The sequence below is a fragment of the Sciurus vulgaris genome, assembly GCF_902686455.1.
Source record: "Sciurus vulgaris genome assembly, chromosome: 7".
Classification (NCBI taxonomy): domain Eukaryota; kingdom Metazoa; phylum Chordata; class Mammalia; order Rodentia; family Sciuridae; genus Sciurus; species Sciurus vulgaris.
In genome coordinates, this window is record NC_136467.1 from 67,434,490 (window position 1) to 67,506,578 (window position 72,089).

The 72,089-nt window shown below is 36.8% G+C and overlaps 1 protein-coding gene across 3 annotated transcripts; it reads left to right on the forward strand.

Moving 5' to 3' along the window:
* The first annotated feature begins 792 nt into the window (after positions 1-792).
* Positions 793-40,364, forward strand: GPR63 (G protein-coupled receptor 63). Of its 3 annotated transcripts, XM_079147133.1 has the most exons (4): positions 796-908; positions 29,549-29,680; positions 30,638-30,831; positions 35,892-40,364. In XM_079147133.1, the coding sequence occupies exon 4, from the start codon at positions 36,042-36,044 to the stop codon at positions 37,299-37,301; it is 1,260 nt and encodes a 419-aa protein (XP_079003259.1). In that variant the 5' UTR covers positions 796-908; positions 29,549-29,680; positions 30,638-30,831; positions 35,892-36,041; the 3' UTR covers positions 37,302-40,364. The 3 variants fall into 3 exon arrangements, with proteins under 3 accessions (XP_079003257.1, XP_079003259.1, XP_079003258.1); XM_079147132.1 differs by lacking the exon at positions 796-908 and having other exon boundaries at positions 22,660-29,680; XM_079147131.1 differs by lacking the exons at positions 29,549-29,680; positions 30,638-30,831 and having other exon boundaries at positions 793-908.
* Positions 40,365-72,089: the final 31,725 nt, after the last annotated feature.

A 72,089-nucleotide genomic window follows, 5' to 3' on the forward strand; every position in this document is an offset into this window, starting at 1 on the left:
GTCAGTGGTTCTAGAAATCCAGTTGGAGTTCGCCAAGGAAATGGTCATTGAAAGAGAACACAGCACAGGGTAAAGCAGGGTATTTGGCAAGTCTCTCCTGGCACACATCAGCAACACTTTCAAAGATCTGGGTAGGAGCCCCAGCTAGTCTTCATTTTCCTGCGCTCTTTGGCGAGAAGAAAGAATATCCAGGGAGAATAAAGTAGACTTGGCAAATAAAATCCCACTGGGCTGTGTGAGCCGACTTTTGGGGCGCCGGGGAAGGGTGGTGCCGCGGTGGGGGCGGAAAGCCAAAACCCTAATAGGAGTGTGCGCAGTTAGGAACTAGGAGAGGTTTCATGAACTGTAGTGGGGTGCAGGCCAACCGCTGGGGTGGCGCCGTGCGGGGTCCGAGCACTTGCCATACCCTTGGTGCCTTTTGCTGCGACCAGATGTGGGACACCAGTGGGGCTGGAGGAGGAAAGAGCCAGAAAAGGACCAACGATCAGCCCGGGCACAGCCAGGGCGGTGGCCTCCCGGAATCCCTCCTTCTTTACTAGCATCCTCCCTCTTTACTTGCCTCCTCCTCAGTTCTCCTCTCCTCTCTCCCACCCACCCCCACCACCTCCGGGCCTAAAACGGGGCCGGCGCCTTTAAGAGGGAGCTTTGGTTACCCTGGGGGCGGGAACCCCTCGGCAGATCGCGAGGCGGAGGCTCCAGTCGGCGATGCTCCTCACTTTCTGCTCCTGCTCCTGCCGCCGCCACCGCCTCCTCCACCTCCTCGTCGTTCTCCTCCTCCTCTGCCTGGAAGCTTGGTTCTCAGCAGCGGAGGAGAGAAGTGCTATGTCAGGAAAGTTCCAGGAGGAACTAGATGAGGCCATGCTCCCGGGGCTCTTCCCAGGGCGCCCGCGCGCCGCCCTTTGTATGCGGTGAGACTGGGGTCCTCGGCCCGGGACAGGTAGCCGCCCGGGGCGGGGCGTGCTTGACCCTCCGGGTGGGGAAGGTGTGCCGCGCCCTCAAGTGCGCGGGGGAAACGAGGCTGCTGAGACTGAAGTTGTGCCAGAGCAGCTTGGGTTTGCGGTAAGATTTTTGCAGCTGGGCTAGTCGTTTCAGCAGCCAGCGCCACACACACACAGGGTGCCCGCGGGGACTCGGTTCCTGCGGGTGCCTGCTCGCCTCCAGACGCCGCCCGCGGGGTCCCCTGCCCGCTGGAGCAGTTAGGCCTTCTAGGAAGCGGGTGACTGCAGACGGGCACCGGGTGCCGGCTGCTCCCTGCCGGGCCGCCGGCTCCCGATGCGAAGTGCTGCGAGCGAGAGGAAGGGGATCGACTCCTCTTGAACTTTTTATACTGTGATCTCTCCGCTCTGGGCCGAAATTCACCTCGTTAGCCCAGGTGGAAGGCTCCTTGGGAGCTCCAACAGTTCCGAGGTTCCCTCTTAGCATGTGGTTAAGCTTGCGGAGCTGTGTGTCTTTAGCCTTGGTAGGTTTTCAGCCTCGCCCTGATTGTACTCCTGTCTCCTCTCTTAACAAACATTCTTTTTTTTTTCCTAGAAGAAAAAATATCTTGGAAGCTCAGAGTGCTTACAAAAGCCTTCAGAAACATATCTCTGTAAAGAATTTCCCCTCAGGGCTGGCCCAAATTTTCAAAGTGATCCTTTCGTCTTTGATGAAATATTTATATTCAGCCTCGACACTTACACGAAATACAGGCATCCCTATAATAAGATGAAGTTTTTTCAGTGAGAAGATGAGGTTTAACTATATCTTTTAGAATAGGATTTTCTTTGTTTATTGGTGGATTTGTTTTTCATTCTTAGATTAAGAAGGCTCCAACTAATTTTAGGAATAACATTTCTGAGAACTGTAAATAAAACCTGATGTTTCCTGCATAATTTGACCTGGCTTTAGACAGTTTTATCCGTGGATGAGGTATGTAATATGACACTTAGTATACAGGTACATTTATTACAAGTGGGTAAGTTTTCTTTTTTCCATGTGGGTAAGTTTGCTTTTCCATGTGTCTCATGGGTGAAGAAAACCCCATATACTCACATCCCAGGTCTCTAGCCACCTCTCTCTATTCTTGTTTGTCTTTACCACTCAACATTGTGTACATCTGATGTCAGTTAAAATCAGAAGTGCAGATGAAAAGTACCTTTGTTTTGTGACTTGCTACATAGCCAAAATTTTGTGGCATATTGATTACATCATCCAGATTACTTTGGACAATACAAATAAAATGTGAGAAATTATTTGAAGAAAAGAGTGCCATGAAGTATTTAAATTTTCAGTTATATGCTTTACCTGTAATTTTGTTTGTGAAAGATACCTACCACCAAAGTAGGGGATATTTTAGGGAAATATCTTGTTTACAATGGGGAAATTTTGAAAGAAAACATTTTAGAATAACCGTTAATATTGTAAAACTTTGTTTGGAACATAGATTTTTGTCTCTAAGTATAATTTTGTCACTTTGCTGTCATACCAGAAATGAAACTTAAAAACAAACGAAACCCCTCAACTTCTCAAGCATTTTCCAAAATTTGCAGCCAACTAAGTATTTTTGTAGAAAAACTTGCTTAGAAAAGTCCCATACTGAAAATCCTAACTCAGTTACTGTTGTACCTTCAGGACTTCAGACAAGAAGTGAGGAATTTGGGGTTCAAAGATGGTTGTGATTTAGTTCCTAAAATTCCTTGATTAATGTGAATTCCTTGAGATTTTATATAGGTTTATTTTATTTGGGATGATTTGTTTCATGAATGGTTCTTTTTGAAACTACATATGTGTAAACACATGCAGACACACACACACACACACACACACACAAACACACACACACACAAACTTGGATTGATATACGTCTTATAACCATACCACACATACATATATTTGTCTCTCTAGCCCAGAGAAAACCATTAAGGGATTTGATGATACATATGCACTAAGAATAACAGGTCTAAAGATCAGAAGCTAAAAATACTTCTTATTAAGGCTTGTCATCATTTCAGCATTTTATTCAATATATGTTAAAAAATACTGTTTTCTAACTTTTCTTGAACCCTTACAAAGCTTGAACCAGGAACCATATTAATAATGATCTTAAGCATATATTTGTCTGTCAAAATGGACTGAATTGATAAGCCAATCTCAAAAAACTAAAGGACGAATGATTTCCCTGATGAGCGGACGAGGACATATAATGGGGGGTGGGAGGGGTTAGGGTTAAGGAGGGTGGCAAGAATGGAGGAAGGACCGACTGTATAGAGGGAAAAGGGGTGGGAGGGGTGGGGGGGAAGGGAAAAAATAACAGAATGAATCAAACATTACCCTATGTAAATTTATGATTACACAAATGGTATGCCTTGACTCCATGTACAAACAGAGAAACAACATGTATCCTGTCGCCGTCCAGCAGGACATAAAGACACGTACTCCTCAAAAAAAAAAAAAAAAAAAAAAGGACTGAATTATTCCACCAGTGGATGACTGAAGCAGGAAGCAAGCAATTCTTAGCTTTAATAATTTATCTGTAGTAGAGCAATCTCTAGAAAAAATTTAGCTTCTCAGAGTAGTGTTTTATTCTTTTAGCACTTAAAAAATGACCTTGCACTCATTCTTTAAGTCTGGAACTTAGAGAGTAGACCTCAAAATATAAGAAAATGGTGGGGAAGTTTTGATACTTTATTTGTTAAACATGCCTTAAATAACATTTGATTTGACCCATTAATGCATTACATTAAGCTTGTAATTAATGCTATAATTTGATGCTGCAGTCACTGTAAAGAAAACTGTCTCATCTTTGGAATGTTTCTTAATCTCATTTCCTAGTTGAAGCTACTACATTTTCGCATATGTATGAAAATTAGAAATTAGATGAATTGTTCATCTGACTTTGGTTTTTGTCTTAATTTGTTAGGTATTTGCCTAAAATGTGTTTATATTTGCTACAAATGTCCCCTGTTACAGGTGGCATTCCCCACAGCCCCCCCTTTTTCTTTGCAATTACGGTGTGCATATTTATGATGAGTTTTTAGAGTTCACATGAAACACATTAGGAAGTTTAACAGAGTTGACATTACTATCTCTTCAGCTTTCAAAAAATAACATTTGAGATGTTTGACTATGGGCCTGAGATCACGAACTTTCAAGGCTGATGGGATCTTGGTCAATTATAGTTTGTTTCATGGGAATTTTCTTTTTAAGGTCAGATGTGCCCTTAATTTGAACTGGATGCTCCACAAAACAGTACTTTTGCAACCACAAAATGTGGAGAGAATTCCACATAATTTGCAGTGTGGGAAGCCCAACATGCTTTAGTGTTTAGTTGGCTAAAGGCAGTGTGCCATGCTTGTAAAAAATGGTTTCTGAGGCTGACAGCAAGCTGTTTCAGTCTGAGTTTGACACATAGGACAAAATGGCTTTTTACCTCTATGCCAGTAAATATATGGGCAGGATTGGTCAAAATAATTTGTGCCCATTTTTGTTTGTATGACAGTTTAGAAAACTCAGGAAAGAAACTAGATTAATATACTGAAATATTCATTTTTATTATAAACATAATGAAGAATTAGTTTGTATTTTAACATGGCTTTGGGGTCTTGGGCAAATGAGCATATATTGCAATTAGGAGGGTAAGCTAGTGGTCACCTATTGAAATTAACATTATTGTAATTAATATTTCCTTTGAGTGATAATGCTAAAGAAATTACATCCTCTCAGGCCCAATTTAGATTAACAGCATCCCCTGCCAGATACTATTTCAGTCACTTGGCATATATATTAATTAATTCTTAGATAATTTTCAGTTGAAACCCTTGTCATTGTAGTTATTTCTTTTACATACATTTTTAGAGTTTTTGGCCAAAGGTTCTTGGTTAACGTCTTTGTCTCATTTGACTTAACTCAGTCTGTACAATTAAAACATTTGAAGGGGCTGGGGAGGTAGCTCAGTTGGTAGAGTGCTTGCCTTGTAAGCACAAGGCCCTGGGTTCGATCCCCAGCACCCCCCCCTGCAAAAAAAAATTTGAAAACTTTTTTGGGCAAATTCTTTTATGTGGAAACTTCCAAGAATCAACCTTGGGAAGGATGGGGCAGAAGGGACATGATTCCATATTGTAACTCTTTCCCAAAAGAAACAGCTCTTCCTACTTTTTAAGAAACGAGAACAAATGTATAGGTAATTTTAGAGAAAGATCATTCATAGATATTTAAAGGTGTCTGATGGATTTTCAATTGAAAGTTACCTTAGAACCAGTTAACTTCTGTGCCAGGTATTTGGTTCTGCATCTCTGACTGAGGGCGTCTGCTGCAAGAGTTTTGCTTTACTTGGTCCTGGGAGGATATAGACAAAAGGGAGTTGGGGCTGAAGGGCCTATTCTAGTCCTAGCATTCATTACCTTACAGAGGGAAAAATGTTTGCCTAAGTATGTATTTGTAAAAAATTCAGTCTTTCATCATTTTAGCTTATTTTTTTTCCCCCATTCCTCCAGGTTGTGTGTAAAGCAGTCTACCTGCTTCATTTTGATTAAACCTACATAAACCATAATGCTATCTAAAATTTCACACTATCCTGCACTAGCAAGGGGTCTGTTTTTCAGTTCTCTCAGTTCATTCCCACTCAGTATTAATTCAAATGCTCTGCCTTCTTTTGCATTATCCAGCTGTTTAATAATGTACGTGTGGGTTTTATTTTTATTTTATGAAATTGGGTAAATTTGCATAGTAATGATGATGGTAACTTCTCATTTTGATTTCTGTATTTCACATATAGTTGCCATTGTAAGATTTCAAATCTTTGTTCTCTCACACTGTCTTTTTTCTGTTCATGAAAATGACACATGTTCATTATAGAAAACTTTAAAAATCCAGACAAGCAAAAAGAAAAGAAAAAGAATTATGCCTACAGATAACTATTGTTAGCATTTGGTTATGTCTTTACATTTATATACTTGTATACATAAATTAATATTTTAAATTCTAAAAATGGCATTACATTGCTTTGTAATTTTCACATAAAGGTGAACCACTTTTCATGTCATGGAATGATGTATAATATTTTGAGTAATGAATAATATTGTTCTATGGATATATCATAATTTTTTGGGGATATGCCATAATATCCTAGGATATTTTTCCTGGATATACAACAGTGCTTATCTTATAGCTCATTTTTTTATACCTGTCTATTGCTATTCTCTTTGAGTAAAGTCCTAGAGGTTGAATTTTTGGGGAGAGATAAAAGGGTATTGAAATTTTACATTGACCTTATTCCTGATATAAAATCTATAGGCCTACTTATGGTCTTCCTTGATAATCTTTTGCAGTTTCTCCTCCTCCTTCTTCTCCTTCTCTTTCTTCCTTCTTTCTTCTTCTTCTTGTTGTTATTATTATTTGGTTAGTGTAATATGAAGGGCCCAAGTCAGATAGGATTTGAAACCAGACCTTACTGATCAGTGGATTATCCAAATGAAAAAAACCCTAAGTGTTTATGAAGATTTAGCCTCAACCCCAAATCATTCATTTGTACTCAGTTATCTCTATTAATGCTATTTCCAACAAAAAGATACAGCAGTTGATAGTACCCTGAGAATGTTTTCCTTTTTTCAATTTCAGTCTCCTTTACTGTATTCCTATCTGATCTCCTCGCCACATTTATTGGTGCACACCTAATTGCTGTAGTAAAATAGATGAATTTTACCTGTGGAGTTGTCCCTAAAATTTAAAAATATTTTTTTTTCTTCCCTGTGCTGCCAACTCCTGGACTCAGCATTTAGAAAAATTTGGAAGGTTTAAACACATTATTAGCTTTGAGCTGTGTGTGTGTGTGTGTGTGTGTATACACGAATGCACACAGATGTGCTGCATGTATATGTCTATATTTTTATTTAGCCTTACATTTGTATCTTTCTTCATTTCTGTTAAAAATACAAAACTTCATCTTAGCCAGAAGTTACCTTTTGAAACTACATAGTTATCTATTCTATTCTGTCTATCATGGAAACATGTGGTACTTCCAGGAACAGAATTAGAGATCTAAAATGGACAGAAATTAGCAAGAGGACATATGTGAAAACATAAGGACTGATGGTGAAATGCAGAGGGAAATTTTTTTTCTTCACTTTTAGAACTGAAGTTATCTTTAGCCACCAGACATGACCCTAAGGAATGCAGTCATGTTTGTATTTTCCATGTGCATTTTTCATTTTTAACATTTGGTGCTGACTGTGGAAGTTAAGAGAAAATAAACACAATCCATCTCCAAACTTATTTTCTGGGCCATTTATTCTTTTCTCAGACATTGTGTTCTCCACTCTGGAACAGTCAGTTTTCCTCCTTTCTCCAAGCAAACTTAGGTTCTCTGCTTTCTTACTTCCTGTTGCTTTCTTTTGTTTTAATCCTTCAATATGAGTTTTTTGTTTAGTTGAGTGTCATTTCCTTCCTTCTTCAATATCTTAAAGAACTGTATCTTTATTTTGGCATAGAACCTACCAAAAGGCATGGGTAGATTGAATGGGTAAAAAAATTTTTTTTTTTTCATGAGGTCTTGTGGAAGTTCACTGTTAACAGGAAAATTCAGGATATCCTTTAAAAACGGATTTCATTGCATAAAATAGTTTTCTTTTAATAATATTTATTGTGAAGTATGTTGTACATATAAAAGTATGTAAAACATTTTTGTAAGTAAAAAAATTGAATATCCATGAACCTATACTAAAGTTAATAATGTAACATGCCTAGAATCCCTCTATTCATTCTTCACCTAGAGGCAACTCTTGCTTATCCTGAAAGCTATGTATTCTTCAGTTTTGATTATTTTGGGACTTTACATAAATGGAGTTATCTTTCTCCACATATACACAGGCACACACACATACTCTTATATATAAATGTATATTTAGAATGAAGACTGATATATTTGGGTTTATTTATTATCATATTATATGCATTTTCTATTGTGCTTATTCTGCATCTTTTCTTTTCTCTTCTCTTACCTTCTTTGAACTAGATTGACCTTCCCCTTTTTACTGTTAGTTTTATGTACTTGAGAGTTTAAAGGACTGGCTGGAAGCTCTATATCTTTTCTGTTTGTGGTTGCTCTGGCAGTTGTACTATGAATACTAATCTTTATCTAATCTATAGTTAATCTTAATTTATGGGATTGAAATATGTTCTCCAAAAGTGCATGGTGAAACCCTAATCTTTGTATTTGGAGGTGGGGCCTTTAAGGATGTAGTTAAGGGTTAAACAAGATTATAAGGGTAGAGGCCTGATCTGATAACATCTCTGTTGAAACACAGAGATCTCTCTGTCCCTTTCTGCCCATATAGAGGAAAGGCAATGTGAAGATAGGCATGTCAGAGGATATGTCTACAAACCAGAAAGAGAGGCCTCGCCAGAAACTAATCCTGATGCTTCTTTGGTATCTTGGATGTTCAGTCTCCAGAACTGTGAGAAAATAAATTCATGTTGTTTAAAACATTGACAGCCCCTCCCCCACTTAAAAATACTCATTCCTAAGAATTAGTTAACTCTTAGAAACCCACTTCCAACTTGTTCATGTTATTACTGTTAAACATTTTAGAGCTAGTTTCTTTCTTCCCTCATAAGTTAGACATAGCTTTTTATTATCTTATACAGTGCCTATTATATTTAAGCTTTTATCTATCGATACCTCTTCTTACCACTCCTTTCTGTATATGAGGCCTTCTATCTGGGATATTGGTCTTCTGCCTGACATGTATCCTTTGCTTTTCCTTTGGAAAGAGAAGAAGAAGGAGAGGGAAGGAGAGTAGTGGTGGGACAGAGGGGTGGGGGTGGGGGGGAGAGAGAGAGAGGGATTTTGCAGACAGAAGGAGAGACTTTTGTTTATGAAAATACTGTTAATTTACCTGCTTTCTTGAAGAAAGATACCCTTAAATTCTATTTGACAACTAATAACTCAGAGCACATAAAAGTATTATTCCATTGTCTTCTGAATAATATTATTGCTATTGAGAATCATGTGGTGATTTTGTTTCCTTTGTTAGGGAATCTACATCTTTTCCAAACTCTGATTCCTTCTAAGACCTTTTAAAGATATTCTGTCTCTCTCTCTCCTTAAGGATTCTCTCTTTCTCTTTCTGTTCTGAATTTTCAATTGAATGTTTCTGGGTATGAATTTAAAAAGTACTCCTATTAGATTTTCCATAGGCTGCATTTGAGGATTAGAATTTTTCAGGAATTCTGGAAACTTCTATGTACCATCCTTTTGAATACTTCTTATTTTATGATCTTCTGGAACTCCAACTGCATGTTTGTAAGATCATCTGTATTTATCATCTTTGTCTCATCTCTATTATCTCTTATCTTTCATTGAAAATTTCTTTTGTTCTAAGTTGCAGTTTGTTAATTCACTTAAAGTGATCAATTCATTTAAAGCTATGTGTCATATGCCACTTTGTTGATTTGGTTTTGAATATCAGTTATTACGTTTTTCATTTCTAGCACATTATTTGGTAATTTTTCAGATTTGCTTGTTTCCTGTTTATAATTTTAACCATTTATTATTTCATTTTATATTCTTTGTCTAATAATTTCTGTAATTGAAATCATTTTGTGGGTTTATTTATTTTTCCCTTGCTCTTAGTCACTCGTATTGCTTTGGTTATTTTGATGTCCTGTGATTTTTTTTTAACTGTAAATTGCTTGCTTTCTTTTGAACTTGTAATTTTTTAAGTCTGGGTTGAGGGTGAGGTCTTCCAGCAGAGAAATATATTTATTTCTGCTATTAGTTTTTGTGCTGCATTTGCATGGGTTCTGTTTGAGATTTTTTTCCCCCCTTTTTTTAGGTTTCAGGGTTAGCTTATGGAATTCTTATTTTTCCTCATCTTGCTTGCACCAGGATCTAGACTGCAATTTTCGTTTCTGTCCCTGTCAGGATAGGGAAGGAAGTTCATTTCTTGTTCAGATTTAACACAGGACATGCGGTTGGTTCTTTGATGCCCCTGGTTGTTGAAGTCTTCTGAAATATCCTTTATTTTATTTTTTTAAAAAATTTTATTGTAAACAAATGGGATACATCTTGTTTCTCTGTTTGTACATGAAGTAGAGGCATACCATTTGTGTAATCATACATTTACATAGGGTAATGGTATTTGATTTGTTCTGTTATTTTTTCTTTCCCTCTACCCCTCCCACCCCTCTTTTCCCTCTATACAGTCCCTCCTTCCTCCATTCTTGCCTCCCTCCCACCCCCCATTATGTGTCATCATCCACTTATCAGTGAGATCATTCGTCCTTTGGCTTTTGAGATCAGCTTATCTCACTTAGCATGATATTCTCCAATTTCATCCATTTGCCTGCAAATGCCGTAATTTTATTCTTTATGACTAAGTAATATTCCATTGTGTATATACACCACAGTTTCTGAAATAGCCTTATAATCCCAACTCAAATGATTAACATGTGACTATGCTAAAGAAACTGTTCGATTTCTGAGATAATAAACATGTATAAAATTGGTTATCTTTGTTACTCAGGTTAATAAACAAACCTTATCTAACTACTGTAGAGTGTTTGGTTTTGGAAAGAAAAAGCATACATTAATGTAGTAAGATAGGATAGCAAAAAGCTTACTTTTTAAAAAATTCTAGTTTTATAATTTTTCATTTTCCTCTGTTGAGAAATCTGAAATTTCTATAGAGGTAATATATTGATATCAGCACTGCCTCTTACTAAGACCCAAACATCCTTTTGTCTATAGCTATTTAATATTTATATTTCGTTTTTTAGGAAATTTGTGTTTCTAAATAACATCTTCTTTTAAACTATTTGGTTTCATTTTCCAACTTGAAAGGCACAGCCAGTCCCATGTAGCTTTACATTGCTTCAGGCTTCTGAGCTTTGCCTTTAAACTTCTGGAAGGAAATGTTAAAAAGCTCCCCATGGTCTTCATTGCCTTTGTTTATACTCTCAAAAGTTAAAGGTGGCAATTGGAGGGCTATTCTGAGTAGTTAATTTTTGAAAAAGAGTAATTCTGTGCTTATTTCAAATGGCTACATTTTGGTAGACATTTTAAAAAACACTCAGTTTTTTCCTTTTATTTTTCTTATAGCATTGCTGTGGTTTAATGTGTCCCCTAAAGTTCATGTGTTGGAAACTTAAGCTCTAGTGCAGGATTGTTCTGAAAGGTGATTAGGTCATGAGGGCTCTGCTTTCGTGAATGGATTAATAATGGAAATTGATATTATTTTTGACAGTGTTTGTTGTGAAAGCAAGTTTCATCCTCTCTTGCTGGCTCCTGCACTTTCTGTCTCCTTCCCTGTCTCTCCTGCATGCATTCTCTTGCCTTTGGTCTTGCACTGAGGGATAACATAGTATGGCTCTGACCAGATGCAGCCTTCAGTTTTGGACTTCCCACATTCCAGAACCACAAGCCACGTAAATTTCTGTTCATAAATTATCCAGTCTTCGGAATTCTATTATAGTAGCCCCAAGTCGATTAACACAAACTTATTCAGTTTTTTTCCTTTTAATCCAATGTAATATAGCGTGGAATGGGTGCAGCCTTGGTGTGATGAGCAGTTAAATAGGAACTTCAGCATTTATACCTTTCAGTACTCAGGTACTATAAATTAGCAATGAAAACAGGAACAGTGGTAAAATGAATCTCAGTAGTAATAATAAAAAAGGCTGAAGTAATCAGCTTGATTACTTTTAGATAGTTATTCCACTAATCAGTGATGATTATCCATCACTGGATAATGAGAAATTTAAGCTTTTAGTATTTTCTGTGCTCTTCTTTAAGAAATAATTTTTCTTCAGCGTTCTAAGTTCTAAAATCTTTTTTGAATTTTTCTGTTCTCACATAAAGAAACACCAGAATAGAAATGATCTCTCAAACTCACAAACTCAAACTTCAATGTGGTAAGGTCTTTACTCATATCTAGAAAAAGGTCCTAGTAGTGATTACATGTTTAGTGGATAGACAGGGAATACTAGTTTCAAAAACCATTCTATATACAGCATCCATTTAGGTTCTGGCCCTTGTAGGAAGGGGAATTTTTGTTTTTTTCTAGTATAAACTTGAGACTTGATTCTTTCACCGATGTCTCCTAGAACCTATGTTAAATTTTTTTTTTCCTACTCAATTTGAGCATAATAAATTCTGTATATGAGGAGAATTTTCACATTTATTAGCCATTAGGTCAACTCTACATCTGGGCCATGTTCTTGTAGTGATTCCTGCCATTTTTGGATGTGCATTGAGTGTAGACACACACACACACCCACATGTATATTGAGTGCGCACACAGACACACACACACACACACACACACACACACACAGTGACCGTCTGATTAGGCCATTTCTGCCAAAAGAAATCAAACTAGAAGGGGCACAAGTAAGGTTTAATGAAACTGAAAACACTTCACAGAAGTATAAGCCGTGTGTTTATAGAGTAATATTATAGAGTAAATTAGTCTCACCTGCTTCTTTTGTTTAATAGAATATCTAGGAATTGCAGTTCTTTTGTGTGTTGGCCCCTGAATTCCCTGTGGGTTTTTGGTCTTACCAGTCGCATGACAGTTGTATCAGCACTTTTTAAACTGGCAGAGCTTCCGTGATGCTTTCATCTCTGAGCAGAGGACAGAGGACAGAGGACTAGTGGCAGGTATCTCACTGAAAGGCAATGTCACTTATGACACTATCGGTGGGAAACCCAGTAACATGCAAAAGGTCTGATCCTTTCTCCCTTGTGATATTATGAAGCTTTTTGAGAAATTGTTCTTTGGTGTTTAAAATACACTTATTTTTATCACTTTGATTTTTTTAAAGGTTAAATATGAATATTGCAGATTTTCTTAAACAAAAAATTCTTTGCCAAGGTATTTTGGGAGGGAGGTGAGCAGGGTTTATATTTTGGGAGGTTATATAAAGTACTTTGCATTTATAATGACAGTTATGTAGCCCTTTTTACTTGGAGCTATCCTTCCCAATTATTTGATGCATAGTAAATTTGAATATTAAAATTTAGAAATAATAGAAATGGGATTTTTTGAAAACAAAGTCAGTTTTAGAGTTGAACTCTGCTTTATGACAGGATTTAGTAGAGAGAGTCCTTCAGGTAGTAAGATTCCAAGAAACATTAAATATTCTTGAAATAAAATTATTCATCACCAATTCAGTTTTAGGAGACATTTGTTTCAGGACCACATGCATTTTGTAAAATTTTCTCTAGTACAATGCAAGACTCCTGCTTTTCATCCTTATTTCTTTCTCTTCTTACTTCCCATGAATTACTCTTTCCCACCCATTCCACCAAAATATAAACCAGAACAAAACAAAAACTGTAACTTGGAAACCAAAACACACTAATCTTCAAATTCATCTTGGTGGATATCATACTATCTTAGAGCATGAAATTTAGAGAATGTAACAAAAAATACAGACACATATAAATGATTAATTATGTTTTGTCCTCTTAGAGCATCCTAGGTTTTCTTCACAGCATATACATATGGTGTAACACAGTGATTATTTTGTGTTTGGTGTGAGTCTCCTCACTTGGCTTGTAAGTTACCTAAAATCAGGACACACATCTCTTTTGTTCCTCATTGAGTGCATTACTTAGTCAGAGCTGCACTTAGTCAGAGCTGGCTTTGAGTGGGTGCCTAACACAAAATGAGCATCCTATCTGAAAATTTTGAATCCAAAATGCTCAGAAATCCAAAACATTTTGAGCATCACTGAGCTTAAAAAGTTTCAGATTTCAATATATGTGTGATTTCAGATTTCAGAATATTCCAAAATCTGAAAAATTCCAAATTCTGAAACCCTTCTTGTCCCAAGCATTTCTCATAATGATAGCCTATAAATTTTTTTTTTGTCGTTGTTGTTGAAGGGAGGAAGTAACTTTAAAGAAATATAGAAGTCAAGTGGAACAGTATATGTCAAAGATTTGTATCATAAATGTAGACAGCATAGTCTGAGATTGAGGGCAAGGTAGTTAGGAGTTGGTACATGAACTCTGTTGATGTTTCCTTGATTTTATCTACCAGCTACTTAGAATTCTAAAACCAAAGTCTTATTGCATAGCTTTTTTAACTTGAACTGTTTTAAGTGTGATCTTTAGATTTTTCAGAACCCTCCCAAGTTAACCAGAATTATTTTGATAATGCAGTAAGTCAGGATCAACAGATTTGCCTTTACTTCTGAGGATGAGTCAGGACTATTGTTCAGTAATCCTATTTTGAAATGTATGAAGAGCAGACCGATCTTTAGTTTTGTTCTCTCTTGCATTATTTTTGAACGTCCAACTTATGATAAAAATTTAGTAATTGTATAGTTCCCCTTATGTTTGTTAATGGAATTTGCTATGGTATTGAATTCCATTTACATACTACAGGACCCTTTGATTTTTTTAATGGAAGATACATATATATGTATCTTTTATATATTGTATATACAACAGTCGACCATATATACATATATTTCATGTATATATGGCCAATTGTGTGGATAATATATAAGACCTGTTTTTTATATATATATATGTATATATATATGTGTGAGATATATATGTATATGACCAACTGTTATATATACAATTATGAGATTATTTGAGGGTCTTTGATGATGTTGAAGGTTCTTTAATTTTTTTTAACCAGGGTTTGAATTCAGGGGTGCTTAAACACTAAGTCACATCCCCTCCCCGGCCCTTTTTAATTTTTATTTTGAGACAAGTTCTCACTAAGTTGCTTAGGGCCTCAAAAATTTGCTGAGACTTGCTTTGAACTTCCGAATCTCCTGCCTCAGCCTCCTGAGCTGCTGGGATTACAGGAGGGCACCACCATACCCAACTGTGAAGGTCTTTTGATTCTACATTCTGTGAAATTTCTTTTATACCAGAAAATGTGCCCAGTTGATGGGAGTGAGGTGGGGTGCTGAGGTATGGAGTGTACCAGATATGTCTCTTATGCCAAGAGATTATGCTTGACCGATCTAAGGTAGAGACATTGTCAGCTTGCGTGGAAGGAAAGAGGTATACATATGCATCCCACACGTTTTTAGTAGACAGCATGTCGCATAAGAATGTAAAACAACTAGCACGTGTCTGGTAGGAGGTTGGTGCCTGAGGTGTATTTGTTGAATTGTCTGGCACTTTCAGGGATAATCACAATCAGCAACAGAAAGTGTTGCTGTGAAAAACAAGTAAGTCACACTACAATTCCATCTGGAGACATAGGAATACGTGAGGCACAGTTGTAGAACATTTCTAGAAAGTCTTGTTAAGCAATGTAAGGACTTTCATTGTGCTGAAAGCAATGAAGGGACCAGAGAAGCTGCATTGCTTTCATTTGGAAAGATTGTTGAAAGTCACTTTTTCTGAAATAAAGGAGGTTAGAGGAAGAGAAGCATAGGTATCAAATTCACAGTGCAGAATCTTTCAATTTAGTTTGCGTTGAGGCAAGGAAAAACAGTCATGTTCAAGGAGGGAGGAGTAGAATCCTAAATGTCATTCAGTGTTGGTCTTCTGGAGGGCGTGGTTTTCTTCTCTGGCCTAAGTAAAAGTGCTAGATCATACTCCTTGAGCACTAAATGTTAATCCTTATAATAGTTTCAAAAGCTCAGGCACACTATGATAATCTCCATTTTTTCTGGTGAGGAACCTGAGGCACTAAGTCACCTGCTCAGGCACTGTGACCACTGCCAAGATGGGCACCTGGAGGAAGTTCATGGACATGCTTAATGGATAGATTATTGTGGCCCTAACTTTTTATTCCTTCCAAAAATCATTTGTAATGAGATGCAACGGAGAAGACAGTGGTAGTATCTTAAAAGAATACCATCAGTATGATGGTAGAAGCATTTAGTTCTGATTAGATAACTAAATTAGAAGCCTTGGAAACTTGTGCCAACTTTGTTAGTATTAAAGAGAAGTTAAACATCTAACCGTCATGTAGATAGGCATACAGGGATTAGATTGGTTAGAGAAGGCATACGGGATTTGATTGGTTAGAGATTTGCTAAGGGACAAGTTAAGAAAGTGGAGTGGCAAGCTGAGGTGTACCCAGAAATTCAGATGACCCTAAAGCTGAGTTTAAACAAAGGAAAACAAAGACGTTGTAGAAAAGCATGAAAATGATAAAAGTAAGTAGGTTTTGTTTTGTTTGTTTCTTTTTTTTTTCTCTTTTCTATAAAATTGCATTCTGACCGTGTATTTGTGGGAACTGAAGAGGTGATCTAGAGATTAACATGAAGATAGGCACAGATTTTTAGATTACTAGATAAATAGTTGCAGGAAATACGGGGTGCTTTTAAAAGTAGTGACTAGAAATCATATTTAAATTTTGTACTTTTGGGGAAAACAAAATTCTGTTCTTCTCCTCTGTCTGTAACAGACTGTTGAAAGTACATTTCTTATGTAAAAGTTGTCTAACTGATAAGGTATGTTTGAGTAGTTCCTTCTTGCCATCAGCTTCTAAGGTTTAAATACTGTATTTTGTTCTACCCATGCATAATGGACATGATGAAATAAACAAGAGAATGCTTATTTTTCTTCTTTAATGTTTCTTCTAAGGAATATAAATTTTTATTCATTAAGAAATATATTAATTGAAAAGTAATATTAACTTTTATTTTAATAGTATATGAAAATATTGAAGACTTTTTCTCTGAATATAAGAAAATTTAAATATTCATTTTATGATACTTGGAAAATATAGGAAAGTGAGAAAAAAATGTATCACCAATAATCCTCCTGACCAAATATTTGTTAATTTGGTATATTTCCTTCGAATACCTTTTAAAATTTAAAACACAGCAAGAATATACTCTGTACATACAGTTTTATAGTCCTTTCTGTTTCCTTAAATGTGAACTTTTATATTGGTTCTGATTTCTTGCCATCGTGTACATGAAAAATTTAACAGCTTTATGAAAATATATTTTACATTTCAAAAATTTTAGTCATTTTATTAGTGTTTAGTAATTTTACTAAGTGGTGTAACCATCCCATAATTGATTTAGAACATTTTCTCACCCAACCCCATAAGGTCATTCATTCCCATTTAAGTTAATACTCAATCCCATTCATGGTCCCAGGAAACCATTAGCCTACTATCTCTATACAATTACTTTTTCTGAACACTTCATATAAATGGAATAATATTATATGTGAGTTCTTGTAGCTTATTTTCTTTGCTTAGCATAATATTTTTGATGTTCATCTATAACATAGTATGTATTAGCCCTTTATACCTTTTTATTGTTGAACAGTATTCCATCATATTGTTACACTACTTTTTGTCTATCCATTCAATGATTAATGAACACTTAGGTTGTTTCCAATTTGGGGCTTATTATGAATAATGCTGCTATGACCATTTATGTGCAAGTCTTGATGTGGACATACATATTTATTTCTTTTAGGCAAATGCCCAGGAGTGGAATTTCTGGTTTGTATTGGAAGTTAACATTTTAACTTTTTGGAGAAACTGCCAAACTTCTCCAAAGTAGTTCTACCATCCTATATTCCTGTTGGCAGTGTTTGAAGGTTTCTGTTTCTCCAAACACTTTCCAACATTTGTTTTTATTTATTTATTATAGCCACTCTAGTGAGAATAGTATGTCTTTGTGATTTTAATATGCATTTCCCTAATGTGATGATGATAATGTTGAACATCTTTTCATGTGTTTATTAGTCCTTTATATGTATTCTTTGTTGTCTATTAACACATTTTCTTCATTTTTTGATTGGATTGTTTGAATACTATTGTTACAAATGTTCTTTGTAAGGTTTGGATGCAAGTCTTTTATTAAATATGTGTTTCATAAGTACTTTTAGTCAATTACTTTCCATTTTCTTAATGCCTTCTGAAACACAAATTTTGAGCTTTGATGATGTCCCGTTTACCAATGTTTTTTCTTTTGTTTTGCTGTTTTAGTGCCCTATATAAATTCTTTGCCTGATCCAAAATCTTGAATATTTTACATGTATTTTAACTATATAAAGTTTTAAAGAATATTATAAAATATTTCTTAAGGATATATTCTGAAAAGTAATATTTTTGGAAATTTTAATATTTCTATTTTAAATGAACTTTTGTTGAAGTTTTACACACTGACAGGAAAATGCACAATCCTTAATAAGGACATAGCTCAGTGAAATTTTTTGTTTTTTGTTTTGAAACTGGGGGTCGAACTCAGGGCTTTGTGAATGTGAGGCAGATGGTTTGCCCTGAGCTATGTCCTAGCCTAGCTCAGTGAAATTTGAATAAAATGAATACATATGTATAGCCACTGCACAGATCAAGAGAGACCATTATAGCCTCTCAAGAGCCCCTAGAACCTCCCAGAAGTTCCTTCCCTCTTATTAATTCTACTCTTCCCCAAAGGTAACCACTAACACCGTAGATTAATATTGCCAGTGTTTGAATTTTATGTAGATTGAATATTATATTTATGTGTTTATATTTTGGTGAGATTCATCCATGTGGTGTGTTAGAGTAGTTTGTTCGTCTTCATACCTATGTCTTATTTTATTATGTGAATAGATCACATTTATTTATCAGATCTACTATCGATGAACATTTTTCCTGTGCCAATATTTGGTTATTTCAAACAGTACTGCTAGGAATATACTTGTACTTGACTTTTGGTGCTCAGTGTGTGCATTTTGTTCAATGTAGTATTTTCTCTGGAGTGGATTTGGTGTGTTAGAGTAGGCTCGACTACAAATGACCAGAGATGGCAAAACAGTTACCGATTTATACTCCCAAAGCAGTTTGTGAAAGTTCTATTTGCACCACCTCCTATTTTCTGCTGTTGTTTAGCACTAAGGTTTAGCTATTTTTTTGGATTTTGTGTCTTTTTGAGATTTTAATTTTATTTGCATTTCCAAGAGCAGTGAGGGAAAATTCCTTTATGTTTAACGTGGGTTTTGTTTGTTCTCTGGTTATTTAGATATCTTTGTGAGGTTTTTGTTCAGGTTCTTTGCTCATATTTCAACTGGATTGTCTTTTTCATATAAATTTACTGGCATTTAAAAAGTGTATTTCCAAGAGACCTTTATCAGTTTTGTGATTGCTTTTCTGCTTCTCACTTTGCCTTTTTGTTCTCGTAATGATGTTTCTGATCAACTTATCCATCTTTCCTTTGCAGCAAGTGCTTTTGACATCCTGTTTGTGTTTTAAAAATAAATTAGATTAGGAAAGTTCAGTGAAGACACTTAACTTCAGCTAATTAGAGGGTAGTGTTTGGTTGTTGCGAGGCCTCTTCACTTACTGTCTGTTCCTGTTCCAAGAGTGAAGTCCTTCAGAAGTCATTGCTGTCTCCTCCCAAGAGCACTGACCCCAGCTTCCAGCCCCTTGGGTGGCTCTGCTTTATCTTCTCAGATTCCCAGCTGCCTCTTTTGCACAATTTTCAGGCTTCTCAGCTGCCTTTAAGCCTCTCAGCTGCCACTTTTCAGGCTCGTAGCTTCTCAGCTGCCTTGAGAAAACCTCTGAGCTGATATTTTAGAATTGGCTCATGACTCAGGGGAAAAGCATCACAGATTACAGGGCTACCATACCTCTTCATATTCTTCTCTCTGAAGTCTTGGCCTCTCAAGTTCTTCCCTGCTTTGGAGTTCTTAGATGTCTTCAAAGATGATTATCAAAACTATTTGGTGTACTGGTGGTTCTTGGTGGGAGTGTTGGTGTGCCACAAACTTGTCTTTCTTTGTGCGTAGGAAGTCCCTGGGAATGTTTTTAAGGGTGTTGCTATAGCTTCCTGGATTATTGTTACATTGCATTTACCTTAGTGGAGTATCAATCTGCTGGAATTATTTTCATCTTTTTAAACCTTTGAAAATTTGCTTGGCAAAGAGTAATACTGTATTTTAATTTTACTTTTTAGTTTACTGTTACAGAATGCTCTTTCAAATGATGGTTGGTCTTTTGCCTTGTCTACTTATGATTTACCTGTTAAAATACATTATTTTTTTCATGAATTTTAAAGAATTTTAATATTTAACACTATTAAATAATTCATACATCTGAAGATAAGTAGTTATTACATTAATGGACTTAAAAAATTGTTTTTTCCATTATATAAAGTTTCAAGACTTTTGAAGGTAAGGGTTGTATATTTCTTATTTTTTAAATTTTAATTTAATTTCCTGTTTTTATTCATGGTATTTGGTACATTGTACGGTCCTTAGTAATGTGAAGCAAATTACATTAAAAAAGTGATAAAGAGACAGAAACTGAGAGCCTTGAAGAATGTTTGCTTATGTCATGCTGTGTTCAGCTATTGATCAAAATGAATAGTTTGCCTGCTTAGTCCTTTATATTATTTCATTTAGGTTCAAGGTCATAGGGAATCTCATTTTTATTTTTGTGTTTGGTTTTTTAATAGATTTATTGAGGTATAATTGATATACAAAAAATTGCTCACATTATTGGTAGCTTTTAGAAGTATACATGTTGATGGGTTTGGACATATGTGTATACCTGAGATTCTGTCACTACAACCAAGCCCTAAGTATATCCATCACCTCCAAAACTTTCATTTTGTGTTGATTTGTCTGTGTGTGTGTGTGTGTGTGTGTGTGTGTGTGTAAGCACACTTCACAGGAGACCTGTCACCTTAAAATATACAATGCCATATTGTAAACTCTTAAGTATTATGTTGTACAATGGATCTTTAGAACATATTCATCTTGTATAACAAACATTTCTCCCTCCCTCCATCCCCTGGCAACCACCATTCTATTTTCTGCTTCTTCAATTTGAATTTGACCATTTTAGATTCCTCCTGTAAGTTGGATCAGAGACATCCCATTTTGAGTCATTATCTTCTTTCTCACATCTATCCATATCACTGTTTTAAGATCACATTCTCCTTTGTAATGTACTGTATTTGTTGGGAGTTAAGTACCTGTTTCATAAATCTCCACAAATGTAAAAGGGGAATTATATGTCTTGCTTTCCACACGTGAAGTTAAATTATTCTCATCTCTGGAAGCATCATCTAAATGCTGAGTGGCAACCTTAGCAGCTGCAGTTTGAAGAAGTTTAAGAGTTAGTGTTAGACTGACTTCAGAGTTCTAAAGTATGCACATAAAAATTTAGAAAATCTAAAGCATTCTCCATTCACATAGTTTATTTTACTCTAACCAAGTGTTTGGATTTCAAGAAATCATCCAGACAACTCAAATTTTAGTCAGCATTATGAAAATAGTGTCTAAGGATGAGGAACAGTGAAATTTTCCTTATGTTTGGCACACTTTGGTTCTTTTAGTTTAGGAAATATAATTTTACTCACAGAAATGTCCTTGTTTTAGTCACTGCCCTATATTTATTTTTGGTTATTTCATCAACTCTGCATAAAGCACAGTGTCTTCTCTCATGCTGCCACAAGTCTTCAGGGAATGGTGTTCTGAAGAAAAATGGAAGTCTTTGGAGAAGGCTGGTCTCAAAATAAAACCTTCAAGGTGTAAGCCCAGGGGTGTTGGACACATCTAGGAACAACACTTTTAACATTGCAAATTGGTATGTTAATGAAATTAGAGTCCCTTTTTTCTTCTTAGGGAGATGAGAGAGGCAACAAAGCATTTTGAAAAGAATAGAAACTTTGGAGCCAGGCTGCCCTGGGTTCTGGTTCCAGCTTTCCCCACCAGTGCTGGAAGCCACCCTCTTTGTATCTTGGGGAAATAGCTTGTACCTTTGGGGCTCTTTTTCAAGATTAATAATATATGCCAAGGACTGGTACATAATAATAATGAGGGCTATTTTATGGTAGGTAAAATTGCACATCTTAATTTTTTCATATATTCTTGAATAAGACTTTTTCCCCCTAAATGTGATGATGATTCCCAGACCAGAGCCAGGTTACCTGAGTGTTAATCCTAACTCTACCATTTATTAGCTGTGTGATCCTGGGAAAGGTATCTAATTACTTTGTTGCTCAGCTTTCTCATCTATAAGAGGACAGTTATGATGCCCATCTTCTAGAGCTATTAATTATACTGATTTTTGTAAAGAGTGCAGAGTGATGTTTAGCTAATATGAAAGCACTAAGTAAGTACTTGATGAATATTAACCCAAGATTGGCATTAATTGGTATTGTTACTAATAAAGGTAAAGGGAGTAGAGAGAGGATGAGAGGCAGTGTTTTTGTTTAAGACATGATGGATATGACAGAGTTTTGTGAAAACTGGCAACTCTGAAACTGGCACAAATTCATATGACTGTTAAGTAGGAACAGCAGAGTGGTGGAGATTTTCACTTTTAGCTCACTTTTAGGAGAAATTGTACAGAAATGTTTTTTATAAGAATGGTATCTGTGGTATTCTCCACTGTCAGGAAAAGAAACCAATAAGAAAAGGAATGCGACTTGAGTGGGAAATGCTTACATGTAGGACTCAACCAGCAGTGATAAATATGAAACATTTTTCTCATTTGGTTGAAAAGTTGCTAGGTATGTATGTGCGCATGCATATACAAAGAATATAATTACATACATATGTATATAATGTATTTTTTAATATAAAGTTGGCAGGAATAAGTCTAGGGACTATTTTCTGAGTACCATTGAATGTCATAGTACATAAAATATATTTGCTTTGAATTAGCATAAATAATACTAGAGCTATCCTTTCTTTGTTGAATTTTTATAGTTTTCATATCCTACATTCCAGGTAGTGCCAATCTTCAAATAAGACTTTGTTTCGATTCAAATGTAATATCTAGTGGACACATGTAGATGTTCTTATCCCGTCCTTGTGGCTCACCCTTATGTTAATCGACCATAGCTACTGCTCACAGATAAAGATCAAACAACAGAAGACATCTCAAAGGTAAAGCAAACTTGTAGGTGAGACCCAAGAATGTGTATATATATCTATAAGATGAGAAATGAAATGCTTTTTATGGTGGAGTGATTTTTCTCTCCATTCATATTTTGCAGAGATTTTTTTAAAAAGAGAATAAAAACAGACGGGTTCAGTGGTTTCTTAGCATGAACTTTGAGAATATTTCTACGACGGAAGTTTTTTTTTTTAAAGTTTGCACTTTATTTTCTGAAGACCATAGTAGGCCATAGTAGGTATTTTAAGATACATGTATCTATCAATAAAGATGTCTATATCTATATATTTATTCTGTGAGATATAAAAAATACTTTTACGAATTGTTACCACCAATGCTGATCCTATTTTATTGGTTTGGTTTTTTGCTTGTTTGTCCCCAACAGTCATTAAATGACCACAAGGTGGCGTGTTATAAATAGTAGAAGATGTCTGGAAGTCCATTTGTATATATAACTATGGCTATCATTCTTCTTTCCTTTTCTTCTTGCACCAGAAATAACATTAAAAATGTATATTGGATCAGACATTACGTTCCTGTGTTCATATATGAATACACAACAGTGTAACTCCAAACCATGTACAACCCCAGTAATGGGAAGTTGTGCTCCATGTGTGTATAATATGTCAAAATACATTTTACTGTCATGTATATCTAAAAAGAACAAATTTTTAAGAGTACAGACATATAAAAAATTGATTCATTGGAAATTTTGCTTTAGTGAGGAGGAAACTACCTTGTTCTTCCCAGGTTCTTCTGTTTGAATATCTTACAACAAGTAAGCACTGGACATTTCTGGAAGGTTGAAGGAAGGAAGGCTGCCCACAGAAACTGAGGAATAGCAGAGCAGTGAGTTCCCAGGGTGTGTGAGAGCTCACCTGCCTTGATGGCTAAAATTCAAAACACAGGCATTGCTAAAAGCTAGTAAGAACATAGAGAAACTGAATTACTCATATATTGGTGGAGGGACTGTAAAGTAGACCAGCTACTCTGGAAAACACTTTGGCAGTTTCTTATAAAATTAAATATGCATTTACCTAATGATCCAGGAATTGAATTCTTGGGCATTTATCCAGAGAAAGCAAAACTTCTATTTACACCAAAATTCATATCAAATGTTCACAGAAGCTTTATATATTGTTTACAAAAGCTGTAAACAATTCTTATGTCTCCCAGTGGTTAAACTGTTGTTGATGTGTGGAATATTATTCAGCAAGAAATAGGAACAAACTACTGATGCATAAAACAGCTTGAATGAATCTCAACAAAATTATGCTAAGTGAAAAATGCCGGTCTCAAAAGATCACATACTGTAAGATTACGTACTGTATGATTGTATTACATTCTTAAAATGATAGACTTATAGACATCAATAATGGATTAGATCAGTGGTTGTCAGGGGTCAGGAATGGTGGGGGAGTGGGACGGAAGGGTGTATCCTTAAAAGGATAACAGGAGTGATCCTTGCAGTTACAGAACTGTGTCTTGACTGTCCATTGTCAATATCTTGATGGTGGTATTTTGTATAGTTTGGCAAGAAACTTGTGGAAACTGGATTAGTAGGATATAAGTATTGTTTCTGAAAACAGCATGTGAGTCTACAATTATCACAAAACAAAAGGTTTTGTAAGGTACATATTACTTGGTTTGGCTCTGACTGAGATTCTAATATATAGATGTTATTCTAAATCATGGAGACACTATATTTAAGTTGGATCAAAAAGATTCCATAATCGATTTAAAACTAACTTACTGTGTCCACCTGTAAATTGATTATTTATGAAGAATCAGTTCATATGAAAACATGATATAAAGGTTATTTGCATTTCTCCAGTGTTTCCTGCACCTAATAACAAGTGAGAATGTGAACAAATCAGTGGGAAAATATTTTTTTTCTATACTTCCCTTGAATTTCTCCAATATCTTAGTATTTGTTATATATATTCGAACACTGTTCCCAGAGCTCAGGTATGGACAGCTCCATTTTTATAGCTGGATTCATTATTATTGATGATGGTGCTTCCCAATTTATTGGCAAGGTGAAACAAGTCATGGCCTTTTACATTTCCTTAGGCTAGAATAGCATTTAATCTGTAAGTAGAGCTATAGAGGTTTGACAGCTGAAAACAACTTACCAAAGACCCCTGAATCATTTCTACTCTGTAATGTGCTTGGGAATCACCTCAGGATCTTTTTAAAATGCAGATTCTGATTCAGTCTGGAGCCAGATATTCTGCATTTCCAACAAGCTTCCAGTGGTGCAGATGCTGCTGGTCTGTGGACCACCCTTTGAAGAGTAAATTCCCAGATGATACAGCAGGCTTGCTAATTTTTTTATTTTTGAAGAAATGAGGAAGAAGAAGCAGGTCCAATGAACAAAGATACCAATTGGCTTCATATTAAAGTCCCTATCATTTAGACCAAAGAGGGTGAAATGATAAGAGATAGAAAATACAGGAAAAGGAGAGAGTAGCAAATTACTAGTGCTATGAAGTCTTTCCTAGAGCAACAACAGCCTGCACTACAAGAAGTAGAAGCACCAGCAAGGGCAGGTGGAAGCTAAAGACATTGGAAACTAGAGAAAGCATCAGAAGCAGATGTTGGAACAGTTTGATTGGAGTGGTGGAGGTGGGGGCAAAGCATCCACCCACACTTGTCCCCATTAGCCTGTGAATATATAAGCATTGGAAACGTCCTGGAAATGTGTGCTGCAGAGTTGCTTCAATAGAGTTCATTAACTCCCAGAGAAAACCATGGATCCCAGTAAGGGAAGCAAGCCATTCAGAACCTGTCTTTGTGTAGTCTTTGGGGAGCTCTAAAGATGCACAGTAGCAGACCAGTCATGGAGAAAGCCCGTCAACCATGTGTCGTACACATCTGTGTCTTTAATGACATTACAGCATAAATTAAAGAAACTAGGAAAATGAATAGTATTTGTTAAAATATGTCTATCATAGAGGTGGTTAAGTTCATGCACTAAACTCAGTGTTAGTTGGGTTACTCACTCAGCTATAAAGAATATTCATAGAGTTAGGGTTTACTGTATTGGAATTTCTTTGAGGCATGGTTTTGTTTTTTCTTTCAAACAAATTGAAAATATTCCTGTGATTCAACTTAATTATTTTTACTTTCTCATGAAAATAATGAAAGCGACTGGGCATGTACCTGTAGTCCCAGAGACTGGGGAGTCTGAGGCTGAAAGATTGCAAGTTCAAGCCAGCCTGCGCAGTTTAGGAGACTCTGTCTCAAAACTTAGAAAATAAATCAAAAAGGCTGGAGTTCAGGAACATGGTCATAGCAGTAAGCAGGAGGGGAAACAGTTAAAGAATTTCTTAGAGGTAAAATTCACAGTACTGAGTCACTGGTTTTGTGTGCTCAAAGAGGGATAAGTGGTATTTTGTGGGAGTGAGTGAGTTTGCACTCCAGTGGCACTGGATTGGTAACCTATGAGTTTGTGTTCTCTGTCACATGGGTCTGCTTGCCCTTCCACTTTTCACCATGAGTTGAAGCAGCAGGAACCCCTTGTCTGAACCATGTCCTTAAACTACCAGCCTTCTGGGGAATACCTGGAAAGGAGCACAGCTTCTAGAGGCTACTCCAGAACCAGGAGCCAAAGTAAGCCATTCCCTTTACAAATCACTCTGTCTGGAGTATTCTGTAACAGCAACAGAAAATAAACTAAGACGATAGAAGGAGATTTTCAAGTTTTAACAGATTAGTTATAGATGTAGACTGGCATATAATTTGTCTTAAGATTTGGGGTTCATTATCTAATAAAACTTGGTATTTCCTACTAAGTGTTGAATTTGCAGTCAAACACCATCATGAGAAATGTCAATGGTTGTAAGTAATGTGTCTGTGAACTATTAAAAGGTGATGAAATTAAATCAACTACTTTTTGGTCAGTAATAGTTTTGAGGCAGATAAAGATCCTCAGTAGAACAATGACCTAGTGAATGCGAACTACAGAGTAAGAAATAGAAATAGACAACAAAAGGAATATGAGCAAAACTCATCATCCATGGGGCACATTTTTTTTTTTTTTTGCATTTCTAGAAAGATTCCAAAAGGTTAATCTTGTATTAGCCACTTAAAAAGTACATTTTTCTAGTTTTTAATTACTATTAGTTTACTTTTCTATTAAGTGCTGACCTTTCTTCCCATTTGAGTTTCAGTTTTAATTGCCATCAGAAGTCACTTGCTAACATTTAATTTCTTCTTAGTATTTGTTGGAAAGAGCAACATGAATGCAAATAAATCCTCTTGCTTAATTTAATTTTTTTAAGTGTCCATGGAAAAACTGAATGTTCCTTTGAGCATACTGAGAAAATTCTTCTCTTTTGTGGTGATTGTTCTGATTGAAATTAAAAATGTATTAGGAATGAAACAGTTATAAATAGAACACTGTCTATATATAGTTCATGTTGAAAATATGCCTAGATCATTTTTTCCCATAAGCTTTATTGAGCACAGGTTTTAAGTTGACTATACCATAGAAATCAGTAAGAATTTGACACAGTGATGATTTTGTTTTTATTTAAAACAACAACAACAAAAGGATAAGGGCTAGGGGGATAGCTCAGTGGTAGAACATGTGCTTAGCATGCACAAAGCCCTGGTTCAATAAAAAATAAATAATTAAACAAATTAAGTAACTTTAAATGAACCCTCCTCTACCCCACCCCCTGCACTTTATTATTGCACATTCATTTTTTGGTTAGTTTATTCAAAGCTTCTTTTTGCTCTACTTATGGGTAGGTGAAAGAATAACAGAATTCAACTGAAAAAATTGTGGACATTGCTTTAGCAATGTAAATATATTTGTTAGCTATTTTTAAAATTGTAACAAAAGATGCACAATGAAAGTGATTGCTTTTGTTTTTAATGAAATAAAGATGAGATTTGAGCTGCTGGCTTTATTTCCAGAATTCAGGATACTCAGAATATATTTGCTTCCATCCTTCTGTGTCCTTTGTGGACCTTTCCCCCTTGCTAATTAGAATCTTTAGACATATGGTAAGGATCTAATATAGGCAGTGGATAGGGATTTATGTATGATTCATCTTCTTACTCCTTTGTTAGTTTTCAGGTTACTTTCATACTTGAATCAGAGGAAAAATGGCAACAGAGGGAGTGAACCTTGAAGGCCAAGTAAAATAATTCTTGGCTAAGAGTATGGCAGATCACAGAGGAGGACAATGGTGTGACACCTTTTCTCCTCAAGCGTAGCCTCTGGCCAGGAAGGAGATATGCTCCCTAAGCTTACATCAGAACTCTCCTTTCTCTTAGGCTTTTACTTTGTTCAAGATAAAAGTGGAGAGTTTGAGTAAAGACAATATTTCAAATCCTTCCTGTTTGTTCTACTATGTCAGTAATGAATCTGCTCTAACCCTTCGGGGCTATTATTTTAGTTCTCTTCTAGTCTATATAAGCAGTTCATTATGTATTCACTTTACTTATGGAAGGAAGAAAGAAAAAATTGTTTTGAAGTGTTGCTGCTGAAACCTTCCCAGCAGCTGGAATAAAGGCCAGACTTCAGAACATGATCAGTGAAGCACATTGGTTTAGGGATGTTGTGCTAGGACTGGAGATGGTAACAGACAGAGAGGTCTCTGCTGGGAGCCCTCAGAAACTTGAGCCCATATCTTTTGCTTGCACTGTTTTAGAGAAGATCTTCAGTCTGTGGTTTGCTTCTCACTCTGGTCTTAATGGTTGAAGGGAGGGTAATACAAATACATGATTACTGATTGCATTTTTAATTATGTCTAGAGTGTATAGTTTTTTTTTTTTTTTTTGAGTGCATAGCTTTATGATAGGGCTGATAGGTTACAAATAAGATAGATTGTGGCCTGCACCCTAGAGGAATTTTGCACAGGAAACAAGAAAAGTGTGACAGAAAAATACAGATCAGTATTGGTTTAACGTGAAAAATTTTTTACAAAACCAGGAATGAATATGGAGAACATATTTTGCTTCTTTAGTTTGCTATCAGAAAATAAATCCTTTTTGTCCATTTGGTGACTATTTTACTGTTTATATACATATGCATATATACATGCATGCATACACACATTATAAATGCACATGAAAGGAAGAGAAAAATATAGGATCTGATTCAAGTCAAACAGCATATAAAGAGAACATATCTATTGAGCCATAAAGGATTTTAAAAATTTTATACACACACACACACACACACACACACACACACAGGCAACCTGATGAATTTTAACATCAAGGCAGACTTTTACATAATGACTTTACTTCTAAGGGTGTGGGCCATAGTGTGGAGCTCTCGTCCTTTTTTTAAGAATGGCAACCTGAGTTATGGTAGAGAAAACTGATAGTGAGACGCTGCATTTAGCTTGCACTCTGAATATTGTGCCACTTGGGGGTCTAAACTGGCCTGAGAAGGCTAGCAAGATTCTCCTGGTGGAGACAGAGATGCAGTAACAGAGCTGGCAAGGCCAGTATACTTCAGCATGTGTGTAGATCCAAGGGTGGTCTCATATCTGAGACTGGAAATGGAGGTTGGTTTTGAAAACTTTCAGGGCTCAGAATAAGATCATACAGCAAAAAATAAAAGTGGGGAGTGGGGAAAGGGAGGGGAAAGAGGAGAGGAACAACATCTTGAAGAAATGGCGATGATGAAGAGATTAGAAAAGAAGTCCTGTTTAGTTGACTGTAGTTTCAGTGCAGCTGTCCCACTTTTTTCCTCCTTTCTGCATTCCCAGTTTTGATGAGAGCTGCTTGCGGAGTTTTATGGAAACCCTGAACATTTGGATATGTGAAACTCTTCTCTGAAAAACAGCTGGCATTTCTATTACTACAGCATCAGGAAATCTTATTGGGCTCTGAAACAATTGGTATCAAGAAATCTTTCCTTAAGTACTTACTTTTATTAGGATTTTAGAATTTCCCTTTCTGTTTGTTTCATGTGAGGTTATGCTTAAAAGATGGTCATTCTGACTTTAGAGACCACATGTGAAAACTAATTTCATTACTTTGGAACTTAATTGTATTTGTACTCCATAATATTGTTGACATTTACACTGGGAATCACTGAGCAAATTCAGCACTGTTAAAATTCTTTTTTAATTGAATCTTATTTTTGGAAACAAAAAGTCTGAATTTCCTATGCATATTTAGATTCTATATGTCAGAGATTTCTTGGCAGGCCTAAACATTTGTAATCATGACATCAAGCCCAACATTTCATTAAAATACAGACATAATTGTGATTAATTTCTCAATCAAATACATTTCTAAATCTGTTGTAGCTACTTTTTAAATTTAATAATGTCTTTGAAAATATATGTGATGTAAGTGAAAACAAACTAGGTGTTTTATTTTTCTTGTACTTGTAACATTTCTGTACATTTTTCACAGTTTTAGCAGTATAGAGCAATTACTGAGAGCAAACTTCTCGGGTTTAAGTCCCAGTTTTGCCCATCATTAGTTGTGTGACCCTGGGCAAGTTATTTGACCTCCCTATGGAACAGTTTTCTTATCCTTTTAATAGTGAATTTAATAATAACAATAATTTTGTAGAGTTTCTCTGAAATTTTAAATAACTAACATACACTCAAAGAGCTTAAGACAAATTTTTACGTTATAATTTTCCTAACAAAACACAGGAGAAAAATGGTAATTCTCCAATAATAAACATTGCTTCTTTAAGTACTAAGTATATTGCTATGTCTTTTCCTTTATGCTTCTGGATACTGAAAATTCTAAATGCTTTGTTTTTTAGTTCTTACTCTTTCTTCCAAAAGTGTTATTGTAGTGAGTATGAACTTCCTATTTTCCTCTGGTATACACAGGATATTGTGTGCAATGAAGGAGGCACAGGATAGTAAACATGCTGACATTATGCTTGATGGTTTAATTTGGCAAAATTACCCAGAATATGGGTGTACTCTAATAAGAGCGAAGTCTCCAATAATGGAAGTAATCTTTATAATCAACGAGCTACCAGATGCCTGACTGGTGTCTCCAGGAGATGATGCCATATCCAGTAAGTTGAGCTTTGATCTCTTATGAGTACTCAGTGACTGTGCTAGATTGGATTTGGTGAGTAGACACGTGAAACATGTTGCTGAGCTCATGTACAATCTACTTCCCTTCCACCATGGCCATGTCACTCATGAGCCCTTTAGTGAAGAACAGGGGTGACTGGAGGAGGAGATTGATTGATCTCCATAAATTTAGTCATCTGGCTGATACTTAAGTCCTTTTCTCGGAGGTTGCTGTTCAGTGTGCTTGAAATGACCAGTCAGCCAAAACATTAGCCCCCATTCATGATTGATTGTACTTATGCACCTCTGATCTATCTCCTTAAAAAAAAAAAAAAAAAAAAAGAATAACCAGGTATCCAGGTCAAAGTCTTGCCTAGTTGGAGTTTTTCCCTTTGTATGTCCTTCAGGGCTCCCAAGGAGAACTGTCATGCTACAACTCTTTGTTCTTTTTTTTAATTTTTATTTTTAGATGTTGATCTATCTTTATTCATATTATTCATATGTGGTGCTGAGAATTTAACCCAGTGCCTTACACATGCCAGACAAACGCTCTACTATTGAACCCAACTCCAAACTCTACAACTTTTTACTCTTGAGTGGCACCAGCATATTTTATGATACCATCTTTAAATCAGACCTGAATTTTCTTCTTTAGTTAACTGGTCATAAAGAACCCCTCAGTGAGGCCACAGGTTAAGTTTAAAGAGAGGCTCAATGTATTAAAAGAGTAGGAGTTATGAAAATCAGAGCTACTTGCTCAGGTTACCCATCTGTGCCCACTGGATTTGCCAGTCATGATTTCACATATGGAATCTCCACTTAAGTTTTAATGTCCTGTGCACTCTTCATTTTTGTGGCTTTGGAGAGCAAGTTCAAATGGAGTGCTCATCTTACATAGTTTTGTTCCAAAAACCTAAATATCTGTACTGTGATTCAGCTGTAGAGTGCCTATCAGATACCATATACCATCCTTATCTGTCACAGACACTTAAAACACCAGTGAATTTGTTGAATCATATAGGCCAAATGAAAGAATAGCTTTCATAGCAACCTGGACCTATTTTTGAGTCTTGTTTATTACTTATTCAAACCTGGCAGCTTTTCAAGTTTTGTGATAAATGGCTCAGAATAACATCCAAGTGAGGTGAGGTGTATATTACCTCAAGGGAAAAAAAAAAAAAAACAAAACACCAACTACATTCTGTGCCTCTTTTTTTAGTGATAGGAAGAGGGAGATATCATTTTGGAAGAGATAGTTTGACATTATAAGATCCCTAAGAACACTTACAAAGATCAAGAGCCTCTGAATATTTCTAGGAATTTCTCCACCCTCTGACACACATGTAAATTTCCAATAGTACTATTTACTATTCAGTCAGCGTATGATTGGACAGCATGGCATTCTAAGGAAAGGAGTGGCAATCAAGGTCCCTGTCAGTGTATTATGTCAGCGTGTTGGGAGAGTTGACAGGGTCCTAGTAGAATAGTAGGAAGCAAATGACTTCAGGTAGTCTTTGCTAACACATATAAAGAAAAAAGCAGAACTTGACAGATCATTAGTTATGTGCCAGATGCCAGGGAATATGTTGATTTGCCTCAACAATGACACCACATCTGGTACACATTTATACTCTCCCAAAATCTGTCCATTTTCTGCAAGATCAATTAGGCAAATTGAATGGGGATGTAGTTGGCAAGATATTCATCCTTCAAGTCCTTAATGGTGATCCTAATCTCTTCTATCCCTATAGGAATGAAATAGTGCTTTTGCTTGTTATTTTCACAGGTAGAGGTAGTTCTAGAGGTTGCATTTGAACATTACGCCTTTATAGCCCTTACTTTAGATTAGGATACCAGTGAGAGAATCCACAATTAAGTCTGTACCATCTCTACATTTCAAAACTGGGCACAATAACCAAGGCATGAGTTCTGGGATGACTGGGAGTTGGAACTGAGCCCATAACCCATTAATCATGTGATTTCTTTAAACACCTGCTCTGGACAGTGAAACACAGTACCACAACACACTCCTCCAATGAGTGTTCAGAGTCATATTCAACAATCCCACAAAATTCTGAGTATTTTCTCTTCTCCAGTGTACATTCACCCTGGTAATTGACTGCAGGTGTTTTGGGGGAAGACTGAGAGGAAGATTTACTGTTTAAATAGATGGCTGTTTCATATGTGAGTACATGACCTGTGTTAACTCCACATCATGTTCAACCACAAGAATGGGAAGTTAATTAGAATAAGTTATACTCCATATATGTATAATATCTTAAAATACATTCTACTGTCAGGTATATCTAAAAAGAGTAAATAAAAAAATTAAAAATATGGCTGTGTAGCAAGGTGCTTCCTTAAAAGGACCTGGCTTCCTTTTACTCAAAGGGCTATAGGACTGTGTATTGGATCAAGTTTGAGAATGTATTGAGAGGTTGCATTTTTCTGTTTTTTAAGTTTTCATCTTATTTAGATCAAGTAGGTTTTCATCCTATGTAGATCTATTAGGTTTTTAATTGTTTCTAGAAACACCAAAGATCTCTGCAAGTCAAACTATTCTGACTACAGGTTTTCACTCGGTTGCCTGTTACGGTAAACATGCTCACCGTGTGCTGTCAGTCTGTGACACTCTGGGATGCTGTCATCCCCATTCAATTCCAGTATCCCATTTCTAGATGGTAATAGTGCCCATTGTCATTCCTGACCTGCAGAGAAGCTCTTGCAGAGATCTTCAAAGATGATGGTGATCTTCTCAACCAACGTATTTCTCAAAACCTTGGCGAAGGCAGTGTCCTCTGGATCCTCCAGGGTGGAGAAGAGAGCTAGGTTCTCATGCTGTTTGCAGCCCACACTGATACTTTTTAGTTTGGTGCTTACCAAGTTTGGTTCTGCCAGACTTGGTCTACTGGAATGGAGACTGATGCTTTCACACAATGGCACAGAGGAGAGGAGACCCAGACCTGGAGTGTGGTTTCGGTCATTTCTGATTTTTTGATTTTCAGTCGTTTTTCCAGTGTTTAGTTCCACGTGGACTTTCTGTGGTAACTGATTTCCATAGCTTCTCTGGGGCTTACAGGGGGTTTTATCTTCCTCAAAGTACATTATCATGAAAGGATTAAGGATACGTTGTTTTCTCTTCTGCTTTGTTAAGTTAGTAATCATCGCATTATTTGCTTTTTGCCTTAGAACATTTTTTTAAAAAAAATTTCTGTCTACAGATGTATCTTTTATTCATACCTATTGTCCTTTGGGTTTGCACAATTTGTTTTCAAAAATCCATTAACTGTCACTTTGTTGTGATTTGGGGGATGCAGTGTTTGTTGTGAGTCTACCTTTTTTGGGGCGTGGCTGCTGGGAGTTGAACCCAGGGCTTCATGCCATGGGCAAGTGCTCTACCCTGAACTACATCTCCAGTCCTAGCCCAGTCCACCCTTTCAAACCAGAAATCCAGAACTGTTTGCTAATTATTTTCTCTTTAGTGCCTGAAATATAGTAGGCTCTTCCATAAATATTTGATGACTAACTAAATGAATTGAGTTAGAAGTTTTTATAGTAAGGGGAAGCTTGATGGTAGAAAAGACATTGTGGCTACATATACAAATATAGCAACTTAAAAAGCACCTTTTAAATTAAGCTTGTGCTTTAGTTTCATTCCATTTTTTTTTTTTCTTCAGCATAGTCAAGCAAACTTTTGTTTTAGATTTTACTTTTAATTTTTTATTTTTGGGGTATTGGGGATTTATCCTAAGGCCTCTTGCTATACCACAGGGCTATTCCCCCAGCCATGAGGAAACTAAGTATTTTAAACTGTGTACTACTGAAGGATGATATATGTTTTTTAAAACATATTTTAACACAGTTGGTCAAACATAACTTTAGCTGTTATGTTAGATTTGATATATATTTGTCTATTTATAATTTTTCTCAGGAGGTAGACTTGTATTGAGGCTGATTTATATAGTAAGCAGTTTTATTCTTAATGATATATGTGTTTTGATGGTAATTATGGTTAAAAAGCCTTTCAGCACCTTTTCTCCCTCCCCACTGATCCCTTTGTGGTTATAAAGTTTGAGAGCCACTGGCAAAGTGTGGGATCTTATCCAGGAATGTTTGCATCTCACAGTGAATATGTGAGGATGGATAAAATGTAGTAAGGGCAAAGAAATTAAGCCATAAAATGAGAGGAAGTAGTAAAATTGATACGTTGACCAAACAGATCTTTGTTTACCTTATTCATGAGGACAGCACTTAATGAGAAAGGGGACTGTGGATAGATACAGGTATGGTAGAGAGCCCATGATTGACTACAGTGTCGAGTCTGAAGTCTCACCGGTGAGATGCCCACCTTTCATATATCAAGAAATGAGTATATGAGATTTAGGGAATTACCCATAAAAATCAATGACTTAATTCTAAGTCCATGTAATGAGCAAATTACAATTTTGATTTCAACTTCTGTGCCTTTCCCCCTAATCTTTTAAGAGTTTATTGAAGTCTACACAGAAATTCAAAGAAAATTCTTTGTAAGTAAAAGTTACTTCTCTAGGAAAGACCTACAGAAGGAAGAAAATGGGTTGGTAAGATAATAGATTAAGAAAGCCCCTTACATAAAACTTGTGGGTTGCAGAAATTGGTAGAAAGTTGCATGTATGGGTTTGTTGGGATGAACCCAAATACTATGTATAACTATAAAGGTCTTAAAAAAATTAGTACTCCTAAGAGAACCGTATAATACAATGTATATTAATAGTGACTATAGCAAGGCCATTAACATTATTGTAAATTTTTAAAAAGTTAACAATGAATGATGTTATAACTTTTGTCTTTGTGGCAGTAATACATTTTGAAATCTTTTTCACTTTATATATGAATGTCATGAAATTTCCATCATGGTTGACTCAAAGAAAAACAACAGAGCACCAATATTTTAATGCCGATGAGGCTGTATTTTCAAGGGATGAAAAAGAGCAAAACTGATCCTTCATGAAGTAAGAACTCAAATGTTATTTACAAAGCTATTTCTCACTCACTTTTCATATTTTGGCCTTGTTTTCAGGCAAAAAAACTCCTGTGAGAGATGGAACCCTTTGTCCGTTTTCCAGAATGTGTTTCCAAGTCCATCCGTGGAACCTGATACTGCTGTTCTGTGTTGAAATGTTTGAAGAACACACCCATCTCTGCCTGCACCTTCTGTCCTCCTGAAACCATGGTCTTCTCAGCAGTGTTGACTTCGTCCCATACTGGGGCATCCAACATGACATTTGTAGTCTATGAAAACTCCCACATGAATATTACAGCCCCTCCACCATTCCAGCCACCCAGCATTGGTCCACTGCTTAGATACAGTTTTGAAACCATGGCTCCCAGTGGTTTCAGCTCCTTGACAGTGAATAGTACAGGTGTGCCCCCAACACCAGCTGTTTTTAAGAGTCTGAGCTTGCCTCTCCAGATCATCCTTTCTGCTATCATGATATTTATTCTGTTTGTGTCTCTCCTTGGGAACTTGGTTGTTTGCCTCATGGTTTACCAAAAAGCAGCCATGCGATCTGCAATTAACATCCTCCTTGCCAGCCTAGCTTTTGCAGATATGTTGCTTGCGGTGCTGAACATGCCCTTTGCTCTGGTAACTATTCTTACTACCAGATGGATTTTTGGGAAATTCTTCTGTAGGGTATCAGCTATGTTTTTCTGGTTGTTTGTGATAGAGGGAGTTGCCATCCTACTCATCATTAGCATTGATAGATTCCTTATTATAGTCCAAAGGCAGGATAAGCTAAATCCATATAGGGCTAAAGTTCTGATTGCAGTTTCTTGGGCAACTTCTTTTTGTGTAGCTTTTCCTTTGGCTGTAGGAAACCCTGACCTGCAGATACCTTCCCGAGCCCCCCAGTGTGTGTTCGGGTACACAACCAATCCCGGTTACCAGGCCTATGTGATTTTGATTTCTCTCATTTCTTTTTTCATACCTTTCCTGGTGATATTGTATTCATTTATGGGCATACTCAACACCCTTCGGCACAATGCCTTGAGGATCCATAGCTACCCTGAAGGTATATGCCTCAGCCAAGCCAGCAAACTGGGTCTCATGAGTCTACAGAGGCCCTTCCAGATGAGCATTGACATGGGCTTTAAAACACGTGCCTTCACCACCATTTTGATTCTCTTTGCTGTTTTCATTGTCTGCTGGGCTCCATTCACCACTTACAGCCTTGTGGCAACATTCAGTAAGCGCTTTTACTATAAGCACAACTTTTTTGAGATTAGTACCTGGCTACTCTGGCTCTGCTACCTCAAGTCTGCATTGAACCCACTGATCTACTACTGGAGGATTAAGAAATTCCATGACGCCTGCCTGGACATGATGCCGAAGTCCTTCAAGTTTCTGCCACAACTCCCTGGTCACACAAGGCGACGGATACGTCCTAGTGCTGTCTATGTGTGTGGGGAACATCGAACAGTGGTGTGAATATTGGAGCTGTCTGTCATTTGGGGTGAAGATTGTTCTTTATTGACTTTGAACTTTTTTCACATGGCTTTTCCACTTAAACTTTATTGTTTTTTATAGGGTGTGTGTGTGTGTGTGTGTGTGTGTGTGTGTGTGTGTGTGTGTGCAGTGTAAAGAAAGTATAGTAATCCTGTTACCAAGGATACACAATTGGAAAGTGATCACAAATGTTACCTTCGGGGTTCAAGAAAAATCCTTGGTTTAGACTGGGGAGATTGTTTTATTGACTAATTTTTTTTTTTTTTTTTTTGGTGTGTGTGGCAGGAATCAGGATTGTACTTTATTGAGCCTGCAGTTATCTTGAATTGTTAGTGTTTTGTATGCTGCTAAGGAATGCTTAGTTGAATTTATCAATTCTTATTTTCTGGACAACACTGCTGCTTCTTGCCATCACATTGGAGCCAAAACCCCCATACATCTCATTTGATAAATATTTAGTTTTATTTTTAAAAATAACCCAAGGATGTTAGTGACATTTTAAAGGTCATTACTATTTACTTTGGTGCACTTTAAGAAAAAAATGTACAAATTAATTCAGTCATATTTTTCAGAATTGTTTTTGTACATGACATGTTGTGCTTCAGGAAATGTGCACTGTCATTTCTAGGAAGATGATTTTTAAAAAAATGTTTTATCTGCATGTACAATTTTGAAAGAGAGAACATAAAAATGTAGAAAACTTTCAAAGCACAATAGCAACTCTTCAGAGCAATAGGGAGTGATTGAGGCAACAGAGCCCTTTGCATATTCAAAGGGGAATGCAGTGTGGGGCATGGCTGGTGAAGGGTGTGGCAGTTCCTTTTACTCAAGTAGTCTCATTGAGTGTAGTAGGGAGTACTACCACCATTTACGGACACCTACTACGGGCCAGGCACTGTGTATCATTTTATCCTCATGGCATTCTGTAAGGTAGATATTATTTTTAACTTTTTACAGATGAAGAAAACATGACTTGGACTAAAATCCTGCCCAAAGTTAGTGGTAGACCTGGGATCCAAACATCTGCTGAGATCCTGAGACTGCTGTTTCACTGTGCCACACAAACACTTTGTTCAGTATAAATGTTTCATAGTCATGAGGGAACTCTGCCTATCCTTTAAATTTTTTTTTAAACTGTAATGCTTTCTTTAAAAATAGCTTCAGTTTTTAATTACCAAGAGAAATATGAAACTAACAGAAAGTCTGAAAAATAGAAAACAAAATCACTTATGGATCTTAAAAAATCTAAAGATAAAAATAAACATGAAGATTAGTCAATAAGGTGACTTTTTGGTATGCAAAACAAGTAACCAACGATTATTGAGCAGTTAAATACAGATATATGTAGTGCCCTTGCGGGTTTGAAGGTTTCCTGTGGTCCAGCTGTATTAGTTCTAAATGTTCTGGGCAAAACAGTTTTGTCACCCAATGCTTGTCCTAACAGAGCTAGACTTTGTGAATGTACTCAGAGGTGTTTCTACCACAAAGAAGAAAGATAAACCCTGATCTGAGCCTACAGCAGGTTTTAGTAGGGAAGATCTGGGGTTTCAAATTATTTTTCTCTTGCTGACTATCTTTCTCCTCAGGTGCTTGCAGGGCTTTGGTCAGCTCCCGTTACTACTGGCATACTTTATAATAGCCAACTGGAATGGAACTACAGACTAAGGCCATAAGGGCTGAAAATGTGGCCTCTTGGCTATATCATGGACTAAATCGGTAATTTAACCATGGATTAACCTCTTTTCAGAATTTTAGTGCTTTGTGAGCATTGGAAAAAAATCAGTCTATTTCTTCAGTTGTAAAACCAGAGTTGGATTAGGTTAATCTTTAGGGTCTTATCCAACTCCAATGTGCTTTTCCTTCCTATGAGAGTATAGCTATTTGAAGAGCTCAGCTGATTTCAGCGTCACTCTTTGGTATCCAGTATTACTTCTTTACATTTTACTTCATTAGTTACTTAGAAATGACTGTCTTAAAAACTGGGTGACTTGGTATAAGGAGTTAGGATGTTGGGAAACCCTGCTTGGCAATTTCAGTGGTTTTGGAATTCACTGTCCATTTAAAGAACTCTTTTGGGACTCAAATATATTATTCAAAATGTTGTGGGGTCATCTTCAGATGATAGTCACCTACCTCTTTAATTTCTAATTTATTTTAACCACAGATATAATTGTTTTTGTCCATGGGGATCCTTAGGACATAAACACTGCAGTAGATACTAGTAGCATGTTGATGTGTATTTTGCTCTCCATTGTCAACATAAACTGGATTCAAGCAGATATTAATCAGGATATTTGAGATTCAGCTTTCTCTCAGGAAAGTTGGCATGATCTGTATTCATCTTCCATATTGGTAGGTCTTCAGACTTTTGTGACTGGAGTTGACTGTGCTTTGTTTTCTCATTTGATGAGCAGTCTATAGGTGCTTTTGTGCTACTGAGTTGTCAGTGTCTCCCTTGCCGAGAGCTCAGGAGAGCCTGCTCAGATGCTTATTGTCCCTGAGAGAAGACTGTGAGGGGCCTTTGTGAGAATTCAGCAACAACACTGAGCAGTTCTCTTTACACTGGATAATCTTGATCAGATGAAAGTTTACAAATCATTTTGAACATTTAAGTTTGTATGCATTTCGGAAGCTTTAAGAAAAGTACTATGGTGCACCTTCAATAAATTTAGGTGCAAAATTGCTTGTTGCTTATTCCCCCATATTTTCTTGAGGGGAGGAAAACCACTACTATTTATCACTGCTGACTGACATAATCAGAAGTGATGCTGTTTTCTTTTCCTTCTGGCTAATAAATAGGAAGCATGAAAGAGATAATTAAGTATTTGTGGTCAAAAGGCAAAGTCCAGAGAAATCACAAATAGTCTTTGGTAGTGATATTTGAATTTTAATAAGTGTTTAAGTATTCCCAAGCAAGAGAACCAATGCAGATCCCTTGACCCACGGAGGGTCTGTATTTGAGCCCAGGAATGTACATTTTTATTTTATTGAGCATATTGCCTGATTGTGGTTCAGGTGGTCCCTAGGGCACACTTCCAAAAAACACTCCTGAAGAAAATATATCCTTTAAATATTGTCTGTTTTATCTCAAAATAATTGTTTTGTGTTGGAAACCATTATCTCCTAGTGCATGGGGAGTCCACATTGAGAGGAAAATCTACATGTGTTTGTGCCTGATTGGCCACCATGTGTGTTAGTATGAATCTTGCCAGTGTTAGCTTTACTTTCTTTTGACTGGCAAAAATTAGATAAACCATATTGTATGTTTCACAGTAGAGCAAGAAGAATGACAATAATTAATTCATGACTTTCAGAAGCCTATTTGCTCTACTTACTTTTCTCCTAGAGACACCTCTCTCTAGGATATCTCTTTATTATATGTAATTTCCTGAAAAATGTGAGGGAAATGTAAAAATTCATCTAATAACTATTGCTCTGCTTATGCCAGTTGTGTTCAATGGAAGCATGAAGTAAAATAAAGTAACCTTTTTGATCTATGTATCTCTGTTGCTGACAAAGATATTTAATTTGTTGATCTTTGCTTTTGTTTACATGAAAATTTTTATGTATATATCACAGAAGTTTTCTTTTGCTTGACATTTTATTCTACTATGATTTTTAGTTTAAGTTTAAAGAACTTCTAGATGTAAATTTATTTTTACAACCATAGTCCTGTTAAAAAGGCCTTCATTGAAAACTCAAGTTTTTATAATAATAAATAAAAATATCAAAGCACATGTTTGTTATTGCAAGTAAATGGTAATAATTCTCAGATACCTATTGGTACTAGTCCTTTGTAATTAAAATTAATTTATTTTACAATAGTACCTAACCTATGTGGAAAAAAAGACATTGAATTTTGGGTTGTAATATTTAGATCTCAAAAAGTATGGTTATTTGTGCATATTCTTACTACCCTCAAGAAAAGAGCTCCCAAGGAGAAAATGAATAAATGTTTAACATTTCTAAAGTGTAGGTTTTTTTTTTAATAATTTCATTTCATCCTAGAAAAGTTTGTCATGAATAATGTTTTTCTGTTAAATTGAAATCTGAGTTTAGTTTCAAATCCTGCTTTCTTCAGGTTCTTATTTTCAAAGTAGCTCTCAAAGCCTGTACGTATGTGCCTTTATTCTAGTTTTATAGGTTTTCACAGTAGAGCAGCATGAAATGAAACTTGACAAAAAACTATTAGTATTAAAAATCAGTTTTAAGACACTGCTGAGGAAAGTTATGAAAATTTTATAGCTGAGTCATTTAAAATTAGATTGTCAATTGGCAAAGCAATGACAATGTCTGCCTCTATTTTGATAAACAATTTCATACTGCAAGTCCATTTCTAAAATATAAGACCTTTCTAAATTCACTTATAAATTCCTGGGAAATATCATTTGTTTATAAAGGTTTCAATTTTGTGCAAATTAGGTATGAGTGTTTTAGCTTTTCTTTGTCATGTGCAACTGCTAAATATATTTCTTTTTAAGTTACAAAAGAAGATTGATTTACAAAAGAAGGTTGTCATTGAATCAGCATTCATCTGTTTCCGTTTGAAACAAAGGTAGTAAAGATGTAGCAAAATAGAGAAATATGCTGGAAATAAAAGCATATTCACATCTATGCAAATATGAACATCACTCAATTCATTCAGGATAAAGAAAACCCCTTGTAGAGTGATTTCAACCTTAAATATCAAAGTGGGGTCAATTAGGTTTAATTCAAAACGAAAAATAAAAATTTCATTGTCATATCAGACAAAATTTAACCAGAAATGGAAAATTTACAAATCCCAGCCAAGTTACCTGATGGGTGATTTTGTATAAATTTTGTGTAAATACGCTGTGGCTTGGTTTTCTCATTTCTAAAATCAGGATGGCGATAATAGTATCTACTTAACAGAAACAATTAGTAGTGAACACATTATTATATATGATGATGATGACGATGATGATGATGATTAGATAGCATTTTCTTGGTGCCTCTTAAAATTTGTCACTTCTGCCTTGTTGAGAATTGAGGTACTTTCGTGGATTGAAGCTAACCTGCCAAGCTGTTCTATGCACTATGCTTTATTCTTAACAGTATATTCATTGCTTTGAATGATCACAGTGGAGCAAAAATAGTAAAACAGCTTTGTTTCAATTCCCTGTTTGGGTTGTCAGTGAAGAAAATTAAAATACAACGGAAATGAAAAAAGAAAAAAATTCAGAACTATATAGGAGATTAATAAGAGATTTATTGTAAGGAATTGGTTCACACAATTATAGGGAAATTAGGCAAACCTGAAATCTTGAGGGTAGAATTTCAGGGAGGGAAGACTGGACTCTAAAGAATACAAACTGCTGTTCCCAGGTGGAATTTCTGCTTCCTCAGAGAGGTCTTAGCTCTGCTTCTAAGACCTTTGAAGTGATGAATCGGGCTTACTTAGATAATCTAGGCCAAACTCTCATACTTAAAGTGGACTGATAAAAGACTTTAATCACATCTACAAAATATCTTCACAGCAGCACCTAGATAGTGCTTGATGAAATAACTGGGGACTGTAGCCTAGTCAAATTGACTTCTCAAGGCCGTGGCAATGACAATCTTCAGATGTAAAATATAGTCAAATCATTTTATGGTGCTGTAGTCAGTGGTTCAAAAATCAGTCACATAAATCTTAGTGTTGTGTTCGTGGGAGACAATTTACGATTGTTGCAGAGGATGAGATACTCTGCATTAAATTCAAATTTGCATAATCAGCACAATATCTTTCGCTGGTTTTCAATTTATTTTGAAACTTCTCCAAAAGGAGTAATGGTTGGGCTGGGGAGATAGCTCAGTTGGTAGAGTGCTTGCCTTGCAGTGCCTTGCAAGCACAACGCCCTGCGTTCGATCCCTAGCACCACACACACACACAAAAAAAAGGAGTAATGGTTAATTGTATAAACCCAAGTCCTTTCTATATAAGCTTACATTGTGATACTTGTCAGAGGTGATGCTTTAAGTCCAAGGAATTTGAAAACATTTATAATTATAGCAATATTAACCTCAACCATAGAAGTACAATGATAGTAATGACAATAGATACCATTTTGGGTCACTTATTATGCCCAAAATACACAGTATCTATTTTAATTCACACTTTTTCTCCTTTTCTAACTAAGGAACAGTTCTCAGCAGGTTAAATAACTATTTCAGGTAAGGTTCAGATTCAAATCTAGGCCTAATGCCAAAGTTCCTATTTTTTTTCTAGGTACTTTGCCCTTATTATTCTCTGATAACAGAACTAAGTCCTTAGTGAGAAGAGCTTACTAAAAATCATACTGGATGATTATTGCTATTTATACATTAGAAAATAAACTATCATAGAAACAGTACCTGTCTTCAAAGCTAAACCTAGATTGGTTTGGTCTTGATTTTAAGTCATTAACTGTATTTAGCAGAGTCAGAATTCCTGGATTCCTCCGAACCTTGAACATACCTTCTCTAGTGTCATAGAATCTCTATGGCACTTGCTAACCATGTCTCTTAAATATCATGGATCTCAGAATCCCTTTTGGAAAGGCCTTCACCCTGGTGCATAATTGGTGTTTGACTGCATGTACTTTATCTGAAGTACTGGAGGTTTTCTCTAATGGAGGTGGACATGATGAAGACAGGCAGTTGTTTCAAGGCTGGATGGGGCTTAGATATTGGAAGGGGCCCTGTGTGGCTCCCTGGTTATCCCTCCAGCCAGTGCCTATATGTTTGCTGGGGGCACCTGCCTAAGCCTTCTGTGGGAGAGATACCACAGAATGAAGAAATGTCATAAAGGAGTCCTACAGTTCCACAGAGGAAAAGTGATAGAACCACCCCTGTGAAGTGATTATTTGTGCCAGAGAAGCCCTTAAGCCAGGGAGCAGGGTTGTGCTCACCTCTGCATCCCCAGTGCTGCTCTGTTCTGGTCCATAGTAGGCACTCAATATTGTTAATAAAACTTAAAAAAAATATGAGTGACTGAAGAAGAGAAGACCAATATCTGAATGTTCAGAAGAGCTTGGAATTTGGGGATTAGAATGATGCTGGTGTCTGTGTATACACTGACCCATTGGGACTTTAATGATTGTTCATAAACATTCGTATCACATATAAATATAGTAACCCATCAATTTGGAATTTGTGATAAGTAGGCACTGGATTCTATATGATTATCTAAATAAAGTTGGTGATACCAATTAATATAAACAACATTGAAGAGTATTTAACTATCAAAGATAAATAAGCCTATTGTACTGAGCTGGGAGTCAGGAGCCCTGGGGTCCCTGTGCCAGCTTTAAAACTCACTCTGTGTCCCTATAACTCTTATTGCCTACCATTAAGTGGCAGTATTCTAAGACACCTACAAAGTCATTATTAGTATAGTAATTAGAATTGCTTAATCAATTGAATCATTTGTATTTTAAAAAATACGAAAAAGCTTACTATAATTTATTAGTTATTTTTGAAAATATTGAAACTATTTTTATTTATTTATTTATTTATTTATTTTTTTGGGTGCTGGGGATCGAACCCAGGGCCTTGTGCTTGCAAGGCAAGCACTCTACCGACTGAGCTATCTCCCCAGCTCCAAAACAATATTTTTAATTACGTAATTTATCTTTTTGACAATGGGTTCTATGACAGTAAGTATCTCCATTATAGGTTTTCAAATAAGTTACACCCTGTATAAAGAAATGCCCAAATTCTTGCAGCAGTTAGAAAACAGACGGACTCAAACCAGACTCACCAGCTACCAACTTTAGAGCTTTTTCCACTTGACTTTGAGTCAACAATATTTTACTTTCAGAGAGAGAAGGGCTCAATGGTGAGAGCACAAGTTTTGGAAAAACCAGTAATCAAGAAAGCAGAGGCAAGATGTATGATCTGGGGCAGTACCTTAATCAGGCAGGTGCATTTTTATTACTAGAAACAAAAATAGTGGAATTTTAAAGAAAATAACATCTTTTATAAGGTGATCACCCAAGCTTAACCTCTAAGAAAAAACGTTGAGCTAACGGAGAAAGGAAATAGGGAAAGCCAATGTGATAAGGTCAGGAATTGCTGTTTCCCAGCATTCGAACCAGCAGTTTGATCTTTTCAGTCTGTGCTTCAGTTTCTAGCTTGGGACTCCATACCCCTCCTGCTCTGAATTATCACCTTGCCCCTCTGGACTTAATGCTGGGGTAACTTTTCCTTTATGGATGCTGGGAGTTCCTTTCTGTTCTCACCGTCCTTCCTGGACTTATCATATTAGCCAGGCAACTTCAAGTGGCACAGAAGGCAGTTCTCTGTAATAGGAAGAAAGATGGATTTTTCTTGAACAACTTTCCCAAAGATATTTATAGTCTTAAAAAACTATAATTAACTTAGACTGCCAGAAATCATAATATTTTATATTAATCTGTGTGAGGGTCACTATTGTTAAGCAATAGGTTCTATTGATCTTTCTTGAGGCAAAAGACTTCTCATGAAAACAAGTACATAGTGAAACAAGATGCATGCTGAGGGGAAATATAAAAACGTAATCTGACGGATGCAATACAACACCTGCACCCCCCCAAAAAAAAGGAAAGAAAAGAAAAAGACTTCTCAGCAGATAGTTCTTTATTCCTCCTCAGTTTATCCTTCCCCTTAAGATCATATGTTCTCTCCTGTGCTAAGCTCCCTGAGGCCAGGGCACTGTGCTTGTTCATTATTTTCCCCATCTCCTACCATGGTAACTTGGAGGCAGTAGTTTCCCCCAAAGCTTGGAAATGGGCCTTTTGATAACAGAATCTTGGTGGTAAATATCATAATGGATTTATCCAAACCAAATAGGTAGAGTGGCAAGATCTGAGATCAGCACTCAGTGAGTCTCTAAGTCCGTGACTTATCCATTGCACCAACCTACTTCTTTGACTTAGGGGAGAAGGTAATTTGGAGTTTTCCTGATGTCATATCTAGACAAGTTTGACAATGAGTGTATAAAGTGGATGTGGTTGCTAAGTTTGTATTTGCTAAACCTGGAAATTCAAGAATGGGCAAATATGTATATACATATTTGACCCTGCAATCTCCACATCCTGGAGGAGGTCCTCAGTTCCACTCATTTGTAAGGCTGATCTGTTACCTGGTCTTGATTTAAAGATAAACATGCTGGAGTTCAGCCCTTCAAAGGGCAGAAGGAGGACAGGACTCCTGATGCAGCTGAATGGCGAAGAAGCCGAGTTACTGAACATTAGTAGGTAAAGGTGTTTCTGTCACTGTTTTGTGTCATGACAGTTTGTTGGTAAATGAATAATGATGGAGATGTGGACAAGATGTGTGCTATAACTTCTTCCATCCTGGAAATTTTGGTTGGGAAAAGATTTTTATTGACGTAATTTGACATCCATATGTCAAGTGCCATTTTGAACACTTGCAACAGATCTTCAGAGTTTAAATCACTTTCACCATAGATTTGGCAGAACTGTGAGCACATTTTTTTTTTTTTCAGCTCTCTTCCTGATGGGAGCTATAAATAGTTTTGGGGAAGTATGTAATTATCTCAAAGTAGAAGCAAAAGATAAAAAGCTGCTTGTGATTTTAAAGGAACATTTAATAGTTATTATTATGTAACATTTATTAAGTATTCTCACTGTGCTCATTGTCTTTGCCAGGAAGAAACTGGGAATAAAAAGTCAATCCAAGATGTAACATGTATAAAAAGACAAAAGGTACATTAACATGGTGCCAGAACAAAAGTTTGGCTTAAAAAAAAAAAAAAAAAAAAAAAAAAAAAAGAAAGATAAGAAAATTTAGAAGAATAAAAAAAGCAGTCAAATCAGCCCAATATTGTATGTATGGAAGTGATGAGACCTTATATTTAGTAACAAATCTTTAAAACATTGGCAGTTTAAAATAAAGATGGATAGTCACATAGGAAACACTATGATATGTGCATGGAGTGGGTAATACTGTGGTTTTAGCAAAAAGCTCAAACTTTTACATGTAAGAGTTATATCCTTACTCTGTTCAATGAATAAATAAGTACCAAAAAATTTAAATACTAAATAAAGATTCAATGTTGGCTAAAGCAAGGTAAGTGCTATAAAAATGATTTCAGGTGTCAACTCCTGGCTAAGACTTACTGCTACTTAAAGTCCACAGAAAGTCCACAGAAATTCCACAGCCAAATAATCACTTTAATGGCATCCATTATTTACCGGATGCCTACAAAATGGTGCAAATACTGTCTCTACATAAATATATAATCTCCAATTCTTATAATAACTCTGGGAGGTAGATATTATCATTCTATCTTATAAATGCTTTGAGATTCCAACTGGTTAATTGAATTTTAAGGGACTACAGGACTAAAAATGAAAATATAAGAATTCAAACCTACATTCTGCATGGAAACCAAAAAATTTCAGCATTTTTTCACATTGTAGTATTGAATATCCAATCTCTTATCTGTTCTTTCTTGTTTCCTTCACCTTAGTTTTCCCTTATTCATGAAGGGTTTTTCTATAGAATCTGACTCCCCCACTAGGTCTAACTTGGACCTCATGCCTCATCCTGTCGCTCCTGTTGACTCTTCTGTGGTCTTAACCCTAAGCTTTGGTGATATGTCTGAATTATTGCTCACCTCTTTAGTTTGGCATATGCTAGGTTCAGCATGGCTAAGCATTATTCAGCACTGGAAATTTGCACAAGTTCCACCCACAAGATCTGACATAATAAAACATTATGACCTAAAGTCATAAGTTTCTCATTTGCAAGCAAGAGGGAGCTTAAGATCTTTATTAAAGGGCTGAGACCGTAGCTCAGGGGCAGAACACTTGCATAGCCTATGTGAGGCACTGGGTTGGATCCTTAGTACTGCATAAAAATAAACATAAAATAAAGGCATGCTGTCCATCTACCACCACAAAATTTTTTTAAGAAAAAGATCTTTATTAAATAGTATTAACAGTTGCATCCTCAGAGAATGTCTGAATACAGGACAGAAATCTAAGCAGACCAGCAGACATACACTCTTGGAGGCCAGGGCAAGGGAACTTTTGAAATGAAAATAATCCAAGTAATGGTAGTGTCTTTGTGCTATGGTTCTTCCTGGGAAGATGCTCAAACATCGTGCTAGTAGAAAGATAGGAAAGACCTTGGTAGTTAGGAGGGGCTCAAGCTGACAAAGTTCTTATGTAGGAAAGATAGGTACCTCTTTCCTCAGGAAAGCTGTTTGGTCAAGAGACTGTGGCGTACCTGCAGCATTGTGGCATGGGTCATGAAGTCCTGATTGTCAGAAGCCAGGCCTCAGGGAAATTTGTCCCCATCTACAGCCTGGGTGTTTATCTGGGTGCTTTCAGTAAAATCCCTAGAGTGACTGACAAACAGTGGTCTTATGGGAACTGGGAATACCAGTACAGTGAAAACTGCAGCTCCTTCCTCTTCTGGCAAGGGACCATTGGCCATAGCTGCACATTAAGCAATCACCACTTGAGGAGAAAAATTAAAATCTGAGGCATGGAACAAGGGGAGAACTAGGAAGTATAGTATGAACACACTGTCAGTGAGTAGCAAGTTGTAACACAGTTTTTCAAGGTCTATCTTGATTGCTTTGGGATCCTGGTTAGAGGCTGGTCAGTTGCCCTTCTTGAGCAATGAATTCATATTCCTAACCGCCTCCCTTATCAGGTTCTTATTTCCTCGATTGCCATGTATCCCACCCACCTCAATCATTCCAGGGCCAGATACCAGACAATCAGCGACAGCACCTGTACCCCAAGAGCCTGCTGACCTCATTCAAACTCACCAATATGAGGTCTCTTTTTCTCTACTTCAGCTATACATTCTGGAGGAAACCACAATAAGGCTTAGCCCACAGTGAAATTCTCTCCTTCTACCTGTGACAGACCCTGGTTATTCCTCATATGGCACTCTATGGTGTGACAAGTACTCTCCCATGGGACCTGTCAGTACAACAGACTATCTTCAATGGCAGTTACTTTCTCATCTGTTGGTCTTACCAAACCTACATAATAACATCCAAAGAAACACAGTTGCAGGTCAAGGATAGATAAAAGGAATTGGGGAATGACTCACCCTAAGAAATGCAGTTTGTAAGAATGAGGCTAGTGCTAGAGGTTTTAGCAAGTTAAGGGGGTGAGAAGCTGACTGTCCAACATGGGGGCTGACATTGTCTGGATTTGCACATTTCCGTCATGCCTTCAGGCCTATCATCACCCGAGAAAATCAGACTTCGCTACCCTCACATCTTCTCTACCCTCATTCTACACTGTGTGCTCTGATTGTCTTCATGCTCTGCAACAACTCAGCTTGCTCACTGGCCTCCTGGCTCAAACCTCATTATTTACTCTCTTATGAATGCCTTCCTCTGTTAACCTTGACTTCTACACTTTTCTAGTAGTTCATTTTACTTCCATCTTATACTAAAACTTAAATTCTCTCTCTAGTCATACTTTCTCAGTTCATCTAGGTTATCATCTCCACTGGTTCAACCATAATTCTATGTGGTATTACCTTGGCCTTACTGATGTGACATGGACCTCAATTTGTCTATTCGTTAAAATAGTGCTAGCTTTTGTGCAACAAACCCTTCAAATTACTGTCTTAATTCAAGAATAATTCATATTTTTTTTTGTATAACAATCCAACTCAGATGCTTCTGATTGGCCCCATACAATCATTCAGGAATCTAGGATGATGGAGGCTCTGTGGTCCTTAATACATGAATTTAATGTGCAAACATCCAACCAGTACGCTGGATAAAAGAAGTACCATGCCTGGACACCTAGGAGATTCTTAACCCGGAAGCTGCATTCACCACTTTCACCCATATTCCAATGAATAGAATTTGGCTACAATGACTTCCTGCAATGAGGACTGAGAAATGTGATCTGTGGGCCCCAGAAGAAGAGAAAGTGAGTTTTGATGGAAGCAGAGTGTTTCCTGTCACAGTAGAGCTGTTAGTGACACCTTCATTTCTGGCTGCCGTGTCTCAAAGAGAAGGAATCTCCATAGGAAAATATGGATTTCCCTCACTATCCAATAGTGACCTGGAAGAGTTACCTCACATACAGTCTCTATTTCCCTTTTGACACTCTTCCAGAGAGATTTCCCCTTACATCGTCTAACCCCTCAACTTTCCTACACCATCCATTTGTTCTGTATTTCAGGTTGAAATTTATAGATTGTGTGTGTGTGTGGGGGGGGTGTTGTTGGGGATTTGACCTGTGGGTACTTTACCACTGAGCTATGTTCCCAGTCCTTTTATTTTACTATTGTTATTATTATTACTATTATTATTATTATTTTAAATTTTGAGACAGGATCTCACTAAGCCATTGAAGCTGGCCTCAAGTTTGTGATCCTCCTGCGTCAGCCTTTGAGGTTCCTGGGATTATAGGCATGTGCCACCATGCTCAACTACTAGACTGAAATTTGTGGATGAGGCAGAATGAGTGGCAATCTTAGTATCCTAGGTGAGAAGAAAGACAAATCAATAAATAATTCTATACTTGTTACCAGCCACACTCCTCCTGGAGCACCATGCAGGATTTCTGGATGTATTTCAGGCCATGTCAGGCCATTCTGGTCTGGCAGCAAGTGCTTCTACCACCATCTGCCACCTCTACTGGGGCATGTGTCAGTGTGTTTCTGTGTCTTGGAAGTTCTGCTTCCTGGCACAGGTTTTATCCAGGGGCAGTTAGAACCAGAGTGTCTGACACTAGGAAGGTTTTCTGGGCACTTATGATTTATTACTCTTGGCCTCAAAGTCAATTGTGCATAGAATTTCCACTGACTAGCTAGCAGCCATATGTTCTTATTGGCTGAAGACTGGAGATAAGCTGTGAGAAAACTGCTACCATGTGAAAGTGTAATCAGTGGGCACATTTACAGTTACACCCCAGGAAGCCAGCTACTTCTGGAAATATTCCCCTGTTCAAGGTATCCTTCACTCAATGATTCGTACATGTTGCAGCTGGCTCTACTTAAATACAATTGCTAGTTTTTATAATACAATATAAAGCTGCTCCCCCGCACTTTATGCTGCAGCCATTTCTCCACCTCCCAACTTACAACCTAGCTTGTCAGTCTGTGAACATCCTAGCTATTTGTTCATCAGTTAGTCTGCAAGTATCCTTCTCCATTATTGGCCCTTGTTAGCCAGTGAAATTCCACTACTTAAGAATAGCTCCCCCGCCATTTTCTCTCTCTCTCCTCCTTGCTTTCATGCTCTCTCCTCCTGGCTTTCGATCTCTCTCTTGCACTCGCTCTCTCTTTCTCTCTCTCTTTTTCTCTCTTACCCTGCCTGTTTGCTTAATAAACTCTCTGATGTGAGTTCCCGCGTCCGGAGTGGTTTCTGGGTTCTTACATTGGTGCCGTGACTTGGATGGGCTCTTCTACCGCCTCCTAGGTAGGTGGAATCCCATCCATCGCCCCAGACCCCCAGACGCTGGTCTCACCTTCGTTCACCCAGACACTCTCCACATTCACCACCAGCCTTCAGACTGGTGAGTTTTCCCCTACGTCAGCTTAAACACTCCTCTGAGACATGACCACTGATGGTCCAGTACCCTCGAGGTAGTTGAAGAATGGGGGCTCCCCCATCCATGACTTTTGCAGTTTCGGCTGGCCCCCTTAGTTGACCTTATCTGACAGTGGGGCCCTGATCTTTTTGATGGAGATTCTCTCTCAGGGTTAAAGCTCCTCTTTATGCTCACTCTCGTTCTCAAAAATCCTGACATCAGGTCCTCAACTCTCTCGGCTTTTACCTGGCCCACATTGATGCTTGTGTGATGACCTCATCAGTGTGCTGCCTTCTGGTCTCCAGCCAACTACTCTGACCTCAGGATGCCCTGGACACTGACTTGGCTGTATCAGTCTCCATCATGGGATCTGGGTCCTCCATTCTGGCAGATTCACCCCTGGGGTGTCTACTAGACAATCTTAAACCCCTTTACCTGACCCTGGCCTAGGTAATCAATCCAAAATGGCCACATAATGGCACACAGTTTCTGTGAGCGAGCGGGCAGATGGAAAGGGAGTCCTTATCTTCAAGTTTTTTCTTTCTTGCACTTCTTTGCTCTTTCTGCAAACTCAAATGCCTCCTTTTGGCTTCTTCTCCCCCTCTTAATCCCTCTTTCTTCTCCAACTTCAACTCAGCTACCAAACCACCCCCATACCAGTCCTCTGTGGCAGAGGCCCCTCAACCCTTCTCTCTGTCCTTCTCTCATGCTATAATTAATGGCCATTATCAGTTTCCTTCTAGGACTCTTGTTTTTCTTATATCCTATATTTTTTGAGCTCACAATTTTGATCCTACATACCTCAGTTAATGATTTTTGATCAGTTCTTTTTATCCAACTCTAGAGTTATTTTTGAACATCTGTTACATTGCAATGGAGATAAACATTACAAGGCCTTTGCTTTTGTGTTATGTGTTGTGTGTGTGCAACTAAATATGAGCATGCATAAAATTATAATTTTAAAAAATGGATCCAAATACTTTTAATCACATGATTTTAAAATGTTCAATTTAAATTGGGTAAACTAATAAAAGTAAAATGTCTTTAAGACTAACTAATAAGTCTTTAGGTGGTCAAACTAATAAAATGTTGATGTTTATAAAATGTCTAACATCAATTTTTTCTAGGACTTTTCTTCAGCAGGAAAGAGACAGCAAATGCTGTTTAGTACACTTGTCTGATATCTTGGATTTTACAATAAGATGAGTGAATTAGAGTTGATTGTGGAATGGTCACTCTTTGTATATTAAATGTGTTCTTATTTTCCAGGTATACAAGCCTTTTAAGCAGAAAATTTATCAAGCTGCTATTCTCCAAATTAAACTTGTCTGTATTGGTAATTTTAAACTTATAAAGAGTAAATTTTATTGGGGATTTATTTCTATCATTTAATGTTCTATTATAGGACCTGTTATCAATAGGGTATATGTAAAATTTGTTACTTTTTACACTGAGATAAAAAATTTAAATGTAAATGTATTTCTAAAAGTTAGTGAGAGCTTAATTTGTTTAAAGGTGAATATCGTGAAACATGAAAGCATTTTGCCACTTTGCAACACAAAAGGAAAGTTAAAAGCTCTCTCAGCCTTTCTTTAATTCATGTTTTATAAATAATGTTAAATTGTGTTAACTAATGTTCATATAGACTCAGGAATCAATATATGTAAACTTCTTAAAGTGACATTTAAGAAAAAAGCAAAGATCAACATCAGAATTAAGAGCCATGGCTTACCTGAGATAAGGCGCTACCTCCCCTCTCACCTTACAGCATGTTAGAGAGGTTCCAAAATAAGCCAGACTCCAGCTTCTTTAAAGTTATATTTAAAAGATTGGTTCTTGTTGTAAAACTACTGTGATCTCAAATGGGATTAAACGCAGAGCTCAGCCAAAAAATTCAAGATAGCTATTATACCAGCTAAATATATTTTTACTTTTGCTAATTTCACTTTGTAAAACTGTTACCTGTTTTGCAGAGGTACTGCTTCAAGAACACAGAACCTAGGTAACTTGTGATAATAAGCCATCACCTACAGAACAGATAGTATGTAATGGTAACTTCCAGTACTAATACAGACTCCAGTTAAATAAAAGGGTATATAACTGTAAAGTTATAGACATTTAAGTTAAATCCCAGTACTCTTACTTTATGACTGGTGAGACTGGCTTGCTGGATGGTTAAGATCAAACTTAGAGATTGAAATTAAATACAGAGGTCAAGAAAAGGCAGTATTTGGATCTTGCCCTCAGTGTCAGCCTGAACCCAGGGAACAAGAGGACTTCTCTAAGGAGCTTTGCAACTCTGGGTTACATGACCTCCCCATCAGGGAGATTGATGAGACCACTAGAAGATAAAAAGTCAATCAGTGCACCTTCTGAGGAGGGTCATTGAAAAAGGGAGACATCCCTGATGCTTCCAAGGGAAGCCACTTCACCAAGGAGACCCTACCTAGGGAATGGCACTAGGAGCTAAGAAGCTACTTTCAAATTCCCCATGAGTGACCCCTGTGAGAACTCAGCTGACTCTTTAACAAGACAGGAACAGGTCAATTTGACCAGTTTGATCTTAGACACCTAGTAAAACAGTTAAAACCAAAATATAGCCATTCTTGGGCATTTAAAAGAAACAATAGTTAAATGTAACTTAAAATATACACTTGTGTTAGCCCACTAGAATAAAGACTGGAAGCTACAAAAGAGAGATTCTTAGGCAAATGTGCCTGATAACTATCAAGAGAAACTGCCAGAGTCAGAAGTTTTTAGTCAGTTTAAGGCCTGCAGACCTTCCTAAGCTACACAGGTAGGCTTAATCTATGTTTGCTAGTATGATTATCTAACCCTAAGTAACAGAAATATAGAGATGTCTACTAAACACAGATTATACCAATAAAAGGATATTTTACAAAAATCAGATGACATTAAGTAGCTTGACTATATTTTCTGGAGACATCAATGACATTAAGAGTTAAATGTGGTGTTTACATTCCTGATAACCTGGACAATGTTAAAGTTCCCAGATAAAGGCCTTGTCCTCTCCAGCCTTTGTTAGGCCTTGTTTTGGGAACAATTTCTCAGTTCTTCCACCTCTTGGTGAGGGATTATTGACTTCCATCATCTTCATGATATTCATTGACATGTTCCAGATTCTGCAACATTTATTTTGTATTAATCTCATTTCAGTACTCATGTCTTTTGTTCTTCTCTCATAGAAGCACCCACCCCCAGATGCCTTTACAACCTGCTCTTCCCCAGCCAGACTTCTACCGTGGACCCCTCGATTGATCCAATTTTTAAAAGGGAACTCCAAACTTCTTGCCCCACACTGCCCCCTTCCAGCTCAAAGCAGCCAAAGCAGTTGTCACCCCCTTTCCCTACAGCAGTAAGGAGTTCCTAAAACTAGAGGGGGGAATGAAGCCATAATTGGGGACAGGAAGTAAGTGTAGAAATAGGGGATCAGCCAAATCAAAGAAATGAAGTCCATGAAAGCCATCTGCCTCTGGAAGTCTGGAAGTTGGAGACTGCCCCTGGGAGAATGGAATGTCAAGGATCTTCGGAGTCCATTAATTACCAAATTTCCCTGCCCTTATCAAGGACTGCAAGCAAGGAGCTGCTAATTAATTAATGTTCCCTGGGCCCTTGCCTGACTGAATTACTTTGGCTTTCCCCCTGCCCCATCCACTTCTTACTTTTTATATCTCGCCTGCAAAACCAGGCCTAGTCACATAGGCAGGAAGGAGAGCTAAGTGGGGAGAGAACTGGAGAACAAAAGATCTTCTTATAAAAACAAAAAAGGGGGAATATAGTATAATATAAACCTGTACCCCCGCCCTTTATGCTGCAGCCATTTCTCTGCCTCCCAACTTACAACCTAGCTTGTCAGTCTGTGAACATTCTAGCTAGCTAGCTATTTGTTCATCAGTCAGTCTGCAAGTATCCTTCTCAGTTATTGGTCCCTTGTTAGCCCATGAAATTCCACTACTTAAGAATAGCTCCCCCACCATTTTATCTCTCTCTCCTCCTTTCTTTCATGCTCTCTCCTCCTGGCTTTCACTCTCTCTGTCTTGCACACAGTCTCTTTCTTTCTCTCTCCTACCCTGCAGGGAGAAACTCTGCCTGTTTGCTTAATAAACTCTCTGATGAGTTATGTGAGTGCCCACGTTTGGAGTGTTTTCTGGGTTCTTACAGTTTTACTCTTCTCTCTTCCTCCAGCTCATTCTTATATCTTTCTTCTCCTCCTATTCCAATAACGTAGTAGACTGTGGGTGCTCATGGGACTGAGAGGGGCTGGACACAGTCCCATACAATAGTAACTGTAGAAAGTCCTATTCTGGTGTGTAGGCCCAGCTACTGTGCTGGGCTTTGTTCAAATCTGAGTAATTACCACACTGATTATCACTAATGGATGGACACTGGATTAGGGCTATGATTCTAGAATGTCTGGGTGGAGGATCACATGAAGTTGGTACTAGAGATCAACTATGATCAACAATTATAAAAGAATGCCTTCATGGTCCTTGCATTTGAGTTACTCATGGATGAAATTCTATCTTCTGACCTCATTTTTAATTTTTCCATTTATATTTTCACTTTGCTCCCAGAATCTGATGCTTACCTCTAAATTCCTATTACATTGCCTGGACTATGATTAAAATTATGTGATATGATATGGTGACTGCAAGCTTCCCAGGAAAATGTTTCACTGGACATAAGATTCCTGTAGACTACCCATGCCTTAATTTACAACTCTTTGCAGAGGTTCTGGTTCCCCTGGACCTGGGGTTAGTCAAAATAACCCATTAGAACAGATGAGACTCAGTGAACACTTCCTAAATTGTAAATCATCTGTGCTCTGGGGGTACTCCCTTGACTGCTGCCTTCCATGTCTATATCTCAGATGGGTATTAGGAAGGAGCCTGCTTGGTTTATCTCTCAACAATCTTACTCAAAGGTAACAAAGTAACTGGAGTTGGTTTCAGTCATGGGGGTTGGTTTAGAATGCAAACAAAGCAACTTTCTAAACAATTTGTGAAGGTTCCCACCCACAACTCCTCTATTACCTGAATCCCAAGGGCTAGTAACCAAAAGTCAGCTTCATGTTAAAAAAGTTTCTGAATTGTGGAACTGAGTCTGGGATTTCAGTCTCTTAATAGTTGGTCCTGCCTTCGACTTAGACATTGGCTCTTGTACTTGACCTTCAACTAAATGGCTTCTGTCTAGGGATGAAATCAAATCACACTATGACCAAAGTGACCAGTAATTTTCCCCTTGCCCCAGGCTTCATCTGGCTTAGTTATTGTCTTTGTTAGTCCTACCATGCATAATAGCCCATTGCTGAGTGAGGACACCTAGCACTTTCACCTCTGCTAAGACTCCTCCCTGTCTTTCCTAAGCAGAAAACTTAACTGACAGCAAAACACTCCATCCTCCCCTCACCACCCTGATCATCTCAGATTGCATTGCTAGTCATCTCAGATTGAAGGCCACAAGCAAAAATGGTCTCCATTAACGTATCTATAATTTTCATTCCTTTCTCCTTTCAAATGGGCCAATTTCAGCCTCAGCCAATCTTTTCATTGTAGCATCTTACTCAAGGTCACAGTAAATATATTTTCTGAATTCCTGACTCTGTTCCTGTCTGCCTTTTATCTGGGAAGCTCTAGGAGGCACATGGTTCAGTCCCAAGATGAAAGCGAGAATTTATTCCTTAGCAAGGACTGCCAACTTCTGTCCTGCCCAACACGGAAAGGCCATACCTTTGCCTATTCCATCTATTTTATCTGTCACCTTATACTATCCCAATTCTAATACTTCTTAGAAAAAATTCTGGCAAGATTATTTCTATCATAAGTGTCAGAAAAACTAACCCATCTGTTTGGACAGAGGGAACATGCTCCACCCTGGAGCTGGAAATCATGTGTGCTAAAATCAAAGGAAGAAATGAGTGTTTCCTAGAGACAAGTTGGGGTTCAGTGACTAAAATGATGGGAATACTGAGTGTTCAAAAACAACAGACTGCATTACATGTGGGTGACCTGCTGATATTGCTGTGGACTGTTACATAGCCACTGTCATTGGTGCCACTTCAAGTTCAGGTTCTTCATCTTTATTTGAAACTCAGCCCTACTCACTGAATTTCACATTGTCCTGATCATGTCTTCTGTAGGCTCTAAAACTGGTTATCCCTTCCTTAGACCCAATACTCCCTTCACCTTCAGTAGTCAGTCTCTCCTCACCTCCTACAGTTGGCTCTGGACAGGAAGTGGGACTTCTCTCAACTTCCTGTCCCACAGGTGCACATCTGTCTGTATGGAAACTGCTTTATGCCCTTTCCTGCTCCTGTGCCCTCCTGTGTCCTGCACTCCACCTTCTCTCTTCTACAGGAAGCTCTCCGTTATCACTGTGCCCCTTCTCTTCTGGATTTGCCAAGCTTCCTCTCTTCCAGTGTTTCTTCATAGCCACAGCTGGATATACCTTAAGGCTAATTATGTTAAGTTTCATGGCTTCTTAATTTCCTGAGTCCCTTTCAAGGCTCTGTTAAGGTGGAGCCTAACCATTTGTTCACATGATCATATATACCTGTACAATGTACAGAAGTAACATATTTAAAATGTAATATTTCTGTATAGAATTACTCACTCTAGGATCACTGTATCTTTCCACTTGAACTTGCCCTCTGTCCTCTTTCCATGGTTTTGGGGAGTTAGTAGGTGTTTGAGAATCTTAATTGAATTGGGGACATATTTAATTTAGTTTAGTGAGATGCATGTGCAATTATGTTATTATTAGCAAGCCAATCTTAGGGATAGGAATACCCCAACCAGGCTGACTCACCCTGAATTGTAACATGGAGGTTTTGTGAATGCACATTTTAGTGCCTGCAACCTGAAATATGAAGGTACTAGTGGAGAAATAGTGTTTGAAAAATTGAGCCAGAAACTAATCTGGAAAATCTTCCTATGTCTATGTATGTAAAATCATAAGTGGAGAATCCAATTCTCATTGAAACACAGTAAAAACAAAACTTCTTTCTGTTAGGAACATATTTAGTAATTTCAATAACAAATTCAGCTTACATGTATGTTTCTTTGGGATAAGAATAATGAGAAGTAGCATTTATCTGAATTCTTCTGTTTGTAAGGCAAAAACCTTTAGTAGTATTACATATGACAAGTATGACTCTGGGTGAAATGTAAAGTTTTACACATTCTGACCATTAATATTAATAAATAGATATTGGACAACCATGTTGTCTTCTTTTTATCTTTTAGAAAATTATTTAAAATATTTTTGTCATAAGAAGGGATAAACAAATATACATCCAAACATATTAAGAGGATGCATTATTTAATTAATAGAAGTTTTATTTTCTGGATTTTTGTGACAGTGTTTGCCAGATTTAAAAAATGAGTGATTTGCTGTATTTTCTCTTTTCATGATCAATATTCATTTAGTACTTACTCTGAATTCTTAATATTGTATTATTTTTATTAAAGATTGCCTCTCTTTCCCAATTATACAAGCTTCATATTCTCACAAAACCTGGATTCTTGGCTGTCTTCAGTGTGTGTGTGTGTGTGTGTGTGTGAGAGAGAGAGAGAGAGAGAGAGAGAGAGAGAGATTGTGTGTGTGTGTGTGTGCGCGCTTACATGTTTATTATCTAATTACTAGTCATTACTTCTACCAATCAGTGCCAAATTTCTGGGAAGACTAGTTCAAGCTTTCTGTATATCTTTTCCAGTCATTATTTAACTTACTTGGCTTATTTGGCTTCCACTTTAGTCACTCCATTGAACCTCCTGAAATAGAATTATCAATTATTTCTTTAGATGCTAAATTCAGTGGATACTTTCAGTTTTTGTTTGTTTTTTGTTTCCACATTACTCATCTTCAGCATTTGAGATTGTTCTCAGCTTTCCCCTAAGGTTTTGATCCTGCCTTGTCTTTAGGGATACTACTTTCTCCTCAATTTTTTCAGCCTCCTTGGCTCACTTTTCATTTTGTTCCTGGGTATCTTATTTTTGTTATAGATTTTAAATTTTGATTATTTCAGTAGTTCTTTCTATTACTGCTATAATACATTTCCACTAACTCAGTGACTTAAAACAATACAAATTTATTGTCTTACAATTCTGAAAGTCCAGAATGGACCCTGGATGGTATCCATTCTGGAGGTTCTAAGAGAAATCTGTTTCCTTGACTTTTCCAGCATTTACAGGCCACTTTGACTGTAGCTCCTTCCTCCATCTTCAAAGTGCGCAGTGTAGCATCTTCAGATCACTCTGTTCTGATTCTTGTACCCCTCTGTTTCACTTATAAAGATCCTGTGAGTACATTGGGCACATGTGGATAATTCAGGATGATCTTCCCAACTCAAGACCCCCCAGTTAATCACACCTATGAAATTCTTTTTATAATGTATGGTAACTTATTCACAGGTCCTGGAAATTCAGCCAGGGATACATTTAAAGGGATATTATTCTGTCTACCATGCCCTACGTTACTTCCTTGGTTTTCTTAATGTGTTCTCTATTATTATATCATCTTATACAGGTGTTTAGTTCCAACTTCAGGAATATGCTGCTGATGCTATGAATACATACATAGGTATATGTTTCCAGCATGAATCTCTAGATGCATATCTTCATTTGGATATTCCCTAAATACTTTAAAGTCTATATTTTTAAGAAATTCATTCTTATCTTACACAAGTAACTATCCCCCCAACACATACTTCTTTTTATTATGGTAAATAAAACCTGTATTTCATTCTCGACATTTTTGTTACTGTAGTCTACCCATTAACCAATTGGTCCTAAGTTTTGTCAATTCTCCTTTTTTTAATTACATAAGCCCTTCCTTTGTTTCCATTCCCATCTAGCATAGACCAGCACCCTCAGTTTTCTCTTCCCACTTTGATTTCTGTAATAAACTTTTATACCTCCACTTCATGTGGGTGAGAAAAAGAGTTCCTGTTGGAGGGATGGACTGGCTATAAACTAATTGCTAAGAAATTTATTTATCATCAAGAGAAACAGGAGACAGAATTATCTTTAGAATAGGGATTTGATGGGTTGAGCCATTCATAAGGGTCTGGCTCTAACAAAATGGAGGAGCCCACATTTTCTTTATTTATAGTGGTATAGATCAAAGGGGGACCGGTAAGAATTTCTTCCCTGAAAAACAGGATGGGGTGGAGCTAAGCAAGCCATTCTGCTCTAGTGGGTCATTGGCACATCCGGGGTCTGCAAATTCCAACTGTGAGCCACTTCACAGAAACCACATACCCCAGGAAATCTGGAACAATTTCTCATGATTGTCAGATCCTGAGAGCCAGATGTCTGATAGCTCAACTACGCCTGGTTTTATTTGCAGACCATGGATGGTGCTTTGCAGACTTCAGTCTTATTATTTTTTGTTTGTTTGTTTTATGGTGCTGAGGATTGAACCAGTGCCTTGTGCCTGTGAGGCAAGAACTCTACCAACTGAGCTATATCCCCAACCTTAAACTTCAGTCTTTGTATCTATAAATCCATCCTCCACACTGTTGCCTAAGTGATTCAACATAGAAGGAAGTCTAATCTAATAAATATATTAAATAGTAGTATAGGTATACAATATAAAAATATGATTTGTATTTAGTGGCGATTGTTTGGATGAGTGTCCTAGAAAGGCCAATGTGGTAAAGGCTTGGTCCTCAGCCCTTGACCCTGTTGGGAGGTAGAGGAATGTTTAAGAGTGAGGCTTCATGGTTTAGGTTGTTGGGAGTGTGCTTTCAAAGAAATTGTGGGACATTTGTCTCTTCTCTTCTTTTCTTTTTTTCTTTTGTTCCTGGCCATGAGATGAATGGCTTTGCTGCACCATTAGTTCCCACCATGATATACTATCATACCATAGGCCCAAAAGCAATAGGGCCAAAAAACTGTGGACTCCAAAACTGTGAACCTAAACAAACTTTTCAACTTTCAATTTTACTATCTTAGGTATTTTGTTATAGTATCAGAGAGCTGATCAATATAGTATGAAAAACCTGTTTTTCCTCCCTCCCTCCCTCCCTCCCCCCCTCCCTCCCTCCCTCCCCCCTTCCTTCCTTCCTTCCTTCCTTCCTTCCTTCCTTCCTTCCTTCCTTCCTTCCTTCCCTCCTTCCTTCTTCTCTTCCTTACTTTTTTTTTCTTTTTCTTTTCTTTTCATTTTTATTTTATTTTTACTTGGAGGAGTATATGATATAAAGTATCTGGATCCCTTTGACCTTTTGAAGTTCAAGCTCCTAAGTACAGCATTTGATCTGGTTCCTAGCTATCTCTCTGAACCCATCTCCTTCTAACACCTACCTTGTATTTCATACTGCAGTACCACCATGCTGTGTCATAAACATGCTTGTCTCAAGCTTGTTCTTATGTGGTATATGTGTTAGCCACATTTTTGATGTGGTGTGAATGTTTGTGTCTACTCACAAGATCATATACGTCGAAATACTAACTCCTGATACAATGGTAATTTGAGACAGGGCATTTGGGAGGTGATTAGGTCAGAAAGCCCACCTCTTAGTAAGAGAATTAGCACTGTTACAAAAGAGGCCAGAGAGAGCTCCCTTTATCTTTTCCACCATGTGAAGATACAGCTAAAGATGGCCATCTGTGAGGCACTGACCCATTGTGAAGGTGTCCTTGGTCTTGGATTTTTTGGCCTCCAAAACCACACAAAATAAATTTCTGTTGTTTATGAGCTGCACAGTTTATGGTATTTTTGTTATTATAACCTGAGGTATATTTGCCTGGTAAATCTGATTCATCCATTCAATGGAGAAATGCTTCCCAGAAACTTTCCTTTCTTCACCAATGCCATTCTGAGTTAGATGCCCCTCAACAAAGTTCCCATAGTATCCTGTTTTCTCTATCATAGTACTTCCTTATTTTTGTTGCAATCACCTGTTTACTTTTCCCTGTAGTCCTCATTTTGAACCGAATGCACATTAATGGCAAGCAACACTGTTTGATATCCAATCCCTTATATAGTCACTATGCTATGAAGTCTCTCCATTAATGCTGAATTAATTATTGCAATATGAAAATGCAGCTATTGATGAATGTTAATAAAGTGTGCTATTAGTGTTAATAGCATGCTATATGGAAACATATTTTTATGGATCAGGGAACCTGGGCTTTGAATTGCAACAGATCTGGGTTTATGTCTTGACTTGGCCAATTGTTTATCTCTGAGGTTTTGTTTTCTCATCTGAGAAGGAAGGAAAAGAAAATCTATCTTTCATTTTTCTTGAGAGATTTGGAAATAAAATAATGTTCATAAGACATCTGGTGCTAATTCTGCTATTGATAGAATTATTTATAATGATGATGAACTTTTATATCTCACATAATGGTTTTTTTTTCTACCCTATCAAGTTGCTAAGATAGAACCCATAATATTTCCCCCAATCCTCTCTCACTTCTCACCAGTTTAATCATAAAATAAATATTTTCTTTAAAGAAAAATATTATAGGACACAGATATAACTCAGCTTTATTATATAACAGATGTTAGCTGCTTCCTTCACCATAATAATTTGAATTCATCATTTCTGAGCCTCTCTGTATTAAGAAGAAGTTGGGAATTGATACATAGAAAATAAAGGAACATGATAATTTTGTTTTGATTATTGAGGTAAGAATCTTCAAAAAGACGCTTTCTTTTTTTTATAAAATAAAAATGTGAGCTGGGTGTGGTGGTGCACGCCTGTGATACCAGCGGCTCAGGCAGGAGGATTGTGAGTCAAAGTCAGCATCAGCAACTTAGAGAAACTCTAAACAACTCAGAGAGACCCTGTCTTTAAATAAAATATAAAAATAACTGGGGATGTGGCTTAGTGGTAAAGCACCCCTGGGTTTGATCCCTGGTACCAAAAATAAAACAAAACAATAAAAAATTTTTAAAAAGTTTTTATGACAGAAAATGTGAAAGACATTGCAAAGTACACACACACACACACATACAAACACACACACACACACACACACACACTCAGACACACACAAATTAAGAAATAGTCACTGAAAACTAACCAAAAATCTCCCATCTTTATCCTTGCATGCATATTTTTGCTCTATAAACATAAATCGGATAATAACACTGTACTGTTTTAATTGGTTTTTCATTTAATAATTTCATTCAGCATTACAATATGCTTTAAAAATGACTTCATAATATTTTATCAATGTGATATGCCATCATTTATTTAATGTCTTATTTGCTGACATTTAAGTTGTTTTTAATTTTTGCTATTACATTTAATACTAGAGTGAAAATAACTGAACCCATTTGCCCAAATCTGTGTTTTTTGTTTGAGATAAATTACAAAGGATGAAATTTTGAGATTCAGTAGTAGTCATTTTTAAAACGTTAGGGGACTTACGGTCAAATTGCCCTTTTGAAAAGTATGAATTTATTTTCACCCCAGCAAGTAACTATGTCCTATTCTAAAATTGGACTCAGATTTAATTTTTATTTTGGTAAATGAAAAATGAAATGTATTTAAAAGTGCACTTCTTTGTGTTTCATATGTTCCTTTGCCTTTTCTATTTCTTTACTTGTAAATTACTTGTCTCATTTTTCTCTTGGGAAATTTGTCTCTTTGTTGGCAATTTGTGGAGTTTTTCTAACATCCAGTGGCTGTGACTTTTGCTTCAACTTCCGTGGGCTCTGGCCATTGGCATTGCTTTGAACACATCACACTCACTCACTTCCTGTTGTCGTGTGCTGTTTTCCTTCTCCTCTTTTTCAGGTCCTAAGCATTCTTTAGGGTGGTCTTCTATAGACTTACCCCCTTTACTTGCCACTTTGTGATGTGTTCCCTAAGAAAGCACCATAACTTTGTTGTCCTACATTCTTCAGTCAGAATTCCGTATTTTTGCTGTGTTCTACAACAGCACGAACTCCATGAGGCTCACTGGACAGTTGTAGTCTGACCACAGTCACCATTACTCCTTTTTCTTTACTAACAGAACCTTATTCAGATGTTGACCCTTGTCCCGTCCCCAACTCAGTCCATGATCTTCAGAGGACACTGTCATTATGCCCTACTCTAAGGGTAACCTGATTAAATTGTCCATCTCCTTTGTTGGTGAACTTATCAAGATTGGGAATGTGATAGAACTTGGGTTAATGGGACACAAGGGAACACTTGCTGGGGGTGGCTTCTTTGTTTCCTGAGGAACTTCTGAAAAGCAATTCTCTTCTTCTGGACATGTGATACATGGGGATGAGTCCTAGGATCATCTTCCTGTCAGGCAGGATGATATCAATGTGCAGAGGAGAGGAAAACCAAGAGAATTTCAGTAAAATGAAGCTGGAGCTCATGGCTTATGTCACTCCTGGACATGGCTGGATTTCTGGTTATGTGTGTCAATAAACATCTGTATTTGTTCCAGATTGAGTTGAATTTGCTATTGCTTATAGCCAAGCACACTATAACTAAGATAAATGTCCAGTGCCTAGCACTCAGCAAATATGTATTGTAAATGGAAAATTCTCCCATATATGATGCATATGGCTGGTTTGTATATTGTCTTCTTTCCCTAACATGTTCCATTTTGTTTAATTATGAGGCAATAAACATTCACTTTTGAAAGTCAACACAATATAGAAATATGAAAAAAAGCTTTAATCTCTACTTTTTTATTAAACTGTATCTTCCTCAGATAACTAATGTTAACTATTGGTTATGTGTACTTATATATTTTCCTCTGTGCTAATAGAAACATATACTTTTGTCATGTTTAGTTTTATTTATATGTTTATTTAATTTACAAAATGGGGCAACACTTTATGTATTATTGTATACCTTTCCTTTTTTCAAATTAATACATCATGTATTAATTAAATTAATTAATTAAATTAGGTTAAATTTTTCTAGGCTGGGTATGGTGGCTCAAACCTGTAATCCCAGCAACTTGGAAGGGAGGCTGAGGCAGGAGGATTGCAGGTTTGAGGCCAGCCTCAGCAACTTAGTAAGACCCTTTGCAACTTAGCATAACCCTGTATCTAAATAAATAAATTTAAATAAATGACCCTGGATTCAATCCTCATTACCTCCCCACCATATAATTTTAATAATTACACAGCAGGGCTGTTTTCTTTGTATTTCTACTTTGTTAATTTTTTCTTGCAGAATTTTATTCAAATTATTTTCTTTAACTATAAATCTGAAGTTTTAACTATTTCTTCTGCCTGTTCCACTTTTTATCTGCAGATTTGGGGCAGTAGAAGAAAAGTATTTAATGGTGTGACTTAGGTAATATGAAACTTATGTAAGCTCTTCAATTGTTAAGGAATTTACTTAGCCATCTTGAAAACTTTTAAAAAATTTTTAAAAGAAGGTTGTCCTTTTTTCTGCTTATTACAACTGGAAATTTTTTCTTTGTGCCCTTTCCAAAGACCTCACCTAGAGAACAGCCCTAGGGAGACTTCTCAGTTGCAGGTAAGAAAGAGATGAGTTTACATGGTATCCAGAAATTAGGTAAAAGCCAAAAAGATCTAAGATTTTAACCTCAACTCAGCAAATCAGGACCAGTGCTTTTCCTTTAAATTGAAGATTTAGATGTAGGTATGTTTATGTATCATCAGTGGGGGATATAATTTTATTTTTATGGTCTATTAAATTTAAATTTTTGCTGATTGGTGATAGTTCAATTCCTTTTAGTTGCTATGCTATGGTTCAAAGGGTGAATGGCAAATGACTAGAAGGACAAATTCTTCTCCCCCACTTTCTTTTAAAGATATGTAATGTTGTGGGGCACAGTTTAAGAACAGATTGATCACTACTGAGAAGTTCAAATTTGAGAGTCTTCATTAGCCATTTGGCTGACTGTCTCAAACAATACCCAAAATGACTATTGGAAGGACAGCCCCGCGCATGGTGGTGCAGAGTTTATAAAGGTAAAACCACAAGAACAGTTGAGGCACATGTAGGTCAGAAAAGACCTTGTTGGGACAGATTTATTGATTACATGAGAGAATAGTTTTGATTATACCTTTCTGAGTCATTTTTGTTATATATCAGGGCCATAGTCAGGGATGCAGGAAAGTCCTACTGTACTGTCAACATAGATACAGCTTCAGGAGGCTGAAAGGAAAACATTACAAGGAAGCATACAATGGAATCAGTTCAGAACAAAATGGCGTTACTTTGGTTATTTTCCATTTTAGTAAGAAGAGAAAATGGTGATTTAAAACTGAGGAGAAACTTGAATTACTTGGCACAGTTATGCTGAAGGTGACACACAATCAGGATTTTTACCGGTTTCCCTAAGGAACGATCTGTTCTTGGCAACAGTAAAACCTAATTTCAGAGAGAGAGAGAGAGAGAGAGAAAGAGAGAGAATATGAATATGACCCAGATCAAAGTTGAATAAAATGATAAGAGTAGTCACAATATTTTCAAGCAGTTTTTATCAGCTAAATAACAGCAAAGAGAACCACATGGAACACCCTGTGGTAAATTAACCTATGAGCCAGACAGATAAAGGTAACTGTAGTTTCTGTATAAGTTCAAAGCACAGATGAAAATTAACTCCTCCGGGTATAGTCATTTCAGACTCCAGGAACATGGCAATTTCCTGAGGTTAGAAATATTGCAAAAGTCTGAAGCCTGACTTTTCCTGAGGTTGATGAACTCAGCTTGTCTAAGTATAAAGTGATCCAGGGAGAGTGAACACTGAGTTGCTCATGGAGTCATTGAAAACAAAATCAGGAACAAATAAAAATGAAACAAGAGAAAACTTACTGCTTTATTTTTAGGATAGATCCAAATATATTTGGGTTTTCTTAGTTTTGATATTTTTATGAAAATAAACCAAGATTTCATTTTGTATAACAATTCTTTCTGGGTGGAATATGCTGTAGCTTCCAAGGGTGGGTAAAAGAAAGGGAAGCGAGAGGACAGAAATTGATTCCCTTGATTGTACTAAATAGCCTTCAGAAATCACTGAAGGTGAGTGGAATCAGGATACTAAGGGTATGATCAAGAGTACATTTGGATTCTTTATGATATAATCATATGCTATCTGTTCTGTCACAAATAGTGTTTTAAATTGATGTTCTCAGTAATTTAAACTTGCTTTCTGGGTGATTTTATTGTGGCATATAGGGACTCATATATTTCCAGAAAGATTACATTTTGAGCATCGATTTCTACTTTAAATTAAAGATTCCCTATCTGTTAGCTTCAAAGTCATTATTAGAAAAAAATTCTCATATTTAATAACTTAAGTTTGATTTAATCAGGTAATAATTTGCATGTGAGACAACTGCCATAAGCTGAAAAAAATTCAGATGTGCCCTGACCCTTCTTTTTTCTTTCTTTTTTAAAAAATTTTTACAGACTGCATTTTGATTCATTGTACACAAATGGGGTATAGCTTTTCGTTTCTATGGTTGTACACAATGTAGATTCACATTCGTGTAATCATCATAGAGTAATGATGTCTGTCTCATTCCACCATCTTTCATCAGATATACATCATCAAATTTCTAGTGCAGTTTTATGGGTCAGTGCAGAGGTGAGAAGAATTCAATGAAATTCTGGTGGAGATGGAGTAAACTTTATTTACTCATTTAATTTGAGTCATAATTTGAATTCAGTAGAGCTCTTATTATAGTATTTTTGCAATGTTTAAAAGGATAATGAGGATAAAATACTTAGTTTAAATATATATTAATATTTGTCTTATTTTAAATTAATTTATTTCACAATAAAATATTTGCAATTTATCAAGATAAAATATTCTTTGGAAATACAAGGGAAAGAAGGGTGAGGTTTAGTAATGGCAGAGAGTGAAGTGAGCCAACATTGCAGATGGACATCTGTTTCTTTATAGCCAATTCAGTGAGGGAAATGCAATTGGTGATAAGAGTGTCAGAGTCCATAGGGTAGGCAAACTTCTGTCTCAGCAGGACTATAACTATTCATGGCACAGAGGCCAGAAATTGATATTTGTTTTCTATCAAAGAAAAGATGCTAGATATTTCATTCCTTTTTTCCACCTCCACAGAAAACATAATTCTTCTCTAGCATTTCCAAAGCCTTTTCAGGGAGACTGTTGGAGGAGAGGAAGGGGATCATGTCAAAGATAAAGGGAATGGAAAGGGAGGGCATAGGGGGGTGCATATGATCCAAGTATGTTATATGCATGTCTAATATGCCAGAATAAATCCATTATTCTGCATAATTAACATGCACTAATTTTTTAAAAAGTATGCAGATGCCATTTATTTGGTCTGTAAGTACAGTATATTCATTATTTGAATTTTATAAAATATCAAATACAAATAACCTGAAATTGTAACAATTAACAAAAATTGGTTTCTTACACAGACATACCAGGCAGAACAAATTGAAAATTTGAGTAAGTTAACATTGTCTTGCATAAATATACATAGGGCCAATTAACATTTTTTTATTTTTTATATTTACAGACTGCATTTTGATTCATTGTTTTCGTTTCTATGGTTGTGTACATTGTAGATTCATACCATTCATGTAATCGTACATGTACATAGGGTAATGATGTTGTTCTCATTCCACCATCTTTCATACTCCTGCCAATTAACATTTAAAAACGAGTTCCAATGCATAGCATTTGATATTTCTTTGAATCTTTCAGTCAGAGTATAAAATGATTAGATGTAGGCTAAAAATAATTATTCTTCTAGCCAAAAATAAAAGCATAATATTTATAAGCAAGTATCAACTTTACTAAACCACCATATTTTTGACTTATTAAATGATACTTAAGGACTTTTACATTAAAAAGACAGCATGCACTAATTTTTAAAAAGCCCTCTCACTATAGGTTGAGAACACCACTTAAGATCGAATTTCAGTGAAAACAGTTGCCCAGGAAGAACTATAGAGCAGGCCAATTATTTTGCTTACTGTTGGTCTGGCTGATTGTGGGCATTGATTATGCTCTGCATAATTAGAGGAATTGAGAGAGTGCTGACCTTTCAAAAAGTTCTTCACACAGAGTGCTCCTCTCAGCATTTTTTGAACATTGTGAATTTGAGGTAATAGTCCTTGATGAGTATCCGGACTGTGCAATTTGTGTTTCATTAAATACCTAGCCAGGAGCCAGCACTGTCATTCTTGCTGAGTGTAATGACAATCTCAGGTGAAACTGCCCAGCCACTTGGAGGTGCGCCTGATCTGGCTGAAGGTGATAGATCAGGGTGAGAGCAGCTGCTCCCCCGTGCAGCTCTGTTTTGTGTTTAACTGACCTCTATTGGTGGAGCTGGCAGCTCTTCTCTACCACTGGGCTCTGAGTTCCTCGAGGCCAGGGGCTGTACAAGTTGGAGATGGAACACTCCTGTGTTGGAGCTGGGCTCTGGGACTTATCTAAGTTTCCTGGGGAAATTTATGTAACTTTAGAAGTCTAAAATCCTCATCTATAAATGAAAATGAAATAAATAATATCTTCACAGAGTTGCTGTGAGGATAGAAATATAGCTAATGGAAAGAGATATTGTCACTGTTCTCGGTTTTGTCTTTGTGGTGAGAGAGCAGTGTGGCATAATAGATATATTATACCATCTACAAAGTCAAACAGGTCTTTGGTCAGATTTGTGTTCGTGGACAATAACTTAACAACCCTATAACTCAGTGTATTCCCCTAACTCAGTATCCTCTTCTATAAAATGGAGATAACTGTGCTACCTTCTAGGGTCGAATAAAGTTTATAAAGGGCAATATGATTATAATTTCTAAATGGGGAGAAAAAAACCAGGAAACTTCATTTGACAAAATTGAAGACAATTGACAGACAAGAAAAAAGCTACTTATATCACAGACAAATGTGTAACTTTCCTACTATATAAAGAGTTTCTAAGATTCAGCAACTCTATGAAGTAGGAGTAGATAAGGAAATAGATGCCAATAAGTACATGGAAAAATGTTTAGCTCCATTCATAGTAAGGAAAATTACAATGAGATACCATTTCTTTCCTGTTATAAATTTGATGACACACTCTGTTGGTGAGTCAAGCACTTTTGTATGTGGCAAACATAGCATACAACACCCGTGGAGGATTATCCATCACTAACTACCAAAATTATGGCTGCATTTAACTGCTTGTCCCGGAAATCTCACTTTTGGTGATCCTTTTGGTATACCTGCACAATCACAGAATGGCATATGTATAAACATATACATTATGGCATAGTCTTCAGCAGCAGAAGACTGGAAACATTACAAACACCGCTAAAAGGGCCTGGTTCACCACATACTATGGAATACTATGCAGTTGTGAAGAGAGTGAACACATTCACAGTGTGCTGAGGTGAGTTCTCCAGGGTATGCTAGTGCTAACTGGAAAAGCGAGGAGCAACACATGATGATGATGATGATGATGATATGTAATACTAATAATATAAGAATTCAAGCCACTTTTATATACTAAAAAATAAAAAATTATGTCTGTAATTATTTATAGTCATATGAAGACATTTTGGAATAGTAGTCAAGACACTAACAAAAATAGCTGTACATAATAGGTGTAGAGTCAAGGTAAACAGGAATGGAGTGAGCTTCAGATGTCTTGAAGTTTACTTTTCTAACATGTTGCTTTGATTTTTGAACCTTGTAAAGTTTGATTTTTGAACCTTGTAAAGTATTATCTATTCATAAGACATTATGTGAATATTATCTATAAAATAAGTCCTCTACCATGTTATGTCTCTTTTTCTAAGGCCCAAGAAAATATCTCAGAAAAAATTGGTTTAACATAGATAATTGTTCAAAGAATTAAGTACTACAAATCTTTCATCCCTAGATTTTACTTTATTTACGATTAGCCTGGATTGGAACAATTAAGTTATGATTTGTATAAATCAAACTTAAAATACCTTAATCCCTTATTTTTAAAAGCAAAAGTAGCATTTTTGTCCCCCCTCCTCTGTGTTCCCAGGTTATTTCTTCCTTCCCTGGCATTTGAATTTTAAAGGGACCAAAGTTTTACTAAATTATGAGCTAATGCTCCTAACTCCCAAGTTTTTCAAACCGTTTTTCCCCCCAGCTACCTGATATTGCGTAAAAAGCATGGTAGGCCTGGATGTTAAGAAACTGAGTTTCTAATCTCTTATTTAAGGGGATGTGATTCTCTTGCTGGGCTGTCTGTGGGGAGACTAATTCCACCTATACCCAACCAGTGTTTATGGAGTGTGTTTGTATGTTCTAGACCCTGTTGTCTAGCAATGAAATAAACTGACAAAAGCTGCACCCTC

What these genes read in the sequence shown, in the direction of transcription:
- GPR63 (XM_079147131.1), top strand. Translation starts at nt 36,042, where the DNA reads ATGGTCTTCTCAGCAGTGTTGACTTCGTCCCATACTGGGGCATCCAAC.